General features: G+C 37.3%; 1 protein-coding gene across 2 annotated transcripts; it reads right to left on the bottom strand.

Moving 5' to 3' along the window:
• Window positions 1–21101: 21101 nt before the first annotated feature.
• On the bottom strand, window positions 21102–56203 carry PLPPR4 (phospholipid phosphatase related 4). 2 transcript variants are annotated; one of them, XM_040998424.1, is made up of 7 exons: window positions 55771–56203; window positions 40061–40246; window positions 32511–32640; window positions 30137–30332; window positions 27763–27820; window positions 26837–27010; window positions 21102–24968 (listed from the first exon to the last, which is right to left on the bottom strand). In XM_040998424.1, the coding sequence occupies exons 1-7, from the start codon at window positions 55990–55992 to the stop codon at window positions 23646–23648; spliced, it is 2289 nt and encodes a 762-aa protein (XP_040854358.1). In that variant the 5' UTR covers window positions 55993–56203; the 3' UTR covers window positions 21102–23645. The 2 variants fall into 2 exon arrangements, with proteins under 2 accessions (XP_040854358.1, XP_040854359.1); XM_040998425.1 differs by lacking the exon at window positions 26837–27010 and having other exon boundaries at window positions 23242–24968; window positions 55771–55888.
• Between the last annotated feature and the right edge of the window lie 15886 nt (window positions 56204–72089).

The raw sequence follows: 72089 nt of genomic DNA, 5'->3' as shown, positions 1-72089 counted from the left end.
ATCTGCAACAGAAAAGAAAAGTGAGTTAATGTTATCGGGATCATTAGTGGAAATCAGAAGAGGTGCACAGTAGCAGCCTAGCGCTAACAAGACCTATGCAGGTTGACAGCTTCTTACTGCAAAAACGTTGACAGCCTTTTCTTCTTTTTCTCTATTGGTTGTAAAAACACATTTGGTTTCTGTGTAAGGTTAACTAACAATGACTGCAGAATAGGATTCTTGAAAATGACCTGTAAGTTACTATGGATTCCAGTTTGTGAGTAAATGTGAGTTCCTCGCCACTCTTGTGTGGAAGCTCTGTATCATGTTTTGCACTCCCAGAGTTCCCTAGAAGAGTGAGTCCCAAATATTTTCAATGATAGACTTTTTGGTAATGTAGCCTTTGCTCCCTTCCATGTCTGATGTCCTCATTTTTTAAAGACTTGTTTTTATTTGAAAGGCAGATTTGGGGGCTGGTGTGATGGCTTAACAAGGTAATCCTCTGCCTGCAAGCATCAGCATCCCATATCGGCACCAGTTACTGTCCTTGCCTCTCCACTTCCAACCCAGCTCCATGCTTATGGCCTGGAAAATCAGGACGATGGCCCGCCCTTGGGCTTCTGCACCCACATGGGAGACCCAGAAGCAGATACTGGGTTTGTACCAGCTCAGCTCAGGACATTGCAGCAATTTAAGGAGTGAATCAATGGATGCAACACCCCATATCTTCTTCTCTCTTTAAAGTCTGTCTGTCATTTTTTCTAAGGCTTATTTATTTTACTTGAAAATTACAGATTTACACAGAAAGATAGAGAGAAGGTGAGATAGGGAGGTCTTCCATCCACTGGTTCACTCCTCAAATCGCTGCAATGGCTGAGCTAATCAAAAGCTTTGTTGCAAGAGCTTGTTCTAGATCTCCAGCACGAGTGCATGGTCTCAAGGCTATGGCCACCCATCACCGTTTTTCCAGGCCATACGCATGGAGTCAGATTCGAAGTTTAGCAGCCAGGACACAAACCTGTGCCCATATGGGATGTTGGTGTCATAAACAGGATTAGCCTGATATGCCACCTTGATGGGCCCTGATTTCCTCATTTTTATAGGTGCTACAAGAAATTAATGTCTAAATAGGATACTTGCATCTAAATATTTCTCTAAAAAGTAAAATTTAAAACAGATGTCAGAACTAGTCCCAGCCTTTACCTACTATTTACATTCAGTAAAGGAGAAAAACATAAATCACATAATTACATTATAATTGTAAAATCATAGTTGTGATGAATAATACGATGAAGGCCCACTACATTTGTAAAGGAATGAAGAGGGGATTTGATGTATGTTGAAGTCAGGGAAGTCTCCATGATGACATGGTGTTTGAGCTGAACATTGTATGATGGTGAAGCGCAGAGAGAGGGTTCTACATGACAGAGTAACTATGCCAAGATCCTGCAGGAGAAAGAAGTACGAGGGATAGAAGTACTTGGCAAAGGTCAGTGTGGTGATGTAGAGGATGACGGGAGCTCAGTGGGAAATGGACTAGCAGGAAGGTAGGATCCAGGTGGTGTTAGACATCCAGCTGTTGTATTTATGTGAACCGTGGGCTCCATCATGGGGGTGTAACCAGGGGAGTCACATGATCACAGAAACATGATTCAGTGAAGAACGATTGATCTTATGTGATACAGGAAGCTTTTTTGTGTCATTACTACTTGGACTTGCTTAGGCCCTAGATTTGAAACATGTTTGCCATTTGCTACTTAGCCAGTGCATCAATTGGCTTACAGTTTAAAAACTACGTATTATAGCATTTTGAGCACAGTGCTTTACAGGAGGAATCACAAACCTAGTGTTAAAATGTTTTCCCTTCAACACAGCATGGTCTATTCTGTTGTGATCTTTTTCCATATTTAAACAAGGATCTAAGATAGCACTTTGGAATAATTTTGAAAACCCCTTTGGAATAATTTTGAAAACCCTGAAAAACTGCGTCTTTACTATTCTGACCCAAATTTTGCATTCTGTGTTAGTTTAATGGCTGCACATTGTGAATTGGAAAGTCCATTTGATATATTGTTATTGCAATAAAATTCTGATGCAAATGACTGTGATTATACCTCTGTGAGAAATAACTGCTTGAATTGAATGTTATTTCTTCATTTCTGAAAACTTTCCTTGTGTTTTACTACTTTCTTTGGCTTTAATGACTTGATAATCATAACAAAATTTTATAAATATATATTAATCATAATTATGAAATTCTAGGTTTTAAACAATTGTCTTTAAACTCAGGATTCTACATTTAATAAGGAGTTGCTTAAGATCATAGTAGGTTTAGGCAACTTTGACTAAAAATGTTAGGTCATGGCAATTTGTCTCCATTTTTCCTCAAACTATTTTCCAGTCATTCTTCCTTTTTCCGAACTTACAAAATAAATATTAAGATAGGACTTCCTCAGAATCTTTCATGAAAGTGAACAGAAATGCAAGGAGTTATTAATATTCTTTACTTTAGTGCCTTTATTTGCATAGGTGTAAGAGTCTTTGAATATCTTCAATAAAGTCTGCAATTAATCTTTTTAAATAAAGGAAAACAAGATATGGTTATTTGCCTTTTAAAAGAGATTGTTAGGTCACATCACTCCATTCCCTTTTCTGTTATAGTCACCCATCACACACACACAAATTGGACATCAAAACAAAGAAAACACATTTGAAAACTTTGCTTTCTAGGATGGAAAACATGCCTTGTGCTTCCTTATATGAAGCATGCCACATTGATAGTAGTCACTCTGAATTTTTGCACATTATGAGCAGTGCGGAAGGTTTTTAGTAGGGGTGAAAGGGTATACCCAGAGTAAAAGTCTTGCATAGGTCTAAAAGTAGATCTTAAAAATCAGATAGACCTGAACAATGGGAAGAGATCTCAAAATAAAACTCTGAGTGTCTCAAAGGAAATAATTTCACCAATGTTGTATCCCTGGTCTGAGGCGAACAGATTTACTTGCAAAGCTAGTTCAGTCCCAATATCAATATGAGCATTATCTAGACTTCTCCATTTAAATTAGAAGTGTTCTCCTTTACAAAATGCTTTGGATGTCATAGGAGAAGGGTATGCCCTAACTGGCTTAACAACAAGAGCAATGATTGAGTAAGAAAGCAGCCCATGTACTGTTATGGGAAAAAACAATATACAACAGGAAGATGCATGATGACAGAATGTATGCCAGGATGGAGGGGTGGAACTGACATTGTGGCTTTTCATTTGTACTTTCTACTTAGCCTTCTATAAAGTCACAGATATTTATATTGTAAGATGGAGTTTGTTGGTCAAAATGGGGAAATCCATCCCATTGGGTTATAACACAGGGACAGGATCCAGAGAACTGAGAGTAGGATGGTAATACAGGTATTGAAACTGAAGGAGAAATACAAATAGGTTAAGACAAAGAAACCTATTTAAGAAATATGTTTTAAACTTTCCAACACTTCAGTCTTATCAGAGGCAAACAGATTTATCATTAGACACGACTTCACTCTAGACAGGTATGCTTTAAGCATCTCCTTAAAACATAGTAAACTTTTATGCAGAAAGGATACTTTTTGTTCTTATGAGGGTTTTATAGTTTCACATTATAAAATTCACAAAGAATTGAATTGTACATGAAGAATATTTCTCCCTTTAAAAGAAGATGAAACTACTTACTTTATGGAAAGGCTGTTCTTGCATGCAATGAACAGTAAAGGACTTTATTCTAGAGTTTCAGAGTATTGACACTACAGCAACCAAGTCAACGTTTATGTAACTAGGGCATGAGTGAGATAACCTATGGGAGTGACAGATTTTATAAATTGTTATCCCTAGAGCTATCAATTCCTAGAGACACAAACAATCCTTTTCCAGGACCACAGCCAATTCTTTTAGTCATTATTGCTCTGATAACTTATTCAAACAAAATGCCACATATAGGATATAGGTGAAACAATGTCACTTTTAGGGTTATACCAATTGTCTAAATAGTTAAAGACCTTCCTCTCTGTCTCTCCCCTTCCCTGTATATCTGACTTTCCAAATAAATAAATCAATCTTTAAAAAAAATGGGGGCCCGGCGCCGTGGCGCAAGTGGTTGAGGTCCTCACCTTGCATGCCCGGGATCCCATATGGGCGCCGGTTCTATCCCAGCAGCCCCGCTTCCCTTCCAGCTCCCTGCCTGTGGCCCGGGAAAGCAGTCGAGGACGGCCCAAAGCTTTGGGACCCTGCACCCGCGTGGGAGACCCGGAGGAGGCTCCTGGCTTCGGACCGGCCGTTGCGCTCACTTGGGGAATGAATCATCGGACGGAAGGTCTTCTTCTCTGTCTCTCCTCTCTGTATATCCGCTTTTCCAATAAAAAATAATAAAAATAAATCTTAAAATAATAATAATAATAATAAAAATTTTAAAAATGGTCCAGCATAGTAGCCTAGTGGGTGAAGTCCTAGCTTTGCAGGCACTAGGATCCTATATGGGCATCGGCTCTAATCCCAGCAGCCCTGCTTCATATCCAGCTCCCTGCTTGTGGTCTGGGAGGACAGTCGAGGACAGCTCAAAGCCCTGGGACAATGCACCCACGTGGGAGACTCACAGGAGACCTCTGGTTTCTGGCTTCAAATAGGCTCAGATCTGGCCATTGTGGCCAATTGGGGAGTGAACCAGTGGAAGGAAGATCTTTCTCATTGTCTCTCTTCCTCTCTGTATATCTGACTTTCCAATAAAATGAAAGAAGTAAATCTTTAGAAGGTAATAAATAGGTAAAAAAATGGAAAACATCACTGATATATTTTTTTCAGAGGAGATTTTGTAATGAAATGTATGTCAGACATAATTAGAATCATTGCTCATCAGAAAAGGAAAATATATTAAGTATTCAGATAATAATAGTGATACTACTGTATTATTTATAATTCTTTTTCTAAAAATAATTAGAATAGCAAAGCCTCATTAATGTCTTCTGTTCTCTTATTTGTGAGATATCCTCAACTAGCCTGCTGATGCTAATTAAAATAACATCACTTTCTGAGTCAAATGTACAATCATCTGCTATTGAAAAGCCCTTAAGAATAAGATCAAATGTGTTATTAAAAATAGAATTGCAATTAGGACTATTCCAAAACTCAGTGTTAACTTCATTGCTTCTAATTAACAATGGCTTTTTGTTGTTGTTGTTGTTGTTGACAGAGTATCATTATAAAAGGAGGAAGCAATTGATTGAGCTATCCAACAATAATAAATAAAAGAATTTTATGAGCTTGTTCCCAAAGATGAATAAGGTAGAGTCGCAAGCTTTTTTAAGAATGAATTTTGAATTTTTTTCTTGTTTTAATCTGTATATACAGCACAGATTTTATGCATTCTGGCAGTACTGTTCCAAGAAGAAAATCATACTTTGGTACTTCCCTCCAAAACTCTTCCCTCCACCCTGCCCCTCTCTTTGCCAGGTTTGATGAGATATAATTTTAATCTACTCTATACTCAGAAGCTTGATTTGCCTCTAATCATAGCATTAAACAAGTAAAAGTGGGAATGCCACATTTCCACAGAAGTATCAACATGTGCTAAAAATGACAGTCTTATTCCAAAGTGATAAATGTTCTTATACATTTTTTGCTTTTTAAATAAGCTGTCACATATCAGAAAAAGCATTGATATTTAACTTTTGCAGACTGACTTATTTCACCAAACATAATAGTTTCATTAGATGAAGTACATCTGGAATTTAAAATATGATAAATAAAACCTTCAACTTGGGGAAGAAAGGATAAATTCTGATGATCCCATCATGTAGTTTCTGCGAGCTAGGCTCTTGCACTGACTGGCCTGCATGAGCCAGGAATGCTGGGCCACAGCATCCAAGGCAAAGGCCAAATCAGGCGAGAGACTAGACCAACTGGATCAGAGCAACCACTGGCACACGCATAATCTATGGCTGGGAATAGGTCTGGCTGGGGAGCTATGCGAGTACAACCTTACTGGGTTGGGGTTCCCACTGGTGAGTATGGGGGTCAGAGTCGGGGCTGTGTTCTGGTCTGGATATGGCTGCAATCTCCCATGGCACAAGTGTGGACTGGGGCTGGGCGCACTGATCTGGGTTATACTCCAGCACCATCTGGTGCTCGTGAGAACTATGGTAGATGTAGGATGGATTAGGCTAGGTCTCTGTGCCTACTGAGCCATGTGTGAGCCATGTCTGGGTATGGACTAGCCTTGGCTGGGATGAAACATCCCACAGAAAGAACTGGAGTGGGTTGAAGGCCAGACAGGAAAGGCCACTGTTCCTGCCAGGAGAGGAGTGGACTAAGTAGGGCTGGCCCATGGATCCACCAGTATGTGAAAGATCTAGCAATGGGAGAAGTTCTGATGGAAGAGCTTGAGAAACTCCTCTCTGGGGACATAGTCCCTGCAGGTGAACACAAGAACCACAATAGACAGCAGCCCAAACCAGACCAGGGAAAGGTACCCAGTGTCATACATTTGGTGCAGGTTGAGGCAGACCAGGCTGAACCAGTTCACATCGCTCGCTGGCGAATCCAAGCACCAGAACAAAGTGGGTTGGGCCAGGTTCAGTTGCAACACATACCAGTACACATTATGGCTGGGATTGGGTGCCTGCTGGTCTGAGCTAGGCTGTAACCCTCACCAGTGTCAGCTGGAATTGGGGGTGTGCCAGGCTAGATCAGGCTACAGCACCGACTGGCAAAAGCTGAGGTGAGGCAGACCATGCCACACTGGGCCTCAGCAATGAACGAGCACACATGAGAACCAGGGGAGAAGGGGACAAAACTGGTAAAAGGAATGTGGAAGGCTCCCCTGCTGGACTGCCACTCCCACTGGAGAGCGTGAGTTGATATGGGGGCAGACTAGACCAGGCAGGGCTATAACACCTGTGGGCCTCATGTGAGCAACATCAGGGAAAGCCAGGCTGGGCTGATTGTTCTTACTGGTGCCAGCATAAATCAGAGAGGACGAGGGTTGGTTGGGCTTTGCCACAGCATCAGTTGGCATATGCTGGCACTGAGGGCTAATTCTGTCAAGTTAAACTCCAGAACCACCCGGAGAGTGCATGTTCTGGTGTGGGAATGTCCCAATAGGGAAATAGTGGGCATCTGCTTCTTGGGTTATCACTCCCACTGGAGAGCAAGAAAACCAGGACTGGGGCAGGCATAGCTAGACAGAATGGTACCCACCAGCATGTGTGTGACCTGGAAATGTAGGGTTGGTTAGGTTGAACCAGGTGTCAATGCCCAGTGGCATGTATAAGAGCTAAATAGGATGTGGGACAGACTGAATAAGTCTGCAGTACATACTGGTAAGCGTGAGAACCAGGGTAGGGGCAGGCAGGTGGAGTTATTGGAAGTTGCCCCAACTAGGCTGCAGCTGACACTGGTTTGCGGGAAGGTTGAGTGTGAAGTGGACAGAATCAGGCTTGACTGCAATACCCATTGGTTCGTGTGGAAGACAGGTCTAGAAACAGAACTGACCCAGCAATTGAACCACCAGCATATGCGTAAGCTGATTGGGGTGACAGACTGTGCCAGACCCTGTACTGGCAAACTCATACAAAATCAGATCTGGGGGTCACCTCAGATGAAGTTTCTTTCGGATCCCTCCAACTGAACTGCAGATCTCAGAATCCCAGCCATGAAGAGACTATGTCAGCCAGTGGATTCAGAAGAGAGTTCATTGTGTGGGGAATGGCTAGATTGGCAGCAATTCAGAACTGTTGAACTATCAAGACTGCTTGAACAAGACCCTCTGAGCCTGCCTCACGTTGTGAACCTGGGATGGGTGGGAGGCTGGGTTTGGCTTCTTCCTTTATCTCTCATCTTGTCCCAGGTACAGAATAATAATGATGATGATAATAATAATAATAACGAAACAATGGTCTTACCCACATTCCTTTAGACCTTGACCCTTTGTGTCCTAATCAACTATGTAAAGATTATTAAAAGAATTAAAAAGAAAAAATGACTTCCTTAAAATAAGTCCTCCTATGTGCTAAAGAAAAGTTAAAAATTTTTTCAAGTAGTTTGTAATATACTTTAAATTGTTTATGAGAGGATGAAGAAGTAGCATGGAGGCATAGTAGTCTAACTCACTGTCTGAGGCAATCACCTGGGAGTCAGTTAGTGTTCGAGCTGCTCCACTTCTGATCTGGCTTGCTGCTTATGACCTGGGAAAGCAGCTGAAGGTGGCCCAAAACCTTGGCCCCTGCACTCACATGGGAGATCCAGAAAAAGCTCCAGGCTCTTGCCTCCTAGCTTGCAATTGACTCAGCTCTTTGCAGTTGTGGCCATTTACAGAGTTAACTTGCTAGAACATACCTCCCTCTCTGAGTGGTTTTTAAAAAAAGAGTCTGTCTTTCAGAATGAATGAATGAATAAATGAATGAATGAAGAGAGAGAGAGAAAGAGAGATAAAGCTTTACCAATATATATGAATGAAAAAGAGATGCAGTGGCCATTTCTTTATGAACTTGTGGTAGGACAGACTGAAAAGTTCAGTATACAAGAACCAGCTCTGCTTCTGACTTCCTGTTGATACTCTAACTGGAAGACAACAAGAGATGGTCCACAAACTGCGTCCCCACCACTCAAATAGGGGACATGGATCGGTTTCCTGTTTCTTTGACCAGCTGTTATACTGGCACAGCACCAGATGCTAATGGTCTCTGGGTAGTAACTAGCAGATTGGAAATCTTTGTATATCACGCTGTTTCTGTCTCTCTGTCTTGCAAATAAATATTGCAAATAATAAAAAATCCTCTAAAAGCAATAAATTAGGAGAAATATATATCCTTTATGCAATGAAAGGAAAATACACAAAATAATTTTTTTAGGAATAGTTGAAAATGCTGATGAAAAAAAATAGTCTGTAGATTTTTATGGTTTAATAAACATTGTTTTCAAAGATTTTGTGAGTTCTCAATGAAGACAGATGTAAAAGTTTATTCTAATTCTATATTTTCTATTTTAAGTATCTGAATATATCCTTCATTTTGCCATATGCTTACAGCATGTATCTACATACATTTTCAGTTTAACTCTTCTATTTTTACACCCTGACAGGTATAAGATATCTGTTTCTCATACTCGACTTGTATGTTATTTTTCTAGCAATTCTCCTTCTTATTGCAGAAGGTTGCTTAAAATTGAACTTTCGTAAGTCTGCTATTATAAAATATCTATTTATAAGTAGGCAACTGACAGAGTTACCATAGAAACTAAAATAGCAATCAATTCAGTAACCATGAAAGTTTAAGTAATGATATTTTATGAATAAAAAGCAGTAAAACACAAAAGTTTTGATAATTATTAGAAAAAATATGAAATATTATTTTTCCAAAGACGATAACAGTAGGAAAACCAATTTACAATTATCTTTTAGCCAACAGTGTATACTCGCACAACTCCAATGAAGTTAGGGACACTCTTATTTTATAATGCTGACATACAATCAATTGTTTTACAAAAAGTGGGTGACTATAAAATTCAGTTGTATTTAAGAGGCTTATTCATTAAAGAAAATAACTGTTTTTCCTCTCTCTAAATTGCCAATAGAAAACTACCTTAAAAGCGAGACACAGGTCATTTTTATTTGTCAGATGCATGTATCCAAACTTAAATCTATACCTTCTAAAAGTTACATGAAGAAACATGGTCTTGAATCTACTGGAGAACTTTGAGCAAGAGGCTAGGAATCATGACAGATGATCAAAGTGAGTGAATTTTTTAAAAATATTCATTTATTTCAGAAGAAAAGTTATATAGAGAGACCTCAGATCTGCTAGCTCATTCCTCAAATGACCACAGCAGCTACATCTGAGCTAGTCTGAAAACTGGAGAGAGGAGCTTCTTCTGGGCCTCCCAAAGGGGTGCTGGGGCCAAGTGCTTATACACATCCTCCACTGCTTTCTCAGGGAGAATAGGAATTACTTAGCTATGCCATCAAATATAGGATTGGATTGGCAATGAAATGAAGAGTCGGGATTTGAACTGGTGCCCATATGGGATGCTGGTGCTGCTATGGCAGTCTTAGCACTGTGCAATAGCACTCACCCAAAAAAAAATCGTCTGATGATTAGTTGTATAGGTATTTTCAGCTGTCATGTTTTGTGTAATGGCATAATCATTCCTGAACTCCTGAATGTGACTCACTGATAAAATTTCTATAAGAATTATAGAGCCTTTCAGTGGGAACAAAACATGATTTTCTTCTTTAAAAATATGCTTTTAACGGATGAGCAAAGCTGGTATGGCAGCTGAGTAAGATTCTTCAAATGCCATCTCCCAATAGAAACAAAAATATGAACAGCTGTACATGTAGCATGTCACTTACACAAGAGCTCTGGAAGTCATGTGAGAGAACACAGCCTCATATTTTGTTTTAGGCAGCACTGAGGGAACCAAGAAGGAAAGAATTATCTCTTTTATCTCTGCTCCAGTTCCAAGTTGCACAGTGTGGAGGGAAATCTGCATTTGGGAGTTAGAAAGGAAACTTAATTCCAGTTCTAGGACAACTATAAAAAATGAGATAATGACAGAAAATGTGTCAAACCTACAGAAAAATACCACTATCCAAGTTCTCAAGTATGTCAAAAGTCACTTACTCAATGAAGTCTACTCAATACATATCACAGTCAAGGTCTCCAGCTAACAATAAGGATAAAATTCTCAAATTTTCAAGAGAAAAAGGGAAAAGCAGCAAACCAAAATGTCTCAGTTCTCCTGAGTGCAGATTTCTGGACAGAATCCTTAAAGACAAGGTCAGAATGGTGAGACTTTTACAGTATTGAAGAAAAAAAACTTGCCAACCAATAACACCATGTTCAGCAAAGCTACCCTTCAGACAAGAGGTGGAGATAAAGACTTTTCCAGACAAAGCTGAGGTAATCTAAAAATCATCAAATTTGTCCTAGCAGGAATATTAAGGGGAGCTCTTCACAGTGAAAGAAAGATGCTAAGAAATAAAAGTAAAATATCAGAGGAAAGAACTCCATTTTTATAAACAATGTTAATTTCATATCTCAAGATAGCTGATATCGCCTGAAGAGGTTATTTATAATCATCAAGGTAGCCACAAAGTAAAGCTTCTGCAAAAACTTATCCAAAATAATAGCATGTATCAAACTATATTGCTAGAAAAAAATCATTTAAACACAAATTAAGATTGTAATTTAGGGACAAAGGAAAAATGAACTACAATAAAACACAAAACTAGTATCAAAATTGGCAGTGTAAGACCTTACATGTCAATAATTTACATGCCAATAATTACTTTAAATAGCAATAATTAGAATTCTCTAAGTAAAGGAGAAACTTGAGGGGTTTTTTTTTTTTTTTGCAAAGATTTAGGGAAAGAAAGAAAAGTTGGAGTGAATTTAAAGAAGGCAATGAGGATAGAGAAGAGTATTATTGTCTTCTTTAAATTGTACCTGTGAAACCACATTTTCATTATGTTTATATTTTTTAAATTAAGGTTTTTTTGAAATAGGACCCATTTATATGCAATTTATGAGAAACTCATTTCACTTCTAATGACACACATGAGCTAAAAGTGAAGAGACAGTGTAACAGCCTATGCAAATGAAATCCTAAGGAGCAAATATATTTGTAGTTTTATCAGAATGTAAAATGAACTCAAAGAACTAAATAATAAAAAAATACGGCCCAAAGCTTTGGGACCCTGCACCCGAGTGGGAGACCCGGAAGAAGTTCCTGGATCCTGGCTTCGGATCGGCATAGCATCGACCATCGCGCTCACTTGGGGAGTGAATCATCGGATGGAAGATCTTCCTCTCTGTCTCTCCTCTCTGTATATCCGCCTTTCCAATGAAAAAATAATAAAAATAAATCTTAAAAAAATAAAGTGAATTGTTTCATAGAAATTAACTGTGAAAATTTAGGTTGTTTTTGTGTTACTCATTGTTAATTCAGCATTATTTTTGAAAATCCAGGCTGTTAATAAGCTACTGTATTTATTGTGAATGTACTACAGTAAAAAATTAATTAAAAGCAGCTGCATTGTATTGTCTTAATTCTTTTCTAGAGTATTTGTGGTTTATGCTGATCATTGTTTCTGATACTCAAATTGCACCAATCAAAATCAATATTATATTTTAAGTGTTTGGTTTCAACTCTTTAATTTTCATAGGTCATATAGTTCAAATAAAAATTCGTAAATGCTGCCTACAGAAAGGTTTTTTAGAAATACCCTTTGAAAATGCAGTGAAATTAGACAATAGTTTTGCTCTTAATACTGTTGTTGTCAGTTCAGTTTACCTGAAGGCAACACTCTAGCCTAACAGGCTTATTTTTCCATGTAAATGCTTGTTCCTATGGAAACTGTTCTTGCATTCTCTCTCCATCACTTTAGAAACAGGTTACAGAAGGCATGGCCAGGAGGAAACGAAACATTCATGCAGTCACAGCTTGGCAGATTCAACTAACATGATTACAGATATGTGTTTTCCTTTAAGGTTATGCACACACAAGGACAACTAATGGCATGTATTTCTAACAGTGTAGACCATAGGAATTCAAAACATTTGCTCCAGCTAGGTAAGGAAGCAGTTCATTGGTGCTGCTGTAAGGCCTTGCAGGTAATGCAAAGTGGGAAATAGAACTGAAAGGAAATATTTGTTTATTAAGAACATTGCAATAGTAGGAGAGGATGAATATCTTCATTTGAATTATGCTTTTAAAACACCAGTACGGATTTTAAAACCTGTTCTATATGTAACTAGTTAGCTCCCCTGGGTCTTTTCACATCTAAGAATGCTTGACTTTCTTTTTTCAAGTTGAAATTTTGATAAGCGTTAATTTGTTAGGAAATTTAGCCAAGTCATTTAGATGATTTTGATTTTTTCAATATCAAGGCTTTAGCTTAGGCATTAGAAAAGCGTAGATTCTTTCATTGTGGTTACTATAGCATAGTGCAGTCATTCCCTGCCAGTTGGAATAATCATTTACTTTTAATAAATAAGAAGCAATAAAATCACTGATTTTAATGAAATTATTTATAGCATTTGCACTCAAATGCACATAGTGTAAAAGATTTAAAGAAAAAGTAGTTCAGCTTCTATTAAAATTTCATTAGCAATGTTATGTTTTAGATGTACTGTAGACATTTGTTTGACTTAATCTGAACTATTAGCAACAAAGAGAAAAAGCACTGGGAAGAGGAGGATTAATTAAAGATGTAACAGTACTCTCAAAAAAATATCTTACTCCACTAGCAACATTTGACTTAGAGAGGAGTTGGACAACCCACTTTAAGCTCTAAAGCGGAGAGAAGTGAAGTGTGTTTTGTTTTCCCAGTATTTTTCTGCCTTGCCTTAGAAGAGTGATCAATTGACCGACAAAATGTAAAATGTAGTCACGAAGTAAAAATCTATCTCATTCTTACCATTTGTGCCAAATTAATAATTTAAAATTGGCCAATGATGCTACTTAACAAGATTCTTTCATAAATGATAGAAAGACAAGACAGTTCTTGAGGCCAGAGTCATGTCTTATTCATATACGCATTTTTCCTGAAGAGCCTAATTTACAGTACATTCGGGATATATGCATTTTAAATCTTTGAAACAAAGTGGCAAAAGGTATATGAATAAATAAAGCTTCATATTTTCAGGGTTCTGAGTAAGTTGTGTGTGGTACAGTTTTTAGAACTTGAATCAGATACTGAAGTTCTTTATTGTGCAAAATTAATAATAAACCAGTAATAAAAAAACCCATGATAGATTTATTATGTTCAGGTTGTCAGGTGTGGCTCTGGTGCTAAAGAGACTAGAATTGCATTCTGATTTAGCAGTGGACACATTCTCTTTATGTAAATGTCAGACTAATAATAGCTTCTACTTTGTAAGATTTTTCTTAGAACTCAAGTTCACTGCAACCACATTTGACAGGTCATTATTGAGCTGGTACTGAAATTTTGCACAAGCACAAAGAATACAGTGTCATTTTCGTGCTTTGTCACAGCACCTAGCACAGTTTGCGAGTGACAGCAATGAGACTTTGGTGTTCTTAGTCAGTGTGTTGGAACCCACTGTTTTTAAGGAAGAGGGTGCAGGGAGTCAAGGGAATTACACATTGATATAGCAGCAGATGACTGGATCAGCAACTCCACCTATGTATAGAATGGAGTCTGTACCAGGTGCTCCTCCATGTGCTAAATCAAGTAGCAACTTCACTGAGTTTAAATAATAGGAAAATACTTCCTGGCTCTGTCATATTTCTTAAAATCCTGGTATGAATGCTGTTTATTTTGTTATATTAATGCACATTTAATAGTTGTACAGTAGATTTATTATTGTGAAAATACCAAATAATTATGTGTTATAATTTAAACCACTCTACTTAGGACAAACAAATCTTACTTTTAAAACTGCATACCACAGTCATCTTCTGGTGGCAGCCAGTTGAATTAAAGAAAGAAATATTGAGCTTTGATTTCCCCTAAGAGCCACACAAGAATGCATGTCTTCACATAAATACTATTCCATTTAGTTCTGGAAGTATTCGCCAAGCCGTTAGGTAAGAAAAAGTAATCAAAGGGATATAAATTGAAGGGAGGAAGTAAAATTATCTCTACATGATCCTATTAATAGGAATTGAGAAGCCTCCACTAACAGACTACCAGAATTTATAAGACAGTTTGGAAAAGTGGCAAGTCATAAAAATAACACACAAATATATAAGTAAATTATATAAATGAGAGGCAACAAATTAATGGCATTTGCATACACAAACAATACCATGGCTGAGAAAGAAGTTGTAAGACCATTTCTCATGCACCATAGCCACAAAAAAAAAAGAAAACAATAAATAACTTGAGGTAAATTTAACCAAAGATATGAAAGATCTTAACAATAAAAATTAGAAGACATTAAGGAGTAAGATACAATAAAACACAAAAATAGAAAATACTTTTGTGATTATGGATAGGAGGAATTAATAGCATCAAAATATATATACTAACCAAAGAAATTTATAGATTCAATGTAACCCTAATTAAAAAAGGACATTCTTCTTGATCCAAAATAATATGACCTTAAAATTCACATAGAAACAGAAGAGACATCAAATAGCTAAAGAGATCTTAAACAATAACAACATAGTTCTATGCATCACTATGTCAGATTTCAAGACATATTACAGGTTAATTATAGTTAAAACAGCCTAGTAATGGTACAAAAATAGACATGCAGACTAGTGGAATACATTAATCCACAAATCTACAACAAATAAACTAAAATCACTCCCTTGAGAAAGGACAGTGTCTCTAAGAAATAGTTTTGGGGAAATGGCATCTCATGTAGAAATATGAAGTAAGACCCCTATGAAATATTTAACTCTCAATATTAAACTGCAGTTAAGTGGCAGATCTAGAATTTAATTCCCAATATACTGAGTGAATTCTAAGCCTTTATTTACTCTAAAAATTAGCCTTTTATTCAGAATTGTGCACCAATTTTAAAATATAGCTTCAAATATATTACAGCAGTTTTCAAAATTGCAAATAATGGATTTGACAAATATAACCAAGTTTAATAATTAAATAAATTGATGGTTTGAATGGTCACATTCTTGTTTCTTCCATCTATTTCATGGGTGCAGTGAAACTATTATGAATGTGAGTGAGTGCTGTTTAAAATAACAGCAATTAGGTTTATTAAACTTACTGTTGGAATAAGCCACAGTCTGTTGTGTTTCCCATAACCTATTACAGTTAACTGCAAACCCCAGCTATCCTCGAATTTATTTCCTTCTGTTTCATAAATGTAAGCATATCAGTTGTTGGACTAGGGTTCACCCCACTTACCATTCACTAGTGTGAGTCCTGTTGGAGTCTATATAAATTCAGGAATTCACTTTTGAAAATCCATAGTTTGTGAAGTCTAATATTTGAGGCAGTGCAAAAACAATCTTGGGGAAAATGAAAGAAAAAGTGATCACATTTTCTATGCATTTTTTGAAGCTTCCTCATGCTGTACTAACTTGGTTTGCAATGAAATGGCCAGTTTTCTAACTAGAAATCGTTTTTTTTAGTGCCTACTCTAATTCCTTATATTTTCAGCAACAGAAGGCCTGCTCTAATTAATTGATTATGGTGATTACAATGAGGGGGCAGTTTATGATGTATTCATTTTGTAAGATAACAAAATGAAAGAGATGATCATTTTTCAACAACTATGGCACCACTTTCATTCTCAATTTGTTGAAGAATGACCTCCTTTCTGGCAGAAATCTCTATCTTCTGACTACTATAGGCTAAAAACGAGGACAACAGTTTCAGTATTTGTGACCCAATTGTGGTTTGAGACTTAGCACACTAAGGTTTTATGTTTTCCTTTTTCTTCCTTATCAGTCTGTGAACCTCTAATGGAGAAATGTTGTCATATTCATATTTATAAACTCAAATGTAATCCTCTTTTGGAAACTAATGATGGAAAAGTAAAATCAAAGAACTCCATAAAAGATGTCTCACAAGTTTGGGCTCCAGGGTGTGTGGGTAACAAGTTCCAGCTATGCCTTGCAGAAGAGTGGAGAGGCAAACTGAGCGCTGAGGAGTCCATCACAGGTGTCTGTAGGGTTGAGAAGCCTGTGCAGCAGCAGAACCTCAGCTGGCCTAAATGCAAGATGACGAGAGTGAAAGCGATGGTAACCCCAATAACCATAGAAGTTAGACCCGCGCTGGTGAGGTATAACAACAGGGTCCAACACATCGTATGTATGTTTTTCCCAGCTGCCCACTGCAGCAGATTCAGCAACACATACATACGGCACTGCCTGGAAACAAATGAGTGCTCCAAACAAATTAAAGACTTAGCAGAAGAAGTAGTTATCACTCATATCAATGTCATCTGGACACAATGGTTTTGTTCTGTTCCCTGAAGCCTTTATTCTAGACTGCCTTGTTGAAAAAACGGTTGATGTACCTTTAACTGGCAATTTTATCAACTACCATCTCGCGTTTCTCATGAATGCTGGGTGCTTCAGAGGAGGCTGAGATCAATGATGAGGAAAAGTCTCTGCAATGCTTTACAATATGAGGGTTGGAATATTGACCTTGTTTCATATATCTTGCAGAATTTAACGTTAATATTATCATCATTTGGGCCCATGTTTAAAGATATTTATTTTTTTAAAAAGTAGGTTGGGATTTGAAAGAATTATGCTCTAGAATATTATGGTCTTTTTAAAAGATTTATTTATTTTTATTGGAAAGTCAGATATACAGAGAGGAAGATCTTCCGTTCGATGATTCACTCCCTAAGCGGTCACAATAGCTGGAGCTGAGTCAATCCAAAGCCAGGAGTCATAACTTCCTTTGAGTCTCCCACACAGGTATAGGGGTCCAAGGCTTTGGGCTACAATGTACTGTTTTCTGATGCCACAAGCTGGGAGCTGGATGGGAAGCAGGGCCTCTGGGATTAGAACTGGAGACCATATGGGATCCCAGTGAGTCCAAGGTGAGGACTATAACCACTACACTATCGTACTGGGCCCTAGAATATTGTGGCTTTAAAACATGCACAACTTTTTATCTTCTACACAAAAATGATCAAAGTACTTTGGGGATTTTTGAAGACCCATTTCTCATCAATGTAATTGCAAGATTTAAATCTAACAAGTTTGGAGCACAGGCATATTGGATATGAATGTTAATTATCGACCACAGAACTAAAATTATTGTTTTGGTATCTTAGTATTAATACAGTTTTCTATTCAGTTGCCTTTCTTTGAATTCATTGGTAAAGTAATAGAGTAACATGTCATCTATGATTTTTTTCTCAGTGGATCATTGGCTCAAATTAAATTCTCTGTACATTCTATCTTAAAGACAGTACCACTGAATATTGAAATTGCCTCATCAGGATAGCTGTATCTACCAAGGGAAAGAACTGCATGCCCATGCTGAAGTTTCAGTGTTTTTAGAACTTGAATTTCCCTATGCCAGCTGCAGCATTTAGTTGGCATCCAGGTGAATTTGTATTTTTAAGTAGTTCATTCCATAGCAAGAACATGAAAGTTCTGGGCCTGGATAAGAACCTAAAGAGTTGATGGTGGGCTAGTTACAGGTAAGGAATGTTGTGTTAGTGAAATAATCAAAGTTGGCACATATTTTGACAGAAGGGTTGATAGGTCATGGTTTTAAAATGAGAGAAGATAAAGAATTGGTTAAGATTATAGTTCTCTATTTTTCTTAACAGTTTTGAGGGAAAGACAGACGGATTGTTGCTACAAAGAGAGAAAAGCAGGAATAGAGGTCAGAAAATGTATTTCAAAAACATTAAATTTGAGTTAACTGCAGATGTTAAGTAGAGCTATCAATCAAGCTATTTGAGTCTAGAGTTCAAGGGAAAGATGAGGACTAGTGTTGAAAAGCCACATAATACTGCCCAACAAATATGACCAACATGACGTTCTTGTTAAAGCCACACAGTGTTTTAACTGCCTTACCTGGGCATTCAACACCAATAAGCTAAATTATTATTCCTATTGTACAAACAGGGAAATAGGGGACCATCCTCTTGTAATACTTTATAATTTTAATAAATATTGAAATATCTTTATCAGACTTTGCGTGGGAACGAAATAGAAGATACAGTGTTTTAAATAAATCAGTATATAACTTAGATTTTACTAATCTCATTCAGAATTCAGAATGACTAACAAAGATGAGGGCTTTGCTAGTACTTTTTTAATTCTCCAAGTGAGAGAGCAAGAATATACCCATTATTGACATTTTCCTCTACAGAGATTACTGTGGAGGTGAGAACGTTTGAACTGACACTAAATCACATGTATTGTGAGAAGACAGTTTGTCCAACAAATCTGGTGTCACCCATGACAACAATTTTAGAAGACGCTTCAAGTAAGAAGAGGAAGAAAAATACAAGTAGTACAAATTTGGCTTTAGTGTCAGATTGGATTTTCTAAAACTGTGAAACATCAGAATATAAACAAATTTCTTTGTCTTTCAGATTCCCTCATACTTTATTTATGTAATAAATTCTACCATTTGTTTTTAAGACTGTTCATACTCATAAGAAGAGTTCATATCATGATAATTCAATTATTATGGGTTTTTATTGGATATTTATTGTCCTAGGAGGTACTGATAGTAAAGAGACTATAGTTGAAATACGGTAAATTTTTCGATGCCTTACTTACCAAAGTGATTAATAATAAATGGTACCTCAAAAAAATTCTGAAATTCAAGGTAAGTTTAATACAATAATTTTAAAGCCATATTTCATTTTTATATGCATTTTACACAATTTTTAAGACTTGTCCATGTGTGGATTTCATGGCTATTTAGCCCCCTAACAAGCTTATTTTTTAGCTTCATTTTGCAAATTTTGAAGTAACCTTGTACAAACCATGTGATTTCCTGACTGTACAAAACAAAAGTCTGTAAATTTCTTAGAGGTAGGATTACCCGTTTTGAAAAATGTACTAACTTTGGAGGTTAGCAGTCACTTTCTCACCGTTTAGATAACATTGTTTCTTGAGGTTCCTACCTCTGTCGGAGGTAATCTGACCTTCATGTGTTATTAAAAAAGAAAGTGAGAAGATGTTTCCTGTTCCCAGCGCCATCCTTCAGCCTACCAGTTGTATGAATGAGTAAAACTCTGCTTTACTTTTCTCATGTGTGGCTCAGCGTCCATGGCTCACGCAAACCAGTTGGTGTAAGAACTTAGCGGGGCATGTCTTGTGCTCCATCCTGGTTTCTAATTTTACTTGTGGGCTAAGGTTTGCTCAGTACTGCCCGGTGCATCCATTCCATCGCCATTTCATACATTGACGAGCTGTTGGAGCTACTTTGCCCAGCTTGTCTGACCCCCAGGTCTGGACCATGTGTTCACCAGCGGGAGCTATGACTCACCAGGGCAGTTTCCCAAGTTTCTCCACTTAACCCACTCCCAGACCTAGTTCTCATACATGCCATTGGGTTTTAGGCCAGTGCCTGGCATAGTCTGGCCTTCCATTTGGCCTTGCATGAGCTGGTGAACGTTGCAGCCTGGCCCACCCCACAACCTATTCAGGATGCACATTTGGGTGCTGCTGCCTTGACCAGTCCAGACTGTTGTCAAATTTCATTCAACAAACTAAAGAACGAAGCATAAGCCCTTGTTGAGGCTTATGGATAGCTTTGCCCTCATCATGAATTAACTATTCATTAGGACAGATTAAGATAGAGAAAGAGTAGGAATGCACAGTGCAACTGGATTTATTATTAGGGGAAAAAAATCCTCAGAGGGTGGCTGGCTGTGAATGTATAGACAGGGTGAATGAATATGTGGGGTAGACCTAATCTTTCAGCACTTTGTGCTTTTGTGCTTCTTATTGCTGAAATGTTATTGGAATGTTCAGAGAAGAGAGGAAGTCGGTAGAGACCGGGTTTTGTTTTCCAGGGCATTTCAACCTTGTTGATCTTGTTCCCCTGGCAGTTGGGAGGAAATGTAGAGGTGGGCTGTGGAACAGTCATCACTGGCTGGGCAGGTCTTTAGACGAGACTGTTAACTGGGGGGTTAAAATCCTGCCACCACAATGGGGAGGCTTATGTCCTTACTCCCTCTCTGATATTGAAGTTAAAAGAACCGTATGTTAATACATTCTAACAAAATAAAATATTAGCAGCACAACTCATATAATGAGGTTAGTGGCTTCTAAGAAAATTCTGGAATTAATAGTGAAGAATTCTTTGAAAGAAATTTGCAACACCTGTGGTCATGATGGTAAATGAGGTAATAATGCCAGGGAATTACAAATATTAAATACTTTTAGTCAATAAGTGCAAAAAACTGATTCTCATTCTTTCATATTTTCTCTTTCATATCTTATAGCCTTGATATGTGACAAAATGATATATAAATAAGTGTGAAACAAATCTTTTAAAAACATAAGTAAAAAAGAATTCAAAATATTAAAACTATGTCATACTTCAAGCTTCTTTATTGCAATATTACTTTGAAAAAAAAATGAATTTAATCAATTGTGATGAATATTTACTCTCTCAACTCTTTTTCTATCACTATTTTCCACCCATACATAGAAATCAAAATCCAAACACTGATTTGATGAAGAAATCTAATCTTTATTTCTATGATGTTAACACAATATACTCACACAGTAGCTTTAATCTGTACTTAACAAAATACATTTATAGCACTCTACAAACTTTATCAGTTTGGAAAACATTGCATAACATTTTATTAAACACAATATTATATATATCATATATATTTCATAATTTTATTTACTTTAAAAAGATAATTAACTCTTTATTCAATACTTGGTTTTATCCATAAAGCACAGCCTAACAAAGGAAAAAGTGCTCCCATTAGCAAATAAGATAAATAGAACACTAAGAAGAGATATCACTTGTTAGTCTGATTTATTTTAAATTAAGGTACCAGTGGAATGTAAACAATTTTTTGTCACTTTTTTATACAAAAGATGTGTTATCAAATATACATGCAGAGTTCTGAATTCTAGTGTCTATCATGATATTTCCTTAACAACGTGGTACAATTTAAGTATTTAAAAACTGTAGCCTTTGGCACTTTGAGTAGAAAAAGAATATATCAATATTTATGTAAAGAAAAAAACTTTAATGACCAGAGAATACTTTAAAATCTTTTGTTAAGAAATAGGAAAGACTAGTAAATGTCATTCTGCACCTGAAATGTTGCAGCTTTTTTATTTTTTCTTCAGAGTGCTAAAACCAGTCCACCTTTCCCTCTATAAACTGGCAGTAGCCAGTCAGTAGGAGTGTCATGATGTGGTGGTGGTGGTTAGAAGTGGGGAAGGCAACGTTTTACTCCCACTTCCCTCTCTGAGAAGGAAATTGCCAGAAGGGATATCAGTTGAGTCTGCGTTTTATTGCCAGAGTTTACAATTCTGCTGGTTTCAGCTGAATTCTGAATGCCTCAGGAGGTTGATTGCTCTTAAAAAGTTCTGCCCTTTTCATGTAGGAACTGATAATGATGTGATTCATTTCCAAACAACTCCATCTGTTTTTTTTGAAAACTGGAACTCAGATCAACCAGCTCTACTATTTCCTAGTGTTATTACCTTGGCAATGATCAAGTGTATTTTAGAATTCTTAACAAATGGAGTAGAAAAGGTTTAATACCAAATGCCAAGAACCAAGTATCATACTTTAAACATTGAAACTGGAAAGCACTTAGAAATGTTTTATTTCTGTGTCCTTGTAATTGACAGTATTGGTTTCCTTTGATTTAGGCTCAAAGTTTAATTCAAGATAAACAGCAAAAACTATTGTTTGCAAGTTAGGCACTAAAACTGTGCCTATTCATATATTTTGAAGAAATGCATTCTTATGTTATACTATAATATATTTTAGTTACCAATTTTAATTTTTCTGATCTTTCTCTTTTATGTCCAATTATCAAAAATACTTTAGCCGAAAGGTTAAAACTTGCTAGGAATTTAACTCACTGTATTACACTTAATAATCTGGAACCAAATGAAATTTTTGGATTACTGTCTATGATGAAAACCTAAGTCCACTTTTTAGACACATCTAAAGGTAGACTTGACCAATATTTCCGGCAATGTAATCCACAATGTCAAATTTGGCTCAGATTTTCCATTTATAAATTCACAGCAGTATATTTCGTTCAAGGAATGTCAATTTTAGTTTTTGCTTTAGAAATAGGAGAATATGTATATATAAAACATCAAAACAATTTTAAATCAGTAAACAAAGGAGAAGCTACAAAAATGCAATGTGATCAGAATAATCTCAAAAGTCTCTAAAATAATATTTAAATTATGCAAATGTACTCACTAAAACTGATTCCTTATTTGCAGTACCTATATTGAAATAAACAGCAGCGGAAAAAACTATGCAGAAAAGTTCTAGTTATTTCCTTTCACTGAAAATATCCCTGCATGATTTTTGATGCTGAAAAAAGCATAATTTTGAAGAAATGCACATGAACCCGTTCATCTTTTGACTGTGACAGAGCCACACTACAAGGAGGCTGCAGGGTGTCCTATTCTAACACAAAGTAGCCAGTATCTTCTTAATAAAGTAGTATTTCTTTGACAAGGAATTGCACACCACTACTTCACAGTTAAATAGAGTTTGAGAGTTTACATGATATATGTACTATAGTCATCAGCACCTCGCATACTGAGCTTTTGGTGCAGATTCTGCAAAAATGAATATATAATACTGCATGGCCTCTGCTGCAGGGGGAACCTGTGTGGTCTGGACTCCCACAGCTAATAATAAAGAAAAATCCCCAAAGTTGGCACATTCAGGAAGTAAAATAGTATACATCGAAGGAAACCGTTTTCTTTTGATACTGTCCTCTGCAAAATCTTTCGCGTTTGATGACAGGTCATAAGACCACTCGTCAGATGATCACATTGGTTATGGTTAGGTTCTTGCATTGTGCTTTTCCCTCCCCTTGACGTAAAATCTACAAGGTCAGTGTAGCCGACCTCAAAAGAGTTACAGAGTTCCGGGCTGATGGTGCACGATCGGGTTTGGTGACAAGCCTCCCCACTCCTCTGAAACAAAGCTCAGGTAGGATTCACACACGGTCTTTGGGGATGACCCCAAGGATTGAACAGTCACCATCACTCAATCCTTATAGGCCCGTGTTGGGGAGGTTCCTTTGTAGAAGATATTCCTCGTGTTTTCAGGGCTGTTGCTTCTCTCGGGGATTAAGATGATGTTGCCCTTTCTCCGAAGGGTGGAATCACGTGAGGAAGAAACGGACAGTGTCTCTGAGCCAATTTCACTGCCCTCCACCGGAGTGACACGAATGGTGGTAATGCCATGGTGGTGATGCTCATTGGTGTCAATGTTGCTTCTCTTGCGATCTCCAGAACCGAAACTATCTTTCAGGGACTCACAGCTTTCTGAGTCTCTGTTGAGGTCGTTGAGCTCATACGTTTGGCGAAGGCTGCTCTTCTCAGGGGCCTTCCATTTCCAGGAGCCACTGCCTTCCCCTTCAGTGGATGGAATCTGGATGATGGGCCTATTGTTCTCTGGGTGAGCCTCAACCCTTACGATCCCACTGGGTTCGTGATCTGTCAAGGTTTTGTAGCGGATGGAGCCAGTGCAGGAGACCGTACTGCCTTCGGTGTTCTTTGGACTGCTCTGGAGGACGCCCTGTTGCTTGGACATGGCTATGACTTGCATGATGCGGGGCTGGCTGTTGGTTCTGTTGCAGGCCACGGTCTTTTCAGCAGCTTTCAACCACTTGGCCCTGGCAGAACTGCTCTTGGGGGAAGTGCTTATATTTTCGTGTGTCTCTTCAGGGATGTGCACCAACTGAGAGGATCCAGGGCGGGACTGAATGGACACTCTGGGCCCTCCAGGCATGCTGTTGTTGCAGCTGGGCACCGCGCCAGATTGGATCTTGAGATATTGATTGCCAGGACCGTGATGGTCTCCGTTTACCCCCACCCTTGGCTCCGAGTTTGACCTCATTTCAATGGATCGAGGAGGGGACTGTCCAGGCTCACTTTCCATAACTTGTAGGGACATCTTCCGGCTTTCATTCTTGTTCTTCCATTGGGTAAGGAGTTGCTTTGAGCGAGCGGAATCCATGGATGCGTGAATGGAGGCGTTTCTCCTGACAGGGTCTTCCACCGAAGGAGTGCTGGCTCTCGGCAGGGTGTTGCTGAAGGTGACCATGTTCTCCTTCCCCATGGGGCTCCGTGGAGTGATGATTTCCACGTCAGCATTGGCTCTTTTAAGGTTTGTCAAGGAGCTAGCATCTCGGTGGTTTCGGTTGAGAATACCCTCTGTGTGAGCAATTCCATCACCGCTGCTAGCATTTTTAGCTGCTAACGCTCGACTGGCATCTTGATTGAGATCTGTCAGAGACCTGAGGGCTTCTCTGTGCTGAAACATACTGTCTTCACTAGGCAGGAAGTTCCCCACAGCATACAGGCCCTAGTGTTCAAGAGAGAAGAATAAACATCATGCCCTAACAGGCCTAGTCCTTGAAGTCCCCTTTGAGTATCCATTGGTACTCATCCATTGGTATCCATTGGTACCCATAAGGAAGGCTTGTGCCCCCTATACACCATACACTAACACAAATTACAAAAATCTAAAGTATAAATTACTGGGGAAAATACCAACTTGATCATAACTTATTGAATCAATGGCTCAGAACCACAGAAACCAGTTCTTTCTTCATTCTGTCCTAAGTTTTAGTCAGTCTTACCCTCAATCTACTTTTTAGAAGAAAAGGTAGACCAAGGTAGAAATAAGAATTTACCAGATGGAGCAGATTCTATGTAGTATTTATTAAAAATTACACTTAAACTTATAAATTTGGAAAATGTTTCCACAACATTGTAAGCTCTGACTATATTGTTTAATAATCAGTGCCCCAAACTGTGATATATTTCTCCTTCATTGAAGAGAACATGTGAGAATAAGATTTAAATGGCATTTCAGACATGCTGATTTATGCAAATGAACAATAAATTGCTCCACATTTCATTCAATATTTAGCAATCTTTTGTAGTCACTTCCTTGTACTGCACCAAGTCAGATGTTTTTGAATTGCACCAAATCCAAATGGTTTAGATTTGCTACTCTACCTAATCTTTATTTCTGTCAGTTTCTCTCAGTTTCCATTATAATTTTTTTTTCTCTGTATGGCATATGCACATTGCTATTCCCTAGTTTGTCTTCATTTTTATGACCTTATAATTTTAATTAGCTCTAGTAACAATATCTGTTCTTCCACCAGGAATATCCATGGTTTGGAGAACTAGCTCTCTGGGACTGATTGCACATTTGAGCTCCAGACACACCTGCTCCACTGCCTACTGATTTATGCCAATTTTCTTTACTAACATGCTTCCTCTCTCACTTAACTGTTGCGTTATTGAAGTCAATGTGTTTCTGGTTTTCCAAGGTAGAAATGTGGATATTACTTTCGTGTCTCCTGTCCCCTCATCTTCCACTTCCACTTGCTCTTTCATATCTTTGCACATGACTATCTTCCTCCCTTCCTTACTTTAAAAAGCCTTTAGGTTTCAGAAAAAAAAATCACTACAACAAAGTCTTCTCCAAACCCTTTATGCAGGTTGCTATCACTGGAACTCTGTTCAAATCTTAGTAAATCATTTAACATATTGGAATTGTTTCTTTGGTCCTTATATTGTGAGCTTCAGGGGATGCATCCTTTTTTCACTGTTGTAGCATTTATTATCGTACCTGGTACAGAGTAGTATTTAACAAATCTAAAATAGATAAATAAATGCACACTTCACAGAATGAAATACAAATCTTCAGTTTCTTCACGCACAGTGTGTTATCCTCATGAAGTGAATCAGTGTTAAAAAGAGCGCTGCTGATGAAGTCAACAATAATTGAATTATATTAAATATGTATATGATGACATTTGTGCTGTTGGGACAGTTAGAAAATCTTTCTCAAAACATTCACTTTCACTAACCTTACCTTCACTGGTTCACTTTTCTCATCTATAACATTATAAATAAACTAAGATATTTTTCCTTCCGTTTTTTCCTCCCTACATCTTCTCCTTTCTCCAGTCGTCATGAATTATTATAAAGAATAAAACCAATATGTTTCCTAAGTCATATTTCCAGTACATAGAAGAAGTTCAATAAATTATTTTACTGAGAGAAGTACAAAGAATTTGGCTTTAAATGGATGTTCTCTTGAATTTTCTCATGAATTTAAAATATTTCAGGTAAATTACTACAGTACAAAATAATCTATGAATGCTTTCTATCTTCAAATTGTGATTGATCAAATGACAATAATGAACTATTTACCAGGTACAGTGCTATTCCTCCTCCTATTAAAAAGCCACAATAGACATCCACTGGATGGTTCTTATACTGAGTTATCCGTGTTAGCCCGCAGATGATTCCGCAGATGATAAACGTGAAGACCAAGAGAGGCTTCAGAAGCTTAGAGGAATCCGTTAATGTGGAATTGAAGTACATCTTAAAAAATGAAAGAAGTAGCTTTAGTAAGTTAGATAGCTATTTTATTAGTAACATACATAAATGAAAAGCTAAGCTGAAATCCTGATATGGTTGCCGTAGATTTTACTGTTTTCTAGGCCCTGTGCTATATCTCTGTAGCAAACAGCAAAGGTCTCTGGTTTGATTAGTTAAAAAACATTTTAGCAAAGTAGACTGATAACTGCTTACACACCATGTTACCTGAACCTTAATTTCAGTACATTTTTCTCACAGCAAGATTTCATGGACTGTTGATCTAACCAGATGCAACAATTATTCCTTGCAAAGCATTTATTAAATTTACAGGGGCCAAGTACTCACTATTATTGCACAGCTACTGAAATTTGTGTGTGTGTGTGTGTATGTGTGTGTGTGTGTGTGTGTGTGTGTGTATGTTTGTTTGTTTCTAGGTATACTTTGAAGACTTACTTTGTTTTAAATATCTGTAACATTTATGTATTTCACAATACCTTCCCAGAAGTATAATATTACATTCAAAGGCTAAATAAAAGTATCACAAGTTATAAGTAAAATATAACACTATATTCTATGTTATTTTTATGAAAGTATCTGATTTCTGATTTTAATGGAATTATATTGATGGACTACAAAGCTAAAATTTGCTGCTCTACTATTAAACAGTGAGTAGTCTAATTAGTCACCTGGAGACAACACATTTTCTTCTAATTTTCTACTGGCCACAACTTCATGGAAATGAACCAGTTACTTACCGAAACATAGACAGCTGCAAAGGCAGCAAGGGTTGCATGTTGAGAAGGGAATGACTTCCTACAAAGGAAAAAAAGTCAAATTAGGCCTTTTAGTTCCTATACACCATTAGCAATCTTTTGCAGAACACTGGATGTTTAAATGTTTAGCTTGAAGGGCACAAGAGAAGAAGCAATAACTTTGATCTCTGTTTAACGTGTTGGGAAATCATTTGTGTGATAAACACCATGAATTATGAGTAGTGTTGGATAGTGATATTGGTGAATTTTCCTGTATTAATATGTGCTAACTTGGCAGGTGACCACTTGATTTCACCATTGGAATGATGACTGAAGGAGAAACTGATTAGAAATGTTAGTACAATTACATCGATTTAAAGTGAAAGCTAGTTAGGGATGGTGTTGTGGCATAGCTGGTTAACTTCTGTTTCTGATGGCAACCACCCATACTAGAATACAGGTTGGCGTCCTGACTGCTCTACTCCAATCCAGTTCCCTACGGATACACCTGATAGGGAAGTGGAAGATGTCTATGCATTGCTACTTATCTGGGAGACTTGGAAGAGGTTTAAGACTCTTAGTGTCCGCTTTCCCCAGCCTAGATGTTGTAGCTATTTGGGATGTGAAACGACAGTTAGAAGATCCTTCTCTTTCTATACTCCCACCCCTCAAAACTCTCAGCATTTTCCTCCACATTGACAACTAAGTAAAATAAATCTTTTAAACACAAGGTATTTAAGCTTAAAGCTTCCCCTTAATCCTAAGTATATGGTTTCAGTTACATAAAAATTTGAAAGCAAAGTATTTCCCACAATAATGGATCTAAAAGTGTCTTTGATGTGCTCTAGAAAGCACAAGGAGCTTTCATTTTTCTCCAAAAATGATTTTTTCTGCATATTCCATATTAAATCAATCATCAGGTTGAGTCACAGAACATTGTATTTAGTTAGACAATTTAAACAGTTCATTCAGAGAATTTGAATGCAGTCTAAGGGAAAAGACTGGATAAAAAAAATGATACTCTTTCTGCTGGCAATAAATAAATAAATAAGTAAATAAATAAATCAATAAATCAATAAATAAAAATAAATCTGGAAAACATAGAAATTCATTCACATTAGTTCCCTTCTGACTTCTTGGCATCATACTTTCCAATGGAGGCAAGCCAACAGGAAGAAGAAAGAAAAGTTAGAAAGAATAGCGATCATGAGTCTTGAATTTTGTCAAAAATTTTGAGTGATGCAATGATTCATGGGAAGTTAGGCCTATGTAATTGCATAATGTCAGATACTGATTCCTCAAGTGAACATAGTAACTTATTTTTCACTCTTCAAGCAATCTTCTTAAACTCAGTGAATGACAAATCCAAATCCTAAAAGTATCATTTTCTTATTTTCATCTTTCTGCAATGTTTCTTTTGAGCTTCTCAGGTATTATTTTTGCTATGCAAGTTTATTTTAACTGTATTAATTAAAAACTCAAATTCAATGGTCACTTTTTTATCCCTTTCTGCTATATATGACAAAAGCTATATAATAGTTCTGGCTTCAACATAAAATAATAATATCAATCCCAAATGCTACCTTTATTCAAGATATGCCAAATCATAGAATAAGCATATATATGTCACAGGAATTTAGTGCTCCACTTAAGCCTGTTCAAAACATATGATGATTGTAATCCTGACAGGCTTTATGTATTCCAAAGTAAATCAACAGTAGCAACCTCTAACTCTGAAGAATGCAGTATAGGATAGGGCACAAAATATGTGTGGAAAGAGGTGTTGCGGTTTAGGGAATTAAGACACTGCTTGGGTACCTGCATCCCATAACGGGGTACTTGGGTTGATCTCATTCTGCCTTTACCTTTGATGTAGCTACCTGAAGGCACAGAGGAAGTAGCAGAAGTTAACTTAAGACCTGGATTTCTCCCACCTAAGTGAGGAGACCTGAACTGAGTGCCTGGCTTCAGCACGGCACAGCACCAGGTATTTTAGGCATTTGGAAAGTGAACCATTGAATGCAAGATTCATTCTCTCTCTCTCTTTCTCTATTTCTTTCTCTCTCTTTCTCTCTGCCATCCTCTCTCTTAGTCTCCTGCATTTCAAATAAATAACACTGAAGCACAAACAAACAAACGTGAGTTGGGTTTGGTGATGTGAAGACTAGTAGCAAGATTAGCAAGTCAAATTTGTAGACAGGATTTGGAATGGGTATTCAATCATTTTCATGATGTGGTCACTTAAGAAATCATGATTTTTTTAAAAAAAAAATGAAATATAACCTAGGCCATTGTGATCGAAAACGGCATGCATGATACAGCAAGCCATTACTGCATAGCAAAAACGTTGTTAGGTTTCTAGATCATAGTTTCTAACCTGCCACTGTTGATCACTGTAAGGTCAGATCCAGAGCAAATATCTTCCACAATGTAGGAATTCTCTTTGCAGGACACATTCAGAGAGGTGTAGTTTGGTTTGCAAACAGTCAGAAAATATGGTGCCTGATATCCTGTGGACAGTTGTATGATATCTGTAATGAGAGCTGTAGAACACAGTCCAAATACATGAACACCTACAAGCAAAATAAAAGAAACTGTTACCAACTGGGTGGCTAGAGCGGTTATGTCAGCATCAGTAACAATTATCACACTAACTTGATAATCTTAAGATTTGTTGTGATCCATCAGTTAACTTCAAGATGACAATATAATAAATCTCTAAATTTCTGAACATACTTGAAGCTAAAATAATGGCAATGTCTCTAAAATGGAAATTTGAAGCTTTTTTTTTTTTGGTAAGCTTGGTTAAAGGCCAATGCCTGATATATTTCACCATAGGTCATGTTCCACATGTCAAGCTACACAGTTGTGTGATTTGAGAGACATTGGTGTGAGGAATTGAGCAAAATTTCAAATAATTTTAAATTGTTTAACACATTTGAACCGTCAGGACTCTTTTCTTGGATTTAATGTCTGACTCTAACCACAATTTCCAACCTCACAGAATCTGCTCTGATTCTCTAAAGTCTGTGGATGCTAATCAAAGGAAAGATGAGGGTGAGCTGGCCCATTGATGAAAACAATTATATTCTGATTATAAGTCTGTGAAATCCTGTCTGAACATTTGCAACTAGGAGATGATCTTATTATATAAGGCAACTTCAAAAAGTTCATGAAAAATATGAGACTACATTTTTGAAATTATTTTTCCCATGAAATTTTGAAGACCCAACTTTTATTCTAGTTTAGATTCTGTTATACATTGTTTCTTGTAATCAGTCTTACAACACAAAATCACAGATTGATGCACACTCATTCACACAAGCTTCCTACTTCCTTGCAGTTGCTTGTTTCTGTCTATTCTTGGAAGTCTAACTCTGTTCACATGCATGTGATCTGGTGCTAATCCACACCTTTCCAATCATTTTGACACCCTGAATTCATCCTCATTTGATGACCTGGAATCTGACTCAAGAGACCATTATGAGAGGCATAACTTTTCAGTAGATTCCTTCAGACCATGAATGTGGGCTTGCACATTATCCTATTTTTGCATTCTCCTCCGCCTTTTGCCAGCTGTCATTCCCCGATTCCTTCTCCTCCCACACACCTTGGATTCAGGACCCCAAAATTTTGTTTCTGCGGTCTAATTCCTAGAGCATGCGTGGCCCTGGAAAATATTTCAAATGAGAGGAAGCAACACAGTTGTCATTTTGGAAAACGAGAATTTCAAGGACTAGAGAGAGTCGGGAATATTGGCAGCTGACTGAAGCATTGTTCTCTAGGCTGCCTCAGACCAGTCTAACGGGTGGCATCTTACAGGGTCTATCTGGCTCCTCCAGCCACATCGTGTTGTACTAGGACATTTTTTCTTTGAAAACAGCTACATGACTCAGTTTTATTTTTTTGGCTCAGTTTATGATTGTACTAAAGAGACTTCTTACTTGCTTAACACTGAGAATAGTTACTAATGCAGATTTAGGAGCATGATTTAGAGCAGATTTTTCTCCTTATGCAAATTTTAAGTTTAATTATTTAATAAGTGTTAAATGAAGCTACCTATTCCTTTGAGATGACATGTTATACATTGAAAAAAATGTTGTGACTTATTTGACACGAATATCATATATTCAGAATGCTGTACTATACTGTGGGGACTACTCAAATCAAGTAAATAAATGAAACAACTTGTGACTCAAACAATATTAAGATGGTCCTATGCTAACCAGAAGAGAAGGCTTAGAACTAGCTTGCTTCAGATGCTGCTTAAACAGTTTTATATATTTTCTGTGTAACTCACAAACTTTGGAGAGAATGTGAGGGCAGAATAGTGGAAAATAGCTGCCACACAATACCAGTCACATTTGCATGTGTAGTAACTTTCAGATAAAAGCACTCCAGGATAATTTCATTGAAATCATTGATAAAGTAATTCCTAAAGCAGGGTCCATTCATATTGACCTATTGACCTTGATTCTCAATTTTAAAAAGCTGGATACAAATCTGATGAAATCATTTAAAGTCATGCTTCAACCAAAGCTAAGACAAAAAGGGAAAAAAATAACTAAATAACACATTCCAGATACAAAGCCCTGATTTTGGTATCTTAACTGTTTCTTGTGTTGCACAAAACTTATCATGTACCAAAATTGTACTTCTAAATTATAGCTTCAAACACTTAATATCTATAATTAAATAAAACATTTCTATTTAAAAAGACAATTGCTTTCTTTGTGATTTCCCACACCCACCAACAAATCTGACGGCTCTTCGAAGGAAAGAGTTGAAATTGCAGCCTCCAGCATTAATATTAGGCTCCAGTCCAACCCCATTTCTTCTTTTGGACAGGCAACAGTAGAGAATTCCTTCCCCTACCATGATCTGCAAAGAGAAAGTTTTTGTATCTGTTATATCAGAGTGAAAGTGAGTTACCTATCATGTCAACTCATCACCAACTAAACAAACAAAAGACATGTCTTTCTAAAGAACTTGAGAGGAACAGATAATTTCTTTTGAGTATTTGAGCACACTGTGAGAAGTAAGCAGTTGGGACACTGTCAAGAGATTTCACTAAGTTTCTGTAACTACTGGTCAGGGCATGAGAGCATTCTTGCATTTCCATGTGACTTTGCCCAGCAATATGCAGTGAAACCTAATTGGCTAGTCACACAGTGACTGATTCTGCCCTGACACTTACAGTGTTGGCATTTCATTTCTAAAACCATGAAACCAGGATGACTGGAAGAGGATACCAAAATAAGTCCAAAGTTAGTCCTAGGAAGATTTTCTAGAACATTGAGTCAATAAAACATTTTGGGGATTGAGCAGAAAAATTTGTCAATGGAAATCATGAGTGGAGGTATAAATCTTCTATCTGCAACATAAGTGTTGGAGTGAAATCACCATGATGGAACCATGTTTTATACTGGCAGGGCTGCCACTGTCTACAAACTGAGTGCCTGAAATACAACTACTGCAGAAGAGAAGATGGATTTTAAGGTTTATTTCACTGCATTATACGAAATTTTAAATTAGATAAATTCAATTTAAAAGAAAATGAACATACCTGCCTAGTAGGTGTCTTTTTGATGAATATAAATCACAAGAGAATTCAATCAGCAGAGCAATATATTTCTTAGAGATACCGCTCTGAGACGGTGTTTTCACGATGGACAGAAACCCATTGTGGATGTCGGAATGACTGTTACAAGTTTGTAACAGTGCCTTTTGGTGCGGGAATTTTGGACAGATAGGATAAGCGAAGGAAGTTAACATTGTTCATACATCCTTCCCTTCAGCAGCTTTTCCTTGAACTCTTTTACTTTACCCTAAACTGAATTGTGTCCTCTTCTTTGGGGCTTCCTTAAGAACTTCCTGTACCTCCTCTATCATGGCTTTATTTAAGAATTTAATGAACTTTCATTGTCAGTAGATTGTCTATCACTAGGCCAGGACTCTCTCGAGGGAAGTAGTATTTCTTATTTACCCTTTATCATTTTACAATAATGACATCAATCTATCTTTCATATGAGAAAATACTCTTCGTACACTCCCTGTCTAGCATATTGACTGCAATCTCTATTATGGAATTTGTGCTTTCTAAATACCCTGAGTATCGGAGTTATCACTTGTACCCTGTCAAGTCTTCTGCAACCAAAAGCAAGATTTGAATTTATGACTTATTAATGTAAACATTTTTCAAATATTTTATATTTTTGAACCTAAATGACTTGTGAAATTAGATCGTGATCATCATGGATATGCACAGCTGAGAAATGTAGAGTTGCATGAGATCCTAACAGTCCCATCCAATAACCATGTCACTATAAAGTTACAAGCATGATGGGAGCTGAAACAGATTACACAGAATAAGCCTGGCAGTTGTCACTACTAATGTAACATTCATTTTGTGAAATGCTTGAAGTTATTCTGATTTTTTTCTTTGATAAGATTAGGCCATGAGTATACTGCTTAGTACATCCAAATTATTAATCAGTTCTTTGTAATATGATGTTAAGTACAATAATAGAGTCCTCATTTGTACAAAAATTAAACAATTATCTTAATGAAACTGAAAAAAAAATCCCATAGATGCAGAAAGTATATATGTGATGAACTCTTTTGAAATCCATCAGTATAGAAATAGAAAGAATGAACAGTTGATTTAAACACTTATACTTCTTAAAATATACATCACATTAGCAAGTCAAGTAGACATAAACCTGCAATAGGCTGTATATTTTGTATAACTAAATGTGACACAGCATGCCACTGACACCATACAATATAATACCAATGTCAAAATCATAATTTCAAGAAAAGTAACTACTTACTTTGAAGTACTTTCTCGTACAAAAATAGATGAGTTTCATCTTTGTTTCTTCAATCACAATCCTCTTTTTTTATTACTTAAAAAATAATTTACATTTTGCTCATGAATACTAAATTATATAAAAATTTATTTTTATGCCATTAGAGAAGTAAATCTTCTCACACAATATAATAGCCATCAATTTCAAAGGCTTTCAGATTTCAGGAGTTTTATTTGAGTTGTTAAGTGCTCAAAACTCCTATGTCAAAAGAATGTCACTACTGTTTGGCTTGATTATATAACGCACATTCAGGATTCTTGTCAGTATTTTGACATCATCCAATTTATCCCTCTCACTAAGGTCCGTGTTAATTTTCTCCTCATAATTCCATTCATTTAACTTTTTTTGTGGCTAAATGCTTAATAATACAGGAATCTTTCCATATGTTATAAATATGATTAAAAAGCAAGGGTAAAAGTCATACTGTGATTCTATTTTGTAGTATAGGAATTATTTATTTTAAAAGTTATTAATATATAATTGTATACTCTTTTAGCAATCTTTTTTATGATGGAATTTGGATGAATTTTACCTTTTGTATTTGTATGTTATTGCATGAATTTAGAAAGTAATTCAATTGTGTTTAAAAATCAAATGATCTGGCTACAGGGAGATGCCTATGAAATGTTTCCAATGCTTTAATAATCTCTGCCTTTAGAATGGCATACACAATAAGGAGCCAGGCTGTAGGGTTTGACAATAAAACTTTGGTTACTCCTATCATTTGTTAAACAAGAAGTACTTTATGACAAGTGTCTTTTTATAAGACTTTTCTGTACTATATACAAGCCTGAGAAACCCCTCCCCCCCAAAAGATTTGCCTTGCCAAATGTTGTGGGCATATTTGGGGAACACTTTCCTTAGCGACCCAGTCTCTGGGAATAAGTTGAGTAGATACATATTGCTTATTCTTACAGGCCATTGTCCTTGCAATAATCACAAAATGGAAAACTCAGAAACCAAAATGTTTCCTTGAAATGCAACATGAAACAGCAGAATCATGATAACATCCATCATAGTGTTTTCAACATTAAAATGCCCAATGAATGTCTCTTAGAAATCCCAACAGGTTGAATATTCTACATATCGATTGTATAGGCTCCTCCTAGTGGTAAGATGAATCTCTGCAAGCTATAATGAAATTCCAATAGAACTCTTCTATAAAATTATATGCATTCATATTTTAATATGCTACAAAAACCTGTTATTTCTAGGGAAGAAAAAGTGATTTTATTTATATTCATATAAACTTCTTGAAATTTTATGTTAACTCTAAATATTCTGCATTGTTTTCTCTAAGGAATAATTTCAAAGACCTAAACTAAGTGCTTCTATTTATTTTCATTTGAAAGTAAATGCAAATTGAATATTACAGAAGCAATTTTCAATGTAAGGACAATTGTAGAGAAATAAAAGGATGCATTTCATGGACACTAAATCCATTTGTATGGTTTCACATAAAATATCTTGAAGGCAAATTATTTTTAAAAAGACCTCTCAAAGCTTAAAAATAATCTAAGTAAGCTGGCATGCTTTGCATTTATGTATCTGAGAAGAATTGGTTAATCTTCCTTTTGTCCATGTGAAGGTCTTTCTACAGACTGATGTTGCCTTCCCTCCAGAAAAAAGCAGGAGAAAATCTCTTCTCATGCAAGTTTGCTCTCAAAGCCATTTCAAGCAAATGACTCCCATGTCTCTACCATCATTAGCACCACACTTTGGGAGTAGGTTTATGCCATCAGGAAAACAACAACCAAATGTCACCCATGAGAGTCAGAGATTTGAACCTGGTATTTTCACTTTCGCAAAGTAGTAAAGCAGTAAAATATATTATAAGATTAGAGACAGAATTATGGTCCCTGAATAGGATGACCATAGACACTGCACAATTAATGCTGAGAAAAACATGTTTTGGGAGAAGGTCTTAAAATAAAAAAGAAACACTGAAATTAGAATGAAATGTAAAGAGATGGTGTATCTTTGGAGAATAAGGTAGAAAAAGCAGCACTGGGCATCAGAAACATTATGACTTGACTCACTACCAAAGTGTTTGTCCAACATCCATGAAGGCAACATAGCAGGAAGGGATCTCTAATATTGAAGTATCCTGCAATAATATTGAAGTATTGCTGCTGTAAGTGGAAATGGGGGAAGTCAGGGAGTCTAGAGTGTACATACTTCCTTAATTTGCTTCTGTTCCCATTAAAACTCATTCAGAAGATATAGAGACCATGCAATCAATGGGAAATGGAGTGGGACCCTCGTGGAAGGAGTTGGAGTGAGCTTCCCAGGCATGTTTTGGTAGACAGTAATGTTGGAGTTCCACCTTTCATTTCTTAGGGCTGAATAAAAGCTCCAAGAAAGCATTCCTCACCTTCATTTTAGAATTTATTCTGGGAAGTGAGGGAGTCAACAGAAGAAGTTCAGGGACGAAGCTAAGGTCATCATCCCTAGTGCTTGTAACAGTGTCAGCAAAGAGACAGCAGGAGATAAGTGGTGCTAGCAAGGAGTGCCACACTTAAATTTGCTTTACTAACCATTTGGTAAGAGACTGCAGTGAAGAACGACTTCAAGATAAACAAAAACAAATTATTTAAGTGATTATATGCCAAATAAATCTTTTCAGAACAGTTACAAATATTTATTCATATTTATAAAATACTTGCAAAACAAGTGTATTATATAATAACATTGGCAATTTATCCCAATTAGGAAAAATGTTTTCTGGTGTGATAAATTTATTAAAAAAATAATGTTTGTGTAAGGGTCGAGTGGAGTGGCTCAATTAGCTTATCCTTACCTTGCAAAAGCCAGGATCACAAAAGCCAGTTCATGTCCTGGCTGCTCCACTCCTGATCCAGCTTCCTGCTTATGGCTTTGGGAAAGCAGTTGAAGAACTGCACAAAGTCTTGGGACCCTGTACCCACATGGGAGACTTAGAAGAATCTCCTGGCTCCTGACTTCAGATCTGCTCAGCTCTAGCTGCTGCTGCCGTTTGGAGGGTTGGGGAATGAAGCAGCAGGTGGAAGATCTTTCTATCATTTCTTCTCCCTATAAATCTACCTTTCCAATAAAAATAAATGAATCTTGTAAAAATTGCTTATTTAAAAGTCAGAATCAAGAAGAAGGGGAAAGAAAGAGAAAGAAAGAGAATATCCTTTGCTGGTTCACTCTTCAGATGGCTGCAATGGCTAAAACCAGGAGTAGGGAACTTCTTCTGGTCTTCCATGTGGGTGGCAGGGATCCAAACACTTGGACAACTTTTGTTGCTGTTACAGGCCGTTAGTTGGGAGCTGAATCAGGAGTGGAGTAGCTGTGACATGAAGCACCTCCCCTACGGGATGCTGGCATTTTGGGCTCTGGCTTTATGCTTTGTGCTGCAACACTGGCCCCTGTTATGACAGATTCAGAGCATATATGAGAGTATCTTGAAATGTTCATGGAAACAGAACTAGACACGAAGTTATCTTTACAACAAAATATTTTAAAATTTAAATTATATTCCACAGTATGCATTTTCCATGAACTCATTATAGACCTTTTGTATTCTTTCTACTCTGTTAAATGAAATGCTGATACATTTTTATTGTCTTTAGAAAACGACAGAAAGATGCTGTTATTCTCACCTTTGAAATGTCTTATTAGAATCTGAGTCTCAGCTATTTCTGAATATATCATTACTTTTTCAAATCAATCTTGAGTCATATAGTCCTAAATCACAAATTTTATAGCCATTTGACATCTTTTAAATATGATAAAATTTGTGCAAATTTAAGTTCCAACCTTATTTCCTAAGGCTATTTAATGTAAATTAGTCTTGCTATAAACAACATTCTGAAGCTTCAGATAGTAATCTTTTTAAATAAATAATATTCATAACCACATAAATATGTAAGGTTTAGAAAATTTGACTTTGGCACTGGCTTAGGCACAGGCCTTGCATGCAGGCATTTGTTCCTGAAGGAAATGATAAGAGTACTCTGTTTGTGTGAAATAAATTTTGAAGCTTAAAAATGGTAAAGCTGCTGTTGTATTAAATCTGGATTGCCCAAATTATTAAAGCGTCTTGTGCAAATTTCTTTTAAATGAAGTTTTTGACAATAAGCACTTCATTTGACATACATACACAACTGAAAGCAAAGTCTAAGTTCCTACTGGGCGAAATAGTTTTGTCCTTTAGACAGTATTTCAGTGGTGAGGGAGAGGAAAGGATGACGCAAGAAGTGGAGGAACAATTGGTGTAGTCTTCTTCAGAAAAGGATTTATTTTATTTAAGAGTGTGCTATTCTCAATGTATATTAACACGTGTAACAAAAGTAAGCTTTTAATTCTGTTCTTTTGGCATTTCTTTATCTGCATATTTCAAATTTAAAATGCTTACTCCAAAACTAAAGCATATATATCTATGAGTATGTGTCTGTGGGTATATGTAAGCAAAGTGATTTAATTTAATAATACTACTGCAATTAAAGTTCAAGGCTCATAATCTAGAAGTGTTAACTTGTAAAAAGTAATACTGTACTTTTGAGAAGTTTGTGGCTACCAAATTGTTTTCTCACTGGTTTTCCAGACATCAAATAAGAAATGAGGACAAGATCATGGCACGGTAGCCTTAGTGGCTAAAGTCCTTGCCTTGCACATGCTAGGATTCTATATGGGTGTCCGGGTGCCGGTTCTAATCCTGGCTGCTCCCTGTGGACAAAAGCTCTTCTTCTCTGTATCTCCTTATCTCTGTATATCTGCTTTTCAAATAAAAATAAGTAAATATATATTGAAAGAAAGAAATGAGCACAAGAAAAATATGCTAAAGAAGTCTATAAGAAATGACATATTAAATACTCAGGAAGAACTATGCAGTTAAAGCCTTTTACTTAGTCATTTGTGAAAATCATCATTTTAAAATTCATAGAATCTTTAATTTTCATTAGCAATAATTTTTCTTTTAAATATTTCCAAATGATGCTTCCAAAATACGTTTAAGACATTCTCTTCCAACATTTGAAATTGACCTTTGGTTCATTTTTTAAAAAATTTATTTATTTTTATTGCAAAGTCAGATATACAGATAGGAGGAGAGACGGAGAGGAAAATCTTCTATCCAATGATTCACTTCCCAAATGACCGCAATAGCTGGTGCTGTGCTGATCTGAAGCCAGGAGCCTGGAATTTCCTCTAGGTTTCCCACACGGGTGCAGAAACCCAAGGCTTTGGGCCGTCCTTGACTGTTTTCCTAGGGCACAAGCAGGGAGCTGGATGGGAAGCAGGGCATCAGGAATTAAAACGGGTGCCCATATGGGGTCCTGGCGCGTTCAAGGTGAGGACTTTAGCCGCTAGGTCACCACGCAGGGCCCCTTTGGTTCATTTTTAACTCAAGTTTTACTTTTTTGAGAGGGTGGATTGAAAAGTACTAATTGGGAGTCCATTCTTACCGTGATTGCAGGTGCAGCAAAAGCCAAGCTAAGCAGCATGAGGAATGGAATTGCCTCCTGGGTTGGTTCAATGTATGGCATGCTAAGACTCCGATCATAGCAGCTAAATCCAGAGTGCACAGGCTTGAAGACATCGGTGAGTTCGAGGAAGTAGAGGCTAACCACTGATGATGCCAGTATAGGTAACTGAGAAGGAAGAACACGGAAGGTTAACTCTTGCTTATGCACAGAACATCTAAACAATCAATAGTTTGTAATCTATACAACTGGTGGAGTCGTATATCTTTCCTGACACCTAATAAGTTCTTTCACTTGTTACTACCACTGCTGATGTGATTCTGGAAATGTTTTTCTTTTAAAGATTTATTTATTTTATTGGAAAGGCCGATATACAGAGAGGAGGAGAGACAGAGAAGAAGATCTTCTGTCTGATGATTCACTCCCCAAGTGAGTGTACCACCCGGTGCTGCACAGATCTGAAGCCAAGAGCCAGGAACCTCTTCTCCGTCTCCCACGTGGGTACAGGGTCCCAAAGCTTTGGGCCATCCTCTACTGTTTTCCCAGGCCACAAGCAGGGAGATGGATGGGAAGCGGGGCTGCCAGGATTAGATGGGCACCCATATGGGATCCTGACGCGTTCAAGGTGAGGACTTTAGCCGCTAGGACATGCTGCCGGGCCTGGAAATGTTTTTCCTAAATCTCAGTTTTCCTTTGTGTTAAATAATTATATAGATGGTACCATCATCACAATACAATTTAAAGGATGAAATGAGACTATTGCAAGAAACTAGAACATCTAGTATAAAAAGTTCTTTATGTTTTATTGGTATTCTTTCATGATAATCTCTTGTAAGGATTATTCCCTCACTCATAATTCCCTGGCATTTAAATCAGTGCATTTTTGCTCATTGCTATTCATTGTAATTATTTAGTATAGTAGTCATTTATGCATTTCTTTGTTTCCCAGACTAAAATCTTATTTCTACTTTGTCATCGGTAACAAACATTATAAGGGAGACAATGTGGTATGGCTAGTTAAGGAACTGGGACATCTTCATTGTCTATCAGAGTGCCTGGTTTGAATTTTACTTCTTCCTCTTCCTGTTCAGTTTCGTGTCAGTGTACCTGGGAGATGCAGTGTGATGTACCAAATACCAGCTATGCGTACTTTGATGCCAGCTATACAAATGGAAGAGCTGACTGGAATTCCTGGTTCCCAGCTTCAGCACTTGTGTCTCCTTCTCTCCCTTTCTCTCTGTCTGTATCTGTGTCTCTAACTTCCAAGTAGATAAAAACACAGGAATATTTAGAATAATTAAATCTATTAATAACATAGTGTCTAACAAATATATATTCATGTTGTATACAAGAATCCATCAAAATGTTAATAAAATATATCTGCTTGCTGAATAATTTAAAAATCCGTACATCTTTCATAATACGCATTGCCAAATATACATTTTTAAAGATTTATTTATTTATTTCTGAACAGGAAGATTTTACAGAGAGAAGGAGATGCAGGGAGAAAGATCTTTTTATCTGGTGATTTACTCCCCAAGTCTCCCCAAGTGGCAGCCTCAGCCAGAGTTAAGCTGATCTGAACCAGGATCCAAAAGCTTCTTCTGGGTCTCCCACATGGGTGCAGAGTCCCACGGTTTTGCGCCATCTTCCACTGCTTTCCCAGGCCATGAACAGGGAGCTGGATGGGAAGTGGAACAGCCAGGATACAAACTGGTGCCCATATGGGATGCTGGGGCATCCTAAGTGAGGATTAGCCACTAGACTATTTGACCGGATCCCAAATATACATATTCAGAATAACTTGTGGTGTATTTGTGTAACAGTTAGTATCTGAATGAAAATAATTCCTGTAATTAACATTATATATTTTAGTCTTTTTACACATCCTTATAGAAACTACTATTTTTTCAAATATATCATTTTAACCATAATTAATATCTTCACATTTCTAGAGAAGTATGCTTTAAAGTCTTCAGTTATTTTCAAAATGGAAAAAGAAAATTTCTTTCTTTTGAGTGTTTCCTTTTAAAGATGTTTTGTCTTCTATATGAGTTTTTATTTTTAAAAGGAAATATTTGAGTATTCGTTTTTAACATTCTTGTTTTCAAAGATGTCTTTCAACTTTTTAATTACTTAACAGAATTCCTTTTGAGTATGAGAAATTTGGGACACATATGTAAATGAAATGTACACGATGTAATTCTGAGACTTGTTTGGATTGAATTTAAAATATGATTTTGAAAATGAGATTTCAAAAGTCTATATAAATAGGCATTAGATATTTTATTCTCTTGTTATGTGAACAAGAAATAAAAGTATGAATGAAGCTATTTTTAAAATGTAGTATTGGAGGAGAAAATTACTTGAAGGTTAGGAAAATGATTTTCAAAAAGACTGAACTTATTATTACTATCTACCAAGGACATACTGGAAAATTATAAGTCAATTTAAAAGAAAACAAAAATGTGATTGTTTTAGAGCACAGGAGAAGAAAGAAATGTATGTCAAAAGATACATCTGCTGGATAGTGTTGGTTTTCTGATGCCAGTTTTTAAAACAAAGGTCTCTGGTACATGTCAATTTTAGCATGGGTATAATAAGAAAAACCTCTATTTCTTTGATTACGGATTTTTGTTGTTGTTATGGTTGGGGGCAGGGACAACCTATTCCTCCTTTACTCTCAGCATGTTTATTTTTGGAATTTATCTCAAAAATGGTCTCGTTGCTCCTGTCTTTGGTTATTTCACTCCCACAATCTCTATGATGATTTCCTTCCTCCTTTTTAAAAATTATTTTTCATCCAACAATGATCATCTAGAGAACATGTTAAAGAGTTTGTAGAAAGATCTTTGAAATGCGTGCATATGAGGGGTCTTCAAAAAGTTCATGGAAGTGTGTGTTGTGGAAGAATTATGTATGGCTTAACAACTTTTCTGAATTGAAATGAAAGCATGATTTTTACATGTTATATCAACTCGTAATCCCTATACACCTTTATGAAGCACAGTACAAGATTTCAACAGGTACATAACACATTGCAAACTGATGGAATTAGTAAAGCTGCATTCCATTCTTCATGTGTGGAGCCTGCCATGGCTTCTCTTTTAGTTCTTTGTATAATGTAGACATCCTATTGTCCTGTGGAATTCTAATGGGCAGAAAGAACTAGTCTTGTGGAGACTGGGTGAAAATCACAAAGTAATGGGAGAACTTACAGAAGGTAATAATCAAAGAGGTAGCTTGTAGGTCAAAACATTGCACAGAATTGACTCCCCTGTAGGAGTTATGACTGGAAAGGTTCTTAGGGTTTAAGCAGAGGTGCAATATGATTTGAGATATATTTTAGAAAGCCCGGTTATTGGAGCAACTACAGCAGTTCGGCTTACTATGGATTGTGAGTAGAAGCAGGGTGAAAGCTTGGACGATGTCACAAAACTCAACAAACTTTTGTTGAAGATATAAGAGCGCTTAAAAACTTTTACAAGTGTTAGTAATTTAGCACTAAATCAAACACAGAAAACCACTCTGCTCTCAGGGTTTGAACTCTGGTGAGATGCATGACAATTGTAGAAAATCAGACAAGAGATGAGATTACTTTTTCCAGGGAATGGAGATAAAGAAATGCAGAGGTTCTGGTTGCAGTTTTGGAGAAAATGTAAAATATTACTACAAAGCAAGGGTACTGTAGAAACTTCGTGGAAAATGGGATTTAAAGAGCTTATTTTGAAGCTAGAAAAATTTGAAATTCTTTAATATTTTTCATTATATGGATTTCCAAGTCCTTTCACATATCCAAATTAAATTGAAGCTGATACACTATCAGTAAATCAAGGCAATTCTATCTAAAGATTTGATGCAAAGCTTGTGGCCAGTAAGTTGATCTTTCATAATTAAGTTCAGAGGGTAAGGGAATAGTCTACTTCCTACAAACATTATATAAAACCTTGTAATATTTTTTTCTTTATATCGAACATAGATAACGCCTTGAAAAATTGGAAATAACAGTAACAAAAGTTTTGATTTAGAATATTGTCTTTATTCTATTTTTGACATTCAGTTTAGCTATGGTTTACCTTAAAATATAATAAAATATAATATTTGGGAGTGTCCTTCAGGGAAAAATTAGACAGAACTTTTGTAATGCTATTCAAAGTCTAAACATCTATGCTAGCTTTCAAGCTAGCTGTCACGCTTAATAAGGATGCAATCTATATGACACCTAGGGACACAACTTAACGCAAGGCAGTATGATTTAGAGAAAGCAATTTGAGTTCAAAACCAAGAAAACCCAAATCACTGATGTCTCTAGTCATATTGGTTATTAGTGAAATGAGGGATAACGTGATCTAATTCTAAAGTTCTACTTACACTGCTGTGACTGAAGAAGCAGTCCTCAGGCATTCATACTACTATCTCTCTAAGGTGAGGATTTCATTTTCTGTTATAGTCACAGTGGGCTCCATCCTCTGCAGTGCTTCCAGGCTTATTTTCCTAGAATTCATATCTGATCCTGTATTTAACGGTGACAAGCTAATAATGAAGTACAAATCTAAATGGGCCCAACTGGAAACTATAATGCTAAGGGAAATGAGCGAATCCCAAAAGGTTAGATACCACATGTTTGCCTTGATTTAACTTGTAATTTTTGTTTTGTTTTGTTTTGTTTGGTTGTTTGTTATTTTTTGAACCTGTCATTGATACTGTCTCAACGCAGATGTTTCGAAGAATGGAACTTGCATTATTTTTAACATATTGTTTACCCAATACTATGTCAATCAATTAATTCCATAATGTTGTATATTGATACTGAGGCCTTGTTGGGGCTTTTAACTGACCAGATCTTTACTCTGTTAGCCCTACCTTCAGACCAGGGAAGGTCTCCCCAAGAGGCCACTGAACTTATCTGGACAATAAGACGCTGAACTTTCTGCTAGGCATGTGTTTGCAAGGAATGAATCTCAACTGAACTTGAACTATGGTTATGCAACAAGGTGGAGGAATCCACCATGGGGGGAGGGGTATGGGAGGGGTGGGGGGAATCCCCAGCGCCTATAAAACTGCACCACATAATACAATGTAAACAACAATAAAATTAAAAAAAAGAAAAAAAAAAGAATACTTCAGCAACATCTAAAAGCTCAGTAACAAGGAATAAGAAATACCCAAAAAGCTTGACAATTTTCAAAAAAGGAATACAATGGACAACAAATATATGAAAAATGCTGAACATCCCTAGGTATCAGGGAAATGCAGTTGAAAACTACAGTGGGATTTCATCACATACATGTCAAAAGGGCTAAAATCCCCAGACAGAGTAATAACAGACGGTGAGAGTGTGGAGAAAAGGGAACTACTTGTGGGAATACAAATTAGCACAGCCACTGGGAAACTGATGGAGATTTCTGAAAAGCTAAAATTAAATTTATGATATGATCAGCAATCCCATTATTAGGCATATAACAAATATATTAACTTATCATGTCTAATAACTACCTGAACCATAGTTTTACATCAGCACTGTTCACTGCTTGACAACCTAGGCCATATTACAAATCATTTACACTTCAAGGTAGAGTTCAGTTCCCCACATCCAGGGGTCACTTTTACTCAAGTTTATTATTCACGGAAGGGGCTGGGCCTGGCACAATAACGTAATGGTTAAGGTCCTTGCCTTGAGCACGCCAGGATCCCATATGGGCACCGGTTCTAATCTCGGCAATTCCACTTCCCATCCAACTCCCTGCTTGTGGCCTGGAAAAGCAGTCAAGGATGGCCCAAGGCCTTAGGACCCTGCACCCAGGTCCTGAGAAGAGCTCCTGGCTCCTGGCTTTGGATAGGTGCAGCACCAGCTGTTGCGGCCACTTGGGAAGTGAACCATATGATGGAAGATCTTCGTCTCTGTCTCTCCTCCTCCTTGTATATCTGCCTTTCCAGTAAAATAAATAATCTTAAAAAAAAAAAAAAGAAAGGGGCTGATTTAGGCAAGTTTTATTTGATTTAAAAACACAACATGGAAACTACTTCCTTTATTCAAATCTAAGTTGAGTCTTCTAGAATACATTTTTTTTTTCAGGTAACACAAGCAGAATTTGTTGAAAAACTATTTGTGTTTGAAAAAAAAAAAGCATTTATTAAGTTTCTGTTTAGACATTTTCAAGCTCCATTATAGCTTCCACTACCTTCAAGGGAATTTTAAGAAAAGACCCTGCCCCAGAGTGGTTAAGCCGGACGTTTGACTCCTGAGAGGGGGAGTAATTGAAAGCTGGTCTGTTAACTCCCAGAAGCATGCTTCCTACTGCCTTTCTGCCACATGCCTCCATCTGTCACTTGTCTATTCTTTTCAGGAAAAAACAGCCCCAGGTTTCCCTGAGAAAGCCAGCTTAAAAGATGGAAAACCAGAGACTATTGTGTGTACAGTGGGTTTACTTGGTAGTAAGAGGCAAGAGACAGCAGACACGTATTACATTCTGATTGGCATGGTATTCTGAGGTGCAAAACATCATTTCCCAAATTCTCAAATTTCCCAAATTCTCCCAAATTCAGCCATTTTAGTGAAAGTGAGTGGTGCCTAGCAGTGGTTGACTCCTCAAATATTTCCCTGGTAGGAGCTGGGAAATCATTTTAGGTGTCCCGGATGGAAACCCAGCTGTTTGAGCCTTATCTCCCACCTTCTGCATTGTGGAGAGTGGGTAGCTGGAGTCAGGAACCACAGCCAAGGCCTGAATCTACTTCGGGACGTGACCATCTTATCCACTAAGTTAAGCCCCACCGTTTCCAAGCAATTCTAATCTGTAGCCTATTTTTAGTAATATATCAAAAATATTTAATTATATTCTGGGCACAGTCTCTTTTTCTCCTCACTTTTGTCTACCCTGGCAGATGGTTTTTATTATAAAATATCATAGATTGAGCACATTTAGGGAACTGGTGTTTTCCTGCCTTTAGTACTTCCTCAGGTCTCTTTTGCTCACTACAAAGTGATATTCTCATGGATGCTTCCATCTCAGCCACTGGCATAGAGGATGCCAGTTATCGTGTGTTATTCTCCCCTGTTCAACTGACTTTGATATCTAACCTAGCAAGAATTCTTACATTTTTACATATATTGGAATGTTTGAATTAATGCTCATCAGTGCAATTGCTGAGCAGTGCACAATGCACTGTGCAATTATTTTATGCTCTTTACTAAAGCCAAATATATTCATCATCATTTACTTCAGCAGTATGAGAATTCTATTATACAGTTATTACTCTATTTAACAATTCTCTGTTTAATGTCTGCTATGTTCTTGGTAGATTTTATTTGACCTATTAATTATCCAGAGAAGGGATTTCTAATCTATTTTTGTATCATGAGCATCTCTCTTCCTATCCAAGTTTGCTTTCTAGATATTTAGATCTTCACTATTAACCTTGTTTAACAAATTATTTTCCTTTGCTGCTGAGGGTCTGAAAAATAATGTTATCTTATGTACCTTGTGTATAACCAAAGGGCCATAAAAATTATAACTATTTCCAAATGAGGAAACTGAGGCATGAAGGAAGTTATATGTCCATGAACTAAGGGTAATAAGTAGACTAAGATTTTTTAATATGATTTTATAAAAAAGTGATTTATTAGATCTTCTTCTACCACATGCACAAAAAATGTCTAGTAGCATGTGTGGTTTATGTAATTACAGTTTTATTATGAAAATTAAAACTACAAGTTCTTTGTATCAATGACGTCTTTATCTGAAGTTTCAAATCTTAAATAATGTATAAGCATTCCCTCGATCATAAAATAAATGTACGCATAGAGCTTAGAGATTGATTAGATCTTCAATTGCTAATCCATCAGGCTCAGCTATGTCTGTGATGGGGCATTCATCATCAATTACTTTAAAATAAATGTGTCTCCACTTATTGAAAAAACACAACCAAAGGTGAATTGATGTTCACATTACTAGTACCGCTTTATTCCAACCATTCAGTAAAATTTATTGAAATTCTACTACAAAGTAAGTAATGTGTTCATATTATTCCCATCAATTCAATCCCCAAACACATAATAAGCAATCCATGAGTATTTGTTCAATGAATAAATAGCTAGGAAAGTACAAAACAGATCATACTCATGCAATTCCTTTTCGCACCCCTTTGCTTCCATTATTACCACTCCCAATCAATATTCTTACCAATGTACTCAATCCTAACCCACAAATGCAAATATTTAATACTGTCTCCACCTCTCTTCAACTTATGTCTAATTGGTCTAGCATAAACTTTGAAATTTACAGAAGTCATGTGTTAAATGTTAAAATGACAAGTATTACCCTCTATGTTGACTGACATTTTCTGATTTAAAAATAATCAGATATCATTTCATTCAGAATCTAATTAGTCACAGGAAAAATAGCTCGCCATAATTTAAGTTAAAATTAACATTTCTATACTTGATACCCACATTCTAAAATTGACTTAGCTATGAAGATTAGTCATTTTGTCATGCATGTTTCTCAGCTAAATCATTTTAGAAGAAATCATAACAAGATGAGATGTCCATGATGCAGAAGTCTATTTTGGGTTCTTATGCTGAAGATGGAGATAACTCTGCTTGGACTTAAGGCAAGTGGTTGAATTTTGCAGAGTCCCACATGCTCTATTTTAAGAAGAGCTAATAACTACTTTTCAGATGAATTTTAAACTATTAAATGAAACAGAACCTGTAAAAATCTACTTTAGTTTCAAAGACATCTTGTAACTAATTATTTAAAGCACATTATTAACCATTCCACTTTTTCCTGTCTCCTGCATACCAGGGACGTCATGTTCAAAGAAGTAAGCGTGGAATTACAAGTGAGTAATCATGCCCAAAGAAGAAAAATATGATTTCCAGTATTCTGATATTTAGCTATCTTCAAGAGTCTAACAACTTGGAAAAGTACTTCCACTCATAATTGTTTAACATGTTTAAAACAATGTGAAGTCACAAAATGTGCTTCTAAGCTAACACAAAACACCTAGTACAGTTTCTTTACATGTAGCATTAGAATGACCTGCATTTTAACAGTAATAATCCAGAGGGAAACTAATACAAGGAATTCTAGAAATAGTAATAATTAAGAAAGAACACTAGAACAGGAGTCAGGAGATTTCGGTTCTATTCTTGATATCATATTAACAATAGCATGTCTTTTGATAACCTAGATACTTCCTACAAGTCATAATGTTCTATCATGCAATACGGAAAAGCATCAATCAGATGCTCTTGGATTATATACTTTCATTATACTTACTTATGTAATAAGATGTAGTTCTCTTCCTTTTTTGGGGGGGGAAGATATTATTTAAGAAATAGCTTATGTTGAACAAAATCTGGTGTAAGATCCATGATACATGCTAACACAAACTGTAATAATTATGCCTCAAATAGTTCTTGTTTAACAAGCCATCATAGACAACCCAAGTTCTTAAAGTCATCTTTATGTGTCACCCACAGATTGGGACCATTATATTTACTCCTACTTCCAGTTTTCTCATGTCCTTCCTCCCAGTCTTGCTTGACCTGGTCTCTCTGTTTCTATTATCTTGTTGAGATCATCTCCTCTATGTCTCATGGTTGTCATATCCTTATAGAATCAACTTAATAAACTTCATTTCAGTCTCAAGTTTTCCCATTCACTGCACCCACAGCTCCTGGCTAAATGCACAAGGAATTCGGAGATGGCATTTGTGTTTGCCCCAGGAAAATCTCTTTATAAGTGGATATTCACTGTATTTAAAATATCCATGTCAGAATTTATTCAGTTACTTTAAAGTAGGAAACAATACTCACAAAGTCAAATTAAGAAACTGTAGAGAAAAACTCCTCCTTAATCAGAACCCGACTTCTTCCAGGTACTTATTTCTTGGCATCACAGGCCTGAGCACGTCATTGTGGGGGCATGTCTCTCCATTCCACTCCTCACTAACTAGCTTTGTCCATGAAGAGCAAGTGGCAGAGTGTAATTACTATACAGAATCAAAATGGATGAGTACTTAAATCCTGGCTCGCTGATTGAATTTCTACATGTCCCTGGTAAAGATACTTCAGTCTTCGAGTTATAATTTGCTGATTTTAGGGAAAAAAAGAACATCTTTAGGTAAGGTAGTTTTCAGAATTACTGTACCTGCTAGATGTACCATATAAAGGACTGTTGAAATTAAGTACTTAATTTTTGTTAGTATAACAAAAATAATAAGAATCACTGTTATTGTTAAAATCCTTTTAAGGGAAAAGTAAATGACATTTTGTTGCACTAGGAAAAACAAACAGTAATACAAAGAACATTTTAAGTGACTGGGTAATGGAGACATAGTGAGATAGTGATGGCTACCAGAACAGAATGAGTTTCTCTTCATAGCAAGGGCTGTGTTCAATGCTTTTTTTTTTTTTTTTTTTTGGTAGAAATGGCCTCATTTAATTCAATCCTCAAAATGTAGGACCCTATAATCTACTATATTTACTTTTTCTTTTGTATTAGACTTTGTGCATTATGACTTTAAAAGAGGAGGAAATATTTGCCAGTCCATCGCATTTGACAGGCTTTGAGTATTTTTTGAGCGAATTGTATTTCTGTACAATTTAGAAAAGAAGAAAAGTCTACAGTTATTATTTTAGTACAAGCAAAGTATAACAGTGATTTTGTATTTTTTCTACTGATGCTAACATTTATGTAGAAGGAAATAAATTAACTGTATTTTCCAACATGATGTGTTGTATAATTTTTATATGGAACACAAGATAGAATAAAAAGCTTGTGAAATGACATTACTGCAATTAAAAATCTGTGGACACTTTCCAATGGGAAGAAAAGAAGTGTCTTTAGGATTTGTGAACACATCACTATTTCATGTCACGGTGTTCAAATGCACTAACCAGAATGTTCAAATTTGAACTTTTTCAGGAAAGATGAATATCAATGATTTATACTTCTAATATCTAATCTGATTACTGACTCCACAATAATTAGATGCAATTAACATAATCCTACAACATGCCCATGATAAGTGGAGAATAAAAGAAAGAAAACACATTGTATACACTTAATTCTTTGAATTATAAATATTCTCCGTTTTTAATATTTCAGACTGCCAGCTTATGCTAATTAGAGGCACATTTGTTATTCTTAATTGTTTTTTATGAGTGTATATGCCTGCTGTGTGTTTGTTCTCTTGCATGAAAAACATGAAATTTCAACTGCCTATCTGCTCATAAAGACCTGTTTTCTAATAAGAATAATAAATCGTAATTTATAATTTGTTTACCTTGTGTAGTAAATTGGACTTGAACAGAACAATGAGTAAGAATGAAATCATGAGTCTAAGCAATGGTGGGATCATTACAATGCTTTGCATTGCCCATACATTAGGCATATATGATACATAATTTAGGCATCACAATATCCTCCTTATCACCTTATTAAATTGGGCTATTAAACATAAAAGACTTTTTACTATTCTAGGTAATCTGCTGGTGGCAAAACACACGGAAGGTGACACAGCAATGACTTGGAGAATGCTTTGTAACTTCAAAAACAAGAGAAAACTTTTTGTTTGGTGTAACAATTCACTTAAAGTGTTTTTGTTTTTCTTCAATATGATCAGATCTTGGCTAGGATGCCTGCTGAAGTGTCCCATTCGCAAAATGATTTTTCTCATCTGGGACTGAACAGTGTAGAACTGAATTATCTAACTTATTCATAAGCTGAGGTATTATTTTGGAAAAAAGATATTTTATTTAAATTACCACATAGCATTACTGCCAACTATAACATCAAATGTGTTAGTGAACAAGGGCAAGATTGCTTGATGTTGGTGTCTGAACAGCTTCGCGCTCACAGGGATACTGTCAAAGACTTCTGACATTGTAGCTAGACTGCTTACATGCCCACACTTTGCTAGCCATGGGCACACGCTGAGGGAATCTAGGTACTAATGCACAGTTCTACATATGGAATTACCAATGTTCTTGTTTGTAAATGATTTCAGGAACAGGGCTGAGGAAGCTGTTTTCTTGCCAGGAAACATTGTATCACCTTTGTCACATATTCCTGTTTTCATCTGTGAGAAGCCATAGAAAACCATATATTCCATATCACTGTGTTGAGAGGGAGAGAAGAAGAGCCTTGGGAGCTAGGATTCTGAGCTAGTACCTTAGTCTGTCTCCCACTTTGACTGGTGGAATTGACTTTCCATTTCCTTTGCACAGTATAGACTTCTACAAAGGATCTTTGAAAAGTAAGCAAGGTGATTCATGAAAAGCTTTTAATTTTACTCACAATATATATATGAAGCACTTCAGAAATGACTGCCATTATTCTGATAGAAATTAAATCGCATGCTGATCTTCCCTATTCATGTTGACAACTATAGGTCCATTTCAGGAAGGTTCTGGAATACAAGTTATTCTGGAAATTGGGAAGAAGGCAGCTTCTTCTAGATGGCTGGAGCTCTCAGCTAGCCCCGGTCAAGACCTAAAAGATGAACTGCACCCAACATAATAAACCGTTTTAAGTCCTATGTTCTCGTAGGTATGGTGTTTTAGCATGATATTTTATTTTATGTCTTCAGCGACACGCAGAGTGCTGATGATTATTTATTAGCACGTGTATTTATATTTATCTTAGATGATTAACATATGTAGAAGTTGAGAAAACTGCCACAGCTAGAATTATAAAAGTGACATGTGGCTTGCGTAACGTCTGAGCCAGGTCAGTGTGTCACAAGGTCCAGCTCTTTCTCCCAGATCACGCCATGATTCTCCTGCTACATTTCAGTCTAATTTGATTTCAGTCTCCTTTGGCTTGAAGTGAAAATTTCCCCTTCCTCAGTTTCCCAACTAGAATCTCTTCATTTCCCACACCTACTATGAATAACAGTTTAAAACTGCTTGGCTGCCTGGAAAGAAGAAAGTTTAAGTTGTCAGTGGTGTCATCAGAGAACCATTGCCTTTTCCTCATCAAAATCTGATTTGTTTAGTTTCTTTTTGCTGTGTAAATTACCTGTTACCTGTTGTTACACAAACAACCTGAAATATATTATTTGGGTCAATATGTGGTGGAATGAGAGTCACTTTCTCCTCCTAATTGCTGAGATCTGGGAAGCTGTTAAAAAAGGGAAGTGCCCTTACTTGTAGAGCATCTTACTGGCATGTTCTTTCAAGCTATGCTTATTCATCCTCCAAAGGAAACGTAAAGCTAATTCTCACCAGCTTAAAAATGTCAGGATATACTTAAATGATGGACTTGCAATGATATTGAAGGACCATTCTTTTGTAATAAAATACAAGAAATCAGTGGCGGGGTGAGAGACAAAATCCCTAAGCCTATGGAACTCTTATCATAATCAGTAAAATAAATAAAGTAAATAAGTAAATAAGTAAAAATAAATGCAGGAAAAAATGAGTCATTTCCTCAGTAGGACCTCCTGTCAAACTCTTCAATAACTGGTGTGCTAATGCTGTCTCTCATTTTTCTAGAAGCTTATTAGTGCTTTATCACATATTTAATTTTAGAGGGATCGTTAGGAATCCAATTTTTTAGTTCTCCCTTTGAAGTCTATTATTCCCATGATAAATTTCTTAAATGTCTGTTTAAATTCTGTATATTGTCTTCATGTAACTGTTCCATAGTTTATCCTTCTAAATAATTCATAGACATAATCTGATTGGTCAAAGAGAAAGCAATGAATTTGAGCTATTTCCAATTACAGAAAATAAGTAACATTTGAGATGTGTTTATTCTTAAAGACACAATTCAAATGCATTATGAAGTGCTTTACTTTTAAAATCCTAGGTTGCAGAACCTGTATACCTTTTAAAGTTACAGCAAAAAATGCACACATGAATTCTTTAAAGGCACACCTTTTATGTTTTGGTTTGTGTCCTCTTTCATGAAAATATTATTCTTGAAGCCATTCAGCTACAGTCCATATATGCTCAGCCTCTGGCTGAACTTAAGCGTGTGCCTTCCTACAGGTCAAACCCAACAATTCACTGATTTCTTTTAAAAATTGAAAGATTCAGACATGAATAGAAGCAGTTTAGTTGAAAACCACAGTGGATTAGCAATGCAACAAGTGGCTTGGTTGCTTGAACTTGAAGGCAGGCATCCCACCTTTTCATTCCGTCATTCCTTTCATCATGGAATATCCTGCCCATGTTTTTCTTGAGAAAGCTCTCCATTACATTTCAACAAATAGTACCTACATCACAGCCACAAAATCTCCTTGAGCTTAAAAAGTATAATAAATCCATAAAGAAATTATTTTGAATAAGGATGGGTCATCAAGAAGTGGTCATCTATGTTTTCTCTAAGATACATGCCAGTCACATACGTCTTACTTAAGGATGAAATGATTTTAAAAATTTGTGACACTGAAACAAAAATTTTAAGTGTAATGTTACCTATAAGAGTCTGACAGTGCCCCTCTCTCCAAATTTCAAGGCAATGACTGTTGCTCAACCCAAATAAGCATTACAGTCACCACATACCGAATCTACTAACTGTACTGGGAATTGCTAAACCTCCATATTTGGCTGAAAAGGCAGTCAAGGAAGGAGATTCACATTTCAGCAGCAGCCTCATAATTATCATGAAGCCAGAACTCTCATTACAAAGAACATAGCTTTACATCTAACGCTGTATGATTCTTTTAAGCCTGTGCAATGCAGCTCTTTTCTACCAAGAATTTAGTAAAGCTCTTGCTTTAAAATGTCTTCCTAATGCAATGGATTACAGTGCATGCAATCACTACAGTTGTTGATCTTTATATTCCTCCCATAGATCAGTCTTCTCTGAATACTGTAGACATTAGGTTAATTTATTATGATGCATATGAATGTTAATTGCTTATCTGTAATGCTAGGAAGCACAGAAGAAATGTACAGACAAATCATGCAAAATAGGATGATGTCATGTATTTAAAATATACATAAGTATGCATACTGAATCTATATACTGTACATATGTGCAACATGTGCATATTATACACACATACATACACATAGATATGTGTATATATAGATATGTATACATATATATCTATACACACATATATAAAATAATGGAAGAAGGCCAGTAGGTTAATGACTGATGCCTCAAGATGCAGAGCCAATTTTAGAAGCCAATGTGAGCACCACAGCAATTATAAGACAAGGGGTTGGGTAGCAGGGTGATAAACGCAACCAATAACCCTAAGACTCTATAAACACCTCCGGTCCTCACAAGCTCTGGGAGTAGCTGTGTGCACTTGGAATCTTACCAGTGGGTCAGAGTTCTAGATATCAGGTGGGCTGGTTGGAAACACAAATCCTGAAATGTGGGCATCATGGCTCCTTTGGGGGCACTGATGGACGCTGTGTATACATGCATACCTTGAGGACCAGGCAACTAGACCCGCACTCACTCACACAGGTATCCCTTCCCTGCAGGCCACCCAGGAGACGCCTCTCCTGGTAGTCATCCCTGGCTGGCAGGTGTTTACAGGTACACTCAGAGGCGCTCCGGAGACACCTCGGGGGGGGGGTGAGGGCAGGGTCGGGCATTTGGGGACAGCGGCGCACACCCTGGTTTGTCTCTGTGCTTTCCATGCTCTCCGGGGGACCTGAATTCGCACGGAAGCTGCCCGGAAGATCTGCATTATGCCAAAGCTCTAGGCCAACTTACCTCCACAAAATAAAAGCAGGGCAGAAGGGTGACGCTGTCCTTGATCACTTTACCCTTTGGCCTCTCCTTCGCCGACATCCCGGCCGCCTGCCCGGGTCCGCGTCCTCCCCCGGGTGAGGTGTGCACAGCGTAGCCCAGGCAAGCTGCCTCCTCCAGCCGCAAGCGCTGGGCGCCGCTGATGTCACATTCCCCGCGGGCGCCGCTGGAGCCAGCGCGCTGCATGCAGCGCCCCCGCCTTCTCCCCGCCCCGCTTTGCAGCTACCAAGCGGCTCCGGTTCGGGCAAGTCGGGGTCTTCCCCTAACCTTGCTCTCACCCCCTGTTTTTCCGACAAGAAACGTCCAGCTAGCTCCCTCCTCCAAGCTGTTGCTGCAATGGCTCCAGCTCCCTGTCAATCTCCCTCTGCTCTCCACCGTCCTGGCGAGGCTCCTCGGCTTTCGGAGCTTACGTCAAGAATCAGAAAGGGGGGCGCATCCTTGGTTTCTGCAGTAACAGGGCCTTGGAACCGAGGCACCTATTTCTTTCCTGGGAAGCCTCCGAGTCACTTCTAGAGCCAAATGCAGGAATTGGCTCCAGTGAGCTGCCCCACGGAGAAATTAAAATGGGAATGCCATGCTGAAAAGTAGGACGTGGTGCGAAATCATAAGACCTGGCAGCCACCCAGAAATGACCTGCTCCGGAGGATTTCTGCCTAGGGGGACTCCCTGGCCGCCTATGATCAGTGCCATCAGCTGCCTGGGAATAGAAAGGGTTCCCTGCAGAAAGAAAGGCACCTGTGGGAACCTGCAGGGGGCGAGCATCCTCACTGAGCCCCAAGGCTGATAATCTAACTTCACTGTCGCCTCCCCAGAGAAGCATGACTCTTACAGTCATGTAAGAATCAGAAAGAAGCATGTCTTCTGACATTAAATCCTCAGTAGTCACTTGCCTTTGATTCAGGTCTCAATTTTGTGATGATGGTTGGCAGCTCAGAGATCTGAATGGTTGTGAATTGAAGAGACACCCAGCCAACACCAAATATGTAGTAGGTGCATAGAGATAACCCCCTTCTGTGCTCTCACACCCATGCGTCTTCAACTCTTTTGTGTCAAGCCCAGGGTGCCCAGGCCTTTTCCAGCTGGCTGGTTTTTGTTTGTTTGTTTGTTTGTTTGTTTGTTTTTGCTGCTCCAGTAGATATCGGACATCATTGCAGGAACTACACATATTTTCACCTCATGTCCTCATTTTTCTCTACTACATTTGCATGACAAATATTAGCAGACTAACTCCTCTTTTGAGTCCCAGCTTACCACATTGTGTCCTAATTAGATTACGAAGTGACTGAAGAAAAACGGACAACCACACAGTGTTGATCTTAGGGGCTCAAATTTTAAGCAGGTGCCAAAATCCCATAATACAAGTGTTTTTCCTTAGTCTGGCCACTCTTTCAGCCATATCTGTTCATTTCTCAAATTTCATTTTCAGCTGATGATTTCAATGCCAGCTTCTCCAAGGAAACAGAAGGAACTAGAAGAGAACTTTGCCATCTTGTGGAATTGGTGATTTGTCCCACATACCACACCTACCACTATGTCTTTCCCAACCAGCACAATAGCCTTCTGACTGTTCTGCCACCTAAAGATAGTCTTCACACAGCAGCCAGACTTATCTTTTGGTATATAAGTCCAATTATGTAATTTATTCAGCTAAACCTTGTGAGACTTCCCTGCCGTTCAACAGAGAATTCAAATTCTTATCTGTGTCTTGAAGCCCTCAGTGATGAAGGTCAGTATTAAGCTGCCACTTGCAACAATGATATTCCATATTGGAATGATCCAATTACCTATTAATGTGCTTGGAAAATAGTGGAAGATGGTTCAAGTGCCTGGCTGTTATGCCACTTAGGATTGAACCAACAGATGAATTCTCTTCGATGTTGAAAATAATCTATGGAAGTCAACAGCATGATTTACTTATCTTTTTTAAATGTCTACTTAATTTTATTATTTGAAAAGCACATTTATAGAGAGAAGGAGAGACACACACACAGAGGCCTTATATCTCTTGGCTCCCTCCCCTAATGACTGCAATGGCTGGGATTGTGCCAATTCGAAGCCATTAGCTAGGAGCTTCTTCCAGGTCTCCCATGTGGGTGTAGGTGCCCAAGCACTGGACCATCCTCTGATGTGTTCCCATGCCATAAAAAGGGAGTTAAATTGCAACTGGAGCAGCCTGTGACACGAACTGGCACTCAAACTGAATGCCAGTGTTGAAGACTGGAGATTAGCCTGGTACACCACTGCAAAACTCCCTGTTTGCCTTTTTTTCATACAGTAACAAAAATCTTGGCAAGAAAATAATTCATAAATGGAAGAAAACAAAGAAAAGAGAAGCAGAACATGTTTGGAGTCAGAAGATTGAATACAGTCCCAGGATTGGCTCTGGTTACCCTTCTCCTGAGCAAGTCTCTTCATATTTTCAAGCTTAATTTTTCTAATATTGACAATAAGAAAGGCATCAGAACCATCTGGCAGCAATGTCCTACAGCTCAGTTATGACTCTATATATGGAAACACTTAGTGACTTTTAAAATTTGTCCATGCATTCATCTATCTATTCATTCAATTTGTATATATTTATCTATCCCTCACATGGTGAGAAAAACCTTTTTTTTCACTTGACATCCACTGGAGAAAAGAATACACACACTTATAGTGCCTGGTCTCTCAGAAACCATAGGCTAATGAAGGCGAAAAGAATAGGCAGAAGCCATTAAGTAGTATTAGATATAAAGTACAGTTAGAAAATGTTGTTGATGTGGTTGTTATGAATTGATGTCAATCTGAAACAGTAATATTATTTAAACCCCAAACAGCCTGTATCTCATGCAATAAGATATTGTGAAGTAATCAATGGATCAACAATCGATATGAGTCAGACTGCTTCTGATCTACATCAAAGAATTGTAAAACCTAATATACTTGTAAGGCTCTATGCTACTCGGAAAGGGGGAGGGAGAGCAGAGAAATCTTACATCACCCAAGAAGGTGTGAGGAAGATGGGAAGTATAACCCATCAGGATCATAACTGGTAACTCATAGACAACAGACTCAAATCAGCATTAGACAATAGCAAAACTACAAAGGCATATGGGGGGGAATCAGGAGCAATCCCAACAACCTCTTAACAGGAGGTCATATGCACAGAGCAGGGGGGACCCCAGAGTGGAGCAGGCAGACAGGAGGAAGCTTGTATCCCAACTCTGAAGACTCTTAGATCCTCACCAAGGACTATCAGTACGAGCTCCGAGGACTACATCCCAATAGCCAAGGAGACCACGGGGAATTGGAGTGCCTTCGGAGGCTGAGAACTCTGAGGTCACCCATTTCCATTTGGGTCTCACACATGGGATGGAAGAAGCCCATACCCTGCCTTGCAGGACCCAAGGTCATCGGAACCACAACCAGGAGCACTGAGCGGTCCGCAGAAACAAAACAGTAAACTTCCTTTGGAACTAAGGAGAGGAGCTTTCTCTGGTTCTTGCCTGGTTCTAATTTTGGGTCCCCACTGTCTCTCATAATGACCATCAGGATTGCTCCAGAAACCCCTCAAAGCAAATTAACAAATAAACAAATAAACAAAAAAAAAACCTAGAAAAGATGGAGAACAGCGAGGGAAGCTTAGAAATAGGAAATGGGCAGTGGGGATGCACTTATAACTCACTGGGTGGGACACGAAGATTGGTTGCTCCTCACTAGGGGATTGAGGATTTCTCTGCACACCCCGCCTAATACCGTTCACCTAAACTGTTGACATATGTCTTGTTACAGTTATAGAGCTAGACTACCCAAAAAACAGCCAGGTTCTGCAAAGTTATGCTTCAACACTATGAACTGCTAAATACTAAAATTAAAATAGACATGAGACAGCTGAATAGTAATCTATAGCCATTTTAAGGTGTATAGAACCCAGCTGTATATAAACTAATAATTGTAATGTCAATGTAGAAGTCATAGGATGTGGTTCAGAACTTGTACTCTTTTTTTTTGTTGTTGTTGTTTTCTCTCTCTCTCTTTGAACATGCTGGTTACACAATATCATATCAACTAATTCTGGTATGTTATAAATTGTTACTGATGTAATGTTGGGGCTTTCAATTGATTGGGATGATGCTCTTTCGGCTGTACCTTCAGACCAGAGACTGTCTCCCCATGAAACTGTTGAACTTCTCTGCACAATAAGATGCTGGACTCTATGTTTTGTAGATGCTTGCAAGGAAAAAAAATCTCAACTGAATTTGATCTGTGGTAATGCAACAAGATGGAAGAATCCACCATGGGGGGGGAGCGGGTTTTGGGGAGGGGAGGGGGGAATCCCAGTGCCTGTAAAACTGTGTCTCATGATGCAATGTAATAAAAAAAAAAGAAAATGAAAATGTTTTGGGGTGGGCCTTGGGCAAAACAGCTAGAAGTTCTCTTAGGACACCCACTTCCCATGTTGCAGTGCCTGGACTTAAGTGGTGGCTATGCTCTAATCCCATCTATCTAATAGTGCATATATTTGGGGGTAGCAGGCGATGGCTCAAGTACCTGGATCCCTGTAATCCACATGAGGGATCCACATGGGCGGCAGGGGCCCAAGTGCTTGGATCATATGGATGCTTGATTCTGGCGTGGCCCAACCCTGGCCTTGTGGACGTTCGGAGATTCAACAAGTAGGTTAAAGACCTGTGCATGTGTGTGTCTGCATTTCCAATAGAATGCAAATAAATGCTTTCTGCACTTAATTCTGACAAGATCCTTGTGATGCCTAGATCATCACTAGGCTATTTTATAATCTAAAGAAAACTCACATTCAGGTAAACTCATATTGTATGCCAAGAATAACAAATATATGATTAATGGGACTGAGATAGCTTTTCATATGAAGTTATTTATTTTAAAGGCAGACTACACACGTACACACACACACATACAAACACATGAGAGAGAGAGAGAGAGAGAGAGAGAGAGAGAGAGAAAGAAGAGATCTACCTGCCTATTCACTTCTTAAGTGCTCACAAGGCCAGACCTTGAAAGCTACACAAATAGCCTCTCTAAAATATATAAATGTTGTTATATGCTATGTAAGAAAGAATTCTGTAGCATTTGTGATTATGAGAAAAGTCTTCAGTCTGGTGGTTACTGTGATTTGTATATTAGATTTAATGCTGAATGTCACTCAGATGCTCATATGTTGAATGAAAACTTCATCCCTAGAGGTGATGTATGTGATGGAATGTAGGTGATGGAAATGTTAGTGGTGTGTAGTAGAAAGTTTTGAGATGACTGGGAACAATGCCTTAGGAAGGCACTTCTCATGACATGGTTATCTTCATGTAACGATTATGTGTTTATTTGAAAGTCAGGGGGGCGGGAGGGAGAGAGAGAGAGAGAGATTGATTGATTGATTTATGCACTGGTCCACGCCCCAGACATCTCTAACTATTGGTGTTAGGCTAGGTCAGGCTGAAGCCAAGATCCGGGAACTTCATCTTGATCTCCCACATGGGTGAAAATGTCTGAAATACTTGTGTCATCTTAATACTTTCCCCAGGCCAATTTTGGATGGATCAGAAGTGGAGCAATGAGAATTAAAACTGGTGCCCACATAAGATGCATGTATTGCAGATGGTGGTTTTATTTGCATACCACAGCACGAAATCCAGAAGGATTATTATAAAAGCCAGAGTTGTGCCCGGCCAATGATATGTTCGGTCTTCACCCATTTTTTACTGCACTAGACAAATGGAAACTCTGAATCTTGAACCTCAAACTCTAAAACTTTGAGCTAAATAAACATCTGTTTCCTTCATAAGTAGTATCCATAAGTCATTTTACCATGGTAATAAAAAGTGACTATTACAGCAGTTAAGGATGGCTTTGGGGTGAGTTGACCTTCATGCCATTTGTAACATTGAGACTACCAGAAGACACTTCTGAATTCAGACTACACTCTGGACCATCTGAACTGTATAAATCCACATTTTGACCAAGGACAGGATTTTGATGTTGAATGTTAGTTGTAAGTCCTTATAATGACCATGATATTAACAATAATGCAGTGTACTTTGCCAGTGGAACATATTCAGGAAATTCTGTTCCAGTGTATTTAAATGAAACAAACCACCCTCTGAAAAGTAGCACTCTGACATTTCACAAGGCAGAAAACTTCACAGCAGAAACAGCATGGAAAAAATATCTAAAAATGCATTTGACATCATTATTAAAACTGTCAAAATTCTCAGATAAGAAAAGTCAAACACAAACTATTTTCCAGCTTGTTACCAACTAGGCACCCTAGAGGAGTTTGTGTGACATTTATCTTTAAGGTCATAAAAGAAAGTGTACTTAATTTAGCAAAGCATTTCCAAGGCAGCAGCCTACACTATGGCATTTTAAGGAAACAATGTAAGATTTTATTGCATTGTCTGAAAGGGAGAGACTTTAACGAAGTGAATAAAGCAGATGTGTGAAGAAGGAAAGCTATTGCAATGAAAGGGTGACGGCAGATGGATAGTATTGTTATATATCTGGCTTTTTCATTGATGAGGTGCCAGTGGGCAAGAACATTTTAACTTAGTACTCTGCTTGCTGAACTAAAATTGAGGAAATCGAGTCTGTGAGACGCACATCTGTTGTTTACATTTGTCCAGGACTGTCTTTCCTCCTTTATGTGACAGCTTCTTGAATTTTGGGGATGAACTGTTCTCTCACAGTGGAAGCTGGGTTTTGCAAATGAAAATAAATTAACACTGATCCCCAGCAATTTGAATCCTGAACAGAGAAAGTGCAAAGAAAGACCACGATCGGTGTTGCTTCGTGACAGCGGCAGAGAACGGTGATTAACGCCAATCTGTTGGCTGATGCGACATCTCATTACTTTTTCTTCCAGACGTTTTTCTTTCTCTTTTTCTCATTTCTTTGTTCATTCTCATTTTTTTTTCAAGTAAATTTGTGTTCCTTCCTTTTCTTTTTATCCTGTATATTGCATTTACTTAGCCAGAATCTACTTTATGTGATCACAGCCATTCCAAAACACCTAACATAAAGATCACAAGACATGCACTTACTAAATGACAAATTAAAACATTTTGATTCTGACTCTGACCAGCACATTGGCTCAGTGACTAAATCCTCACCTTGCAAGCCCTGGGATCCCATATGGGTGCTAGTTCTAATCCCAGTGACCCTGCTTCCCATTCAGCTTCCTGCTTGTGACCTGGGAAAACAGTCAAGGATGCTCCAAAAACTTGGGGCACTGTATCTGCGTCTGAGACCCAGAGAAGGTTCCTGACTTCCAGCTTTGGATTTGTTTGGCTCCAGCTGTTGTGGCCATTTGGAGAGAGAATCAGCAGACGAAGGATCTCCCTCTCTGTCTCTTTTCCTCTTTCTGTATCTGACTTTCCAATAAAAAAAAAATAAATAAATACTTTTAAAAGTTTTATTTGGCTTATTTTTAAAAAATGAAATTTCATATTTTCTTACTACTTCTGACTTTTGTTCCCTGTGGCTCCAGGTGGTGCCTTATTAAGGCATGACAAAAAGTGAATTACACAATTTTATTGAGCTCTATCCTATAGAAATATGTCTTTTGCCTGGGAATTAAGAAATCCCATGGGAGGGACACAGAAAAAAAACGAAGCAATGAATTGTGGATATTTGCTATAAGAGTTTGTTGACAAGAGTTGGGAATATATTGCAACTCTTCTACAACATCCTAGTTGTCTCTCAAGGGTAGCAATCTATGTATAAACACATTAGTGCAGGTGGCATCTGGTACAATTTGATTCTAGATAAAGCAGTAGCTAACAGCAAGCTTGAAGTGCTGCAAGCTGGTAAAACAGAGGAACATCATTAGATTTTTTTACTTAGTTTCAATATCCCAAATGGCTAAGAAGGAGCCCACCACTTGTAAGCTGACTGGGCACATCACTTGGCCAACCAGGTTCAGACAATAGTACTGCCTAAGGAACACTGGGCACAGCCCCAGGTTTCTGTTGGGGATACTGAGAATAGGTACAACTAATGCAGTGACTAACTTCTCTGTATTGAACAATTCGTTCTGTTGAGAGGACTGTGTCTATGTTCATTGGTGATATTGCTCTGTAGTATTATTTCTTAAAAATGTCTTTGGTTTTGGTATCACAATAATTGACTCTACTACCTAAAGTAGTTTACAAATTAAATGCAATTCCTATAATGACACAAAGGGAATTTTCTATGCACTTATTTGGATATCAGTGTAAAGAGCAGGGATTGGAGAGACAAGAGGGAGAAAATGAAAGAATGAGAGAGAGAGAGAGAGAGAGAGAGAGAGATTTTCTATCCTCTGGATCATTTCGCAAATAGCTGCAAGGGTCAGGAATGGGCCGAGTCAGAAACTAGGAGCCGGGAACTTCATCTCGGTATCCCTAGGCAGTAGCAATACCGGCACTTGACTTGTCCTTAGCTGATTTCATTATTTGGGATCTGGATCAGAAGTGGAGCAGTCGAAAGATGAACTGGTGCCTATATGGAATTCTGTCATTGTAGGCAGAAGTTTAACCTAGAAGACCACAATGTTGCTGCCCTAGCTCCCACAAAAGCATTTTTGAAAGAAAATTTTAAAGTCCTAAAATTCATAGGGAACCACAAGAAACCTTGAGTGCCTTAAAAAATCTTGAGCTAGAGCTTTAAAGAATGACAAAATTTGGCTTCAAAGCATATTACAATGCTATCATAATAAAAAAGCATGGTACTGAAACAAAGCTAACTAGAAATAACCCCAGTGCAACTATAGTCAACTGTTTCCAACAAAGGAAGAAAAGCATGCAATAAAGAAATCAATCTCTTCAACTAAATGTTGCTGTGGATACTGGATACCTATACATAGAAAAATGAAAGTAGATGCCTATTACTCACCATTTCATAGATCTGTTAGGTTCAGAGGCACTTGGACATGCTTGAGATAGAGAGCTAATACAGCTAATAGAGATAATTCCAATCAAGTGGTTTTATGGTCAAGCGAAATGTCTTCCTCATGGGAGACAACTGGGGACCACTTTCCCCCAGGGTGAAGGGATCACATGAGGGAAATTACCACCAAGGGTATACAGCACTGGATGTTTATACAGGTTAGATCTGGGGAATGAGGGCCATAGGTTAAGGCAGTTGCTGTCAGCATCTGCACCAGGAGTTAAGGCAATGGCTTAAGCTCCTGCAGGGGGTTCACAGCTTCTGCAGAGTATGCTTATCACAGGGTATGTCAGCAGGATGGCCAGTAAGGTGTTTATCTTTTGCTCTGCCCAGGCCAACATTCTTTGCTCAACTAACAAAGACAACAAAATGAATGAAAGACCAAAATTTAGCACACAAAATCATTGCCACAGGCAATTTGTTAAAAGCTAAAACAAAACAACCAGCAAAAACATCATGATTTGACAAGGAAGAGCAGGGCAAACTGTCCTTAGAATCTTGAACTCACAGACTGCTGGTGCTGGAGACTGAAATCAAACTCTGTAGGTAATGATCCACCAGTGGGCAAAAGTACAAGACCAAGGTCAAGGCTTGGAGGCAAGAATCTGCAGTTGGGTAATGGTCCAAGGCCACAGAACTCTGTATTTCAAGATGTCCTTGAGACAGTCACGTTCTGAACTTCCGTACTTTGGCCTTGATGTTGCTTCTGGGTCATCAAACATTGGCTGGTTAACATAGTAGGGGGCGTGGTTATATTTATGTCTTGTCAATTACTGTAATTTGACTCCAGAAGCAGTTCAGTGAAAGATTAAGGCAGCAAATTGTTTGGGTTGACTTCCTCCCTCTGAGAAGAGTTTCCTTTTGGCTACCTGTTTTTCTAATTTTTATCCTGTGGCTGTTTCATTCTCTTTTCTAAATTACACATCATCACTCTTTACAATCTTGAGCTGGTCATGCTAACTGTGAAACTATTAGAAGAACAAATAGGGGAACCACTGCACAACATTTGTATAAGCAATAATTTTTTTTTATAAAATCCTAGAAACAGGACAACAAAAACGGATATAGATAAGTACGATCATACCAAACTATGAACCTTCTGCACAGAAAAGGAAACTGAGTAAAGATTAAACCTAACAAAAAAATTAGCAAATCCTTTGATAAAGGATTAATATCCAGAACAAATAATTGTATCATCATTTTGAGATGTACCATAATAGAAGTGAACATTCACATGCTTCGTACCATTGAATGTTGTGATACCACGCGTAGTGTGCAGACAGTGGTAATGACAAGACTCTCCATCAATTCCTTTGACACAGAGATTCCTGAGCTGCCTTGTGATTTGCACACACCACTTGACCATGCTTCCAGATCACTGGTGATAGTAGAAGGTGAATTGTATCGATTATGTGATGAACTAACATTTGGGAAGTGCTACCGAAAGATAAGAAACACATCCTCATTTAAAAAGAATCAAAATACAAAGTGTTGATTTAGTTTACATTTTGAAAAGTTGAGCTTCTCTTCAATTTAAGCATGTGCACACGTGTGTGTGCACACACACACACACACACACACACAATCTTACCCCTTGCAAAGGTTCTTTTAAAACAAGGTAATTTTTAGTTTTATGAAGGTAAATTATAAGCTCATTCCACAGCGAAAAACTAACTTTGGAAGGATTTGCCATTGGCTTGGTGCTATGCTTTGTGCAACAATGAATGGGTATAACATTTTGAAATGAGGGGCTGGGGTAATACAAGTACCATACAGGTACTCATTAAGGTCCCGGCTTCCCCACTTCCGTCTAAGTCTTTGATTATACCTTGAGAAAATACCTGGATTGGGTTCTTATATCCACATGGGAAACTCAGAAGAAGCTTCTGGCTTCAAATTGGCTCAGCTCTGGCCATCGTGGCCACTTGGAGAGTGAACCAGCTGATCAAAGATCTTTTCACTCTATGTACCCCTCTTTCTCTGTAAATATGCTTTTGAAATTTTTGAAAAAAAAAAAAAAAACTTAAAAAAAAAACTCGGGCCTGGCGCGGTGGAGCAATGGTTAAGGTCCTCGCCTTGCACGTCCGGGATCCCATATGGGCGCCAGTTCTAATCCCGGCAGCCCCGCTTCCCATCCAGCTCCCTGTGGCCTAGGAAAGCAGTCGAGGACAGCCCAAAGCTTTGGGACCCTGCACCCGCGTGGGAGACCCGGAAGAGGCTCCTGGCTTCGGATCGGCATAGTATTGGCCATTGCGCTCACTTGGGGAGTGAATCATCAGATGGAAGATCTTCCTCTCTGTCTCTCCTCTCTGTATATCTGCCTTTCCAATAACAATAAAATAAATCTTTAAAAAAAGTTACAGAATTAAAAAGAGCTCCCAATAAGCATAAAATGCAGTAGAAGTTTTAATATGGTATTTAAATTTGTGACATCCATTTGCCTTTGTAAATATTATTCATAGAAATCTTAAATCTTAAAATGTCATAAAAGAGCAGAAGTCATATGATACAAACCTTTTTAATTTGTTCAATCTGTGCTGAGTTCTTTGAAAAATATTTAAAATGGTATGCAAATCAGCACATTAGCTAGCATTTCAGGAAAAACAGATGGAACTATGGTACTGTGGTATTAATATCACTTGAACACTGAAACCAACTGTTGCATTGATTAGAAAGAAATATGCCTAGATTTAACAGAAAAGGTGATGCTTTTAGTTGCTGATCCATTATTCATTGCCATAGTAACAAAACATAGTTTGAAAATGAATATTTATATATCTTTACACATAAATATGCATGTGCATATATATGCATAAACATACATATATATGTAAAGTTAGATGTGCATGTAAGGAAAGGTAGGTAGATTCTGGTGTGTATCTTTCTATGTGCAACCTATATGCAATCAAATTTGGACTAAGATAGAAATTTAATAATTAGAAAGTATTCATGGAGAGACTACTCTATGTAAGTTACTGCTTTGGCACCAAGAGTTGCAGAGATAAGGGAGCACAGATCCTATTCTCCAAAAGTTCATGCTAGACCAATGGAAGTTATGTGAAATCAAATAATTAGAAAACGGTTTGATTGTCATAAACATTTTTTCTTATGTTCCCCTTTTAAAAATAATTGAAAATATCTTTTCTTGATCACTTTAGATTAGTGCCTTAGTTTTTTAAAAGATTAATTTTATTGGACAGGCAGATTTGCAGAAGAGAGACAGAGACAGATATTGGTTCACACCTAAGTGATGCAATGACTGGAGCTGAGACAATCTGAACTGAGGAACCAGGAGTGCATTCCTGGTCTCCGACATGCGTGCAGGGTCCCAAAGCTTTGGGCCGTCCTCGACTGCTTTTCCAGGCCACAAGTAGGCAGCTGGATGGGAAGTATGGCAGCCCGCATCCATAGGAGATCCAGGCACATAAAAGGGAAACATTAGATAATTGAGCCATTGTTCGATGCCCAGAACCTTTGATTTTTAACATGTGTTTAAATTACTGTAAATGATACACTTTTGGTACCTCATAAATACTGACATTCCATAAAATTATTGCATTGTTTTAGAAAATATATCTACCAGAATTGAAATGTCATTGCTTTTTAATGCCTATCTTTCTCTATTAATAATATAAATGAATAGACAGATAAATAAGTGTTGTGTTCTACAAGCCAAGATAACTCAGGCCAACACTTTGGAGAAGATTAAAAATAAAAACAACAACACTCCTAAATACACAAAGAAAACGTCCCCTTATGGGTGGAGGAGTGACTAGGAGCTCAGCAGAGAAGATCCTACTTGGGATGCTGCTCACCCGCACGCTGGCTCTGCTTCGGACACCAGCTTCTAGCCAGCAAAGAGCTTGGCAGGTAGTAGTCTCTGCCACCATTGTGGGACCCCTATATTGACTTCAGGGTACAGATCTTTGACCTGACTCAGTTCCAGTTATTGTAGACAGTTAGAGGAAATAAATCAGTGTATAGAAAACCTTTCTCTTTTTCCATCTTTTTACCATTCAAGTAAAGTTATACTAAAAATAAGACGCATGATAATAATAGCATGAAAGCCAAGAGGAATTGCAATAAATTTAAAGTACTGCAAGTTCTTTGCAAATTGTGGTAGCAGGAAATAAAAGAGCGAGAATAAAAGAATAGAGCAAGTAGAAAAAAATAAAAGCATATGAAAATTACATAACTATGTATGTAATTGCATGAGTTTAATTTTGCTAAGCTATTTAGTTAAGATATAAGAATTAATAAACAAGATTTAAAAATTGTGTTCTATTTACAGAAGTATTAGAAATTTGAAAGAATAAGAAAGGAAAATAGTACAAAGGAGCTCTGAAAATTTCCTGAAAATTCTCATGATCTTTTAGCGTTCTTCTTCTGTATACATTCGATTCCCCCTTATGAATCATGTGAGAACAGCCAAAAGAAACAGATATGGCTGAATTTACAATGATATATAGGCATTAAGTGTTTCCTTGTAATTAACCTGAAATTTTACAAGTCCTCTACAGTGAGAAAACTTAACAATAAGAATATTACCATGTTTATGAAGCAGAGCCCTTAATATTACAAGCTTGTTAATTCTCCTGAGCTCCACTATAAATGTAAAATAGTCCCAGTAAAAATTCTAAAATATTTCCTTAAGCAACATAAACTAGCATCTTTTTTTGAAAATTAATCTATTGTTTAGGTATAGTGGTCATTTGCTTCTCTGATTAAAAAGGCATTACCAAGACATATCCAATGACGCTAGACTACACAGTACTTATTCACTTAGAATCACTTTATCAAGTAAAATCAGTATGATGTGTTGATTGTATTTGAAGTTGCCTATCAGCTAAATATTTACTTATCCAACATCTGTTTTATGTACTATTATACCCAAAATTGACACTTGAGAATAACACACAAATGAGTAATGTTTCATGGCTAAAACCTTTATAGTTTCAATAATTTGACCAAAATGCTTCCAGCTGAGAATGATGATTCAATTCTAAGTCATTAAAGCCAGTTGTTCAGACTTCAATATGCTAACTTCTACATTAATTTTTGAGACCTGGACTGCAGCAAGAGTCAAAGTGCCTGAAAAACAAATTGTAAAATAAGAAAAAATTATCATGAGCAGATGTGAAAAACAGCATGGTGTCCCTAACAGAGATAATTTCATTCATAGTCTGACTTTAGGATAGTTTATAAAGACTTTGAAGACTTGTAAATAATTTTCTAAAACTACTTTCTAAAGAGAATACCTCATATAGCCAACAGAGAACTCATCCTCATTTAGAAGATTACTCAAATAGAAGAAAGTGCATTCAATAGTTAACGAAAAACAAAAGCATTGCCAGGACTCTTGGCCCCATTGTACCTGCTCTTACTGTTATAAGAGTATATAAATTTTACTTAATGACATGTATCTTTTGTCTTTAGCTGCTAATGAAATATGATTTGAATGTCCACTCCTATGCCCACATCAATATATGTGATTCATCTTGCCTCCAAAAAAATGTTCCTCTTTCCATATTTCTTTGTTAATTTTTTCCTGCCATCCAAGACACTTTCCTCATTTACCTCTCATCTGTCCCTGAGTTCTTATTTATTGAGGTAGCCTCTTCTGTATGTCACGATTAAATGTCCTAATCACCTCTCCCTGAGAATACTGCAAAATCCTTTGTAAGTTTAGCCCTGCTTCCAGTGTTGTTTCTGTAGAATCATCTTGATTTGTTAGAGTGATTATCTAAAATGAAAAGACTGGGGTGTTTCACACACCCGATGATTACAGTATAATATACTTCCAACAAATACTGTAGCACTTGTCAAATTTTTTTGGCTTTTCCCTAGGAGAATGAAAACCTATGCACTAAGATGTTAAACACATATGAAAGCTTCCTTCCATTACATTTTATTTTTCTAATCAGTAACAATTAATTTGCTTCTCTCCAACACAATTATGTGTGCTTTAATTGTTATTAAAATCTATTTCTCTCCCCATGCCCCAGCCATAGTCTACCACTCTATCATATATCTATTTGCCTCTTTCTTGTAACACCCTGAAGATCAGAAAATTGTCCCAAATTAAATTAACTGTATGACTTATCAGATGTTTATTGCATATCATATTTGAAAGCTTTATTTTTATATTACTTTAAGGATATGTACACACACACACACACACACACACACACACACATAGTGAAAGGGAGAGAGAGGCTTTCCTATCCTTCACTCACCAAATTCTCAAAGCAGCCAGAGTTGGGCCACATTGAAACTAGGATCCTAGAACTTATTTGAGTCTCCCATGCGGGTCCAGGGGTTGATGAATTTAAGTCATTATGTGCTTCAACTCAATGTGCCTTAGCAGGAACCTGGCAAGAGAAGTAACCAGGAACCAAACCAGGCACTCATGTGGAAATGTGAATGCCCAATTGGTGACTTTGTTTTGTCAACTGCCCATCTCCAAAATATTTGAGATACATGAGTCTACCAAGATAAAAATCTGCTTATATTTTTATTCCATTTTAAAGTTATAAACTATTAAGTTCCTGTATGGGAAAGAACAGATATTTAGCTCAATAAATTATAATAATATTAAATAGTTATATAGAATATATATCAGATAGAGAAATAAAATTTGACAACTCACCAAAGCTTTCCACAAAGACCTTCTCTCTAGTCTCCTACTCAGTGTGATGTGTTAAGATTCATTCATGTGTGGGACCTAAGCACATTCGCTTTTATGGTTGCCCCACATTTTAGTGTGTGAAAATGTCACAATGAAAGTTTAGAAATATTGAGGCTAGTTCCCCTTCAAGGGATTTTAATTAAAATTTAAAAGAATATGTTCATATATGTCAATTGGCACAGGTTCACTATGGTCTCCTGGAGGTATGCTGAGGAGTAGAGGAGCTCGTCACATATAATCGCATTTTGATTTTAAGTGGCAACTGTTTTCTGAGGTGGTAGAACAGCAATGCATGAAAAGCCCTGCTGTTCCCTATATCCCCTATGGAAGATTAGATAATCTAATTATCAATTAGATAATTGTTACAAATGTGGCTCAATCTTGTTTGCATCTCTTTTCCACTTATCTTTGCATTTCTTCAAACTATCATGCAAATGATCACCTTTTCATATGTTTGTTGACCACTTGTATATATACTCAAAACTTTCCCTTTTTGCTACATAAATTTTCATTTTTTAAACGGTTTTAAAATTTTCTGTATTTTGGGGAAGTTGCCTGTTTTTTGTTTTGTTTGTTTGTTTGTTTTGGCTTTTATTTTTGTTTTTTCCTTTGTGCAAACCCTCTAATACTTTTTATTCCTTTACTGTGTCTCCAAGTG

This window comes from Ochotona curzoniae, unplaced genomic scaffold (assembly GCF_017591425.1).
Source record: "Ochotona curzoniae isolate NIBS_2020 unplaced genomic scaffold, NIBS_Ocur_1.0 scaffold_1037, whole genome shotgun sequence".
Classification (NCBI taxonomy): domain Eukaryota; kingdom Metazoa; phylum Chordata; class Mammalia; order Lagomorpha; family Ochotonidae; genus Ochotona; species Ochotona curzoniae.
The sequence above is the reverse complement of the archived record's forward strand: the minus strand, read 5'-3'. Positions and strand labels throughout refer to the sequence as shown.

Excerpts from the sequence above, each read along its gene's own strand:
- PLPPR4 (XM_040998424.1), bottom strand. The coding sequence starts at position 55,992 with ATGCAGCGCGCTGGCTCCAGCGGCGCCCGCGGGGAATGTGACATCAGC. Across the intron at positions 27,821-30,136 it reads ACAGTGATCAACAGTGGCAG|GAAGTCATTCCCTTCTCAAC; the intron begins GTTAGAAACTAT and ends TTTCCTTTGTAG. Across the intron at positions 24,969-26,836 it reads GAGGAATAGCACTGTACCTG|GGCCTGTATGCTGTGGGGAA; the intron begins GTAAATAGTTCA and ends CTTGAACACTAG.